Source organism: Geotrypetes seraphini, chromosome 16 (genome assembly GCF_902459505.1).
Source record: "Geotrypetes seraphini chromosome 16, aGeoSer1.1, whole genome shotgun sequence".
NCBI lineage: Eukaryota > Metazoa > Chordata > Amphibia > Gymnophiona > Dermophiidae > Geotrypetes > Geotrypetes seraphini.
The window spans coordinates 15,790,466-15,862,554 of NC_047099.1; the positions used below are offsets into that span (position 1 = coordinate 15,790,466).

General features: G+C 40.1%; 2 protein-coding genes across 2 annotated transcripts; one reads left to right on the forward strand and one right to left on the reverse strand.

Moving 5' to 3' along the window:
• Positions 1-22,547: 22,547 nt before the first annotated feature.
• Positions 22,548-54,586, forward strand: LOC117349731 (olfactory receptor 1J2-like). The gene is made up of 4 exons (XM_033923323.1): positions 22,548-22,628; positions 23,426-23,482; positions 48,694-49,494; positions 54,491-54,586. Exons 1-4 carry the CDS (start codon positions 22,548-22,550, stop codon positions 54,584-54,586), a joined length of 1,035 nt encoding a protein of 344 aa, XP_033779214.1.
• Positions 54,587-54,650: 64 nt separating this feature from the next.
• On the reverse strand, positions 54,651-55,574 carry LOC117349732 (olfactory receptor 5V1-like). The gene has a single exon (XM_033923324.1). The coding sequence runs from the start codon at positions 55,572-55,574 to the stop codon at positions 54,651-54,653; it is 924 nt and encodes a 307-aa protein (XP_033779215.1).
• Between the last annotated feature and the right edge of the window lie 16,515 nt (positions 55,575-72,089).

Below are 72,089 nucleotides of genomic sequence, written 5' to 3' on the forward strand. Positions count from 1 at the left end.
ATCCTTTCTTAAACCCCTGTACTGTACTCTGCCCTATTACTCCCTCTGGAAGCGCATTCCAGGTGTCCACCACTCGTTGGGTAAAGAAGAACTTCCTAGCATTCGTTTTAAATCTGTCCCCTTTCAACTTTTCCAAGTGTCCTCTTGTTCTTTTATTTTTCGAAAGTTTGAAGAATCTGTCCTTCTCTACTCTCTCTATGCCCTTCATGATTTTATAAGTCTCTATCATATCCCCTCTAAGTCTCCTCTTCTCCAGGGAAAAGAGACCCAGTTTCTCCAATCTCTCAGCGTATGAGAGGTTTTCCATCCCTTTTATCAAGCATGTCGCTCTCCTCTGAACCCTCTCGAGTAACGCCATATCCTTCCTAAGGTACGGAGACCAATATTGGACGCAGTATTCCAGATGCGGGCGCACCATCGCCCGATACAATGGCAGGATAACTTCTTTTGTCCTTGTTGTAATACCCTTCTTGATTATGCCTAGCATTCTATTTGCTTTCTTAGCGGCTGTTGCGCACTGTGCCGTCGGCTTCATTGTCATGTCCACCATTACCCCCAAGTCCCTTTCTTGGTTGCTCTCATTCAATAATATCCCTCCCATCGTATAGTTGTACCTCGGGTTTCTGTTTCCAACATGCAATACTTTACATTTCTCAACGTTGAACTTCATCTGCCATCTCGCCGCCCATTCCCCCAATTTGTTCAAGTCCCTTTGCAATTCTTCGCATTCCTCTTTAGTCCCAGCTCCACTAAATAGTTTTGTATCGTCCGCAAATTTTATTATCTCACACTTCGTGCCTGTTTCTAGATCATTTATGAATATATTAAATAGCAGCGGCCCTAGCACTGAGCCCTGCGGAACACCACTCGTGACCCCCATCCAGTCCGAGTAGTGGCCCTTCACCCCTACCCTCTGTTTCCTACCCGCCAACCAGTTTCTGATCCATCTATGTACGTCTCCGTCCACTCCATGGTTCTTCAGTTTCCGGAGTAGACGTTCGTGAGGCACCTTGTCAAAGGCTTTTTGGAAATCAAGGTATATGATGTCTATGGGGTCTCCTCTGTCCATCCGTTTGTTAATTCCTTCGAAGAAGTGCAATAAGTTCGTTAGGCACGATCTCCCCCTGCAGAAACCATGTTGGGTTGTTTTCAAAAGTTCGTTTCTTTCCAGATGTTCATCGATGTGTTCTTTAATCAGTGCTTCCGTCAGTTTCCCCGGAACCGAGGTCAAACTCACTGGTCTGTAGTTTCCCGGGTCACCTCTTGATCCCTTTTTAAAGATGGGCGTGACATTGGCTATCTTCCAATCCTCCGGGATCATGCCTGTTTTCAAGGATAGGTTGCAAATTTGCTGCAGTAGTTCCGCTATCTCCTCCTTTAATTCCTTCAGAACCCTGGGATGGATTCCGTCCGGACCCGGGGATTTGTCAGTTTTAAGTTTTTCTATCTGCCTGTGTACATCATCAAGGCTCACTTCCATGGATGTTAATTTTTCTGCTTGATTTCCATTGAAGATTTGTTCAGGTTCCGGTATGTTGGTTGTGTCTTCGTTTGTAAATACAGACGAGAAGAACATGTTGAGTCTTTCTGCGACTTCTTTCTCCTCCTTCACCGCTCCCTTCCTGTCTCCTTCGTCCAGCGGTCCTACCTCCTCCCTAGCTGGCTGTTTCCCTTTAACATATCTGAAGAACGGTTTGAAATTTCGTGCCTCCCTGGCTAGCCTCTCTTCATACTCTCTTTTGGCTTTTCGAACCACACGGTGACATTCTTTTTGATACTTCCTGTGCTTCTTCTGGTTCCCTTCAGTTTTGTCCTTTTTCCATTCCCTGAATGAATTTTTCTTATTGCCTATCGCTTCCTTCACTATTTTAGTCATCCATACTGGGTCTTTTGTTCGACCCTTTTTGCACCCCTTTCTGAATCTGGGGATGTGCAGATTTTGTGCCTCGCTCACTGTGTCTTTGAAAAAAGACCAGGCATGTTCTACTGTTTGCCATTTTTTGGAAGTGTTCCTAAGTTTCTTCCTTACCATTTCCCTCATTGCTTCATAGTTTCCTTTCCTGAAGTTGAAAGATGTCGCTATGGTTCTCTTTCCGTTCGGTATGCCTACTTCAACCTTGAACTTGATCATATTATGATCACTGTTTCCCAACGGTCCCACTACTTCCACTTCCTTTGCAGGTCCCCTTAGTCCATTTAGGATTAAATCCAGAGTGGCATTTCCTCTCGTCGGTTCTCTAACAAGCTGCTCCATGAAGCAATCTTGTATAGCCTCCAGGAATTCTGTCTCCCTAGCGCATCTTGAGCTTCCAAGACTCCAGTCTATCCCAGGATAGTTGAAGTCTCCCATAACAACTGTGTAACCACTTTTGCATTCTCGCTTCATCTCGGCATCCATTTCTTTATCGCTATCTCCGGTTTGCCCGGGTGGACGATAGTATAGGCCCATCTTTATTTCATGCCCTTTCCTACCCGGTATTTTAACCCATAGCGATTCCAGTTTGTTGATCATCTCTGCTGTGTCCATTCTTGTCGATTGTATGCTTTCTTTTACGTATAGGGCTATTCCTCCTCCTTTCTGACCTGACCTATCCCGGCGATAGAGCTTGTACCCCGGCAGTGCTGTATCCCATTTGTTTTCCTCATTCCACCACGTTTCAGAGATTCCAATGATGTCTATGTCCTCTGCATTGCAAGAAAATTCAGGCCTACCTCCTGCAACCTCGCATCAAGGTTTGCTCTTGACCTAATGACGAATAGTGCACAAATAATCTACATCCAGGGATTATTTATACTTCAAGATTATGTCATACCAAAGAATAACAGAGCAAGTACCCTCACAACATTAGTAATTAGTGCCTGAGGAATTATCACACAGTTTCCAATTATTCACTTTGCTGAGCAAGAGCTTCTTCATGAATATCCTGGTAACCTAAGAGTCATTACATTCCTAGGACAAATCTACTGGGATCTGGTCCCTGGGCAGGTAGACCATTAAGGTGTTTGTTTTTTTTTTTTACAAAATCTTAAAAAAATATTATTTTTTATTCCATTAAATATATAGCTAATAACAACACCCCTCCCCCCCTTTACAAAACCATAATAGCAGTTTTTAGTGCAGGCTGGTGCGCTGAATGCTCTGTGCTGCTCCCGACACTCAGAGTTCCTATGAGCATCGGGAGCAGCGCAGAGCATTCAGCACACTGGCCTGCGCTAAAAAATAGCTTTGCAGATTTGTAAAAGGGGGAAAATAAAGATAAACAATTATAGTTCCCACTGACTGTTACCGTTCTTTTTTCTTATTGACTAATGAGCCAGTATCAGTCCTTGCTTTTCAATTAGGCCAGAAATATTAGCTTACAAATAGTAGACAAAATTACTGAACATTAGATTCCTTGCAACAGTAGTTTCATCAGCTTTTTTAGCTGAAATCTCATTTTAAGATTACTACTAAAATTAGTCAGTTATCTTGGCTGCTCTTGTGTCTATTTGGGAATTGATCTTTGTACTTCTTCCTCTCAAGAGGTCATTTCCCAAATAGACACAAGAGCAGCCAAGATAACTGACTAATTTTAGTAGTAATCTTTAAATGAGATTTCAGCTAAAGAAAGCTGGTGAAATTACTGTTGGAAGGAAGCTAATGTTCAGTAATTTTATCTGTCATTTGTAAGCTATTTCTAAGCCAAATCGATATGCCAAGTTATTTACATCTGTGTCTAGCTGCTATTTTCTTCTCCTAGCTCAATCCCCACTCTTGTCAACTAATGTTTCAGCCAATCTTTTATGCAGTGTAGGGAATCTATTACATCAGAGATTTTCTGTACTCTTCCCTTACCTATCTTTATCTTGTCAGTGGTGTAGTGACGGTGTCAGGTCAAAAGCACGCCGTGACAAAGGTGCGCCCAATTGAGCGCAGCGCAGAGGCGCGCGCCGCTCTAAATTACTATTTTTAGGGCTCCAACAGGGGGGCATGGGGGGAACCCCGCACTTTACTTAATACACATCGCGCCGCGTTGTGGGGGCATTGTAGGGGGTGTGGGGGGTTGTAACCCCCCACATTTTACTGAAAACTTCACTTTTTCCCTGTTTTTAGGGAAAAAGTTCAGTTTACAGTAAAATGTGGAGGGTTACAACCCCCCAAACCCCCCATAAAGCCGGCGCAATGTCTATTAAGTAAACTGGGGGGGTTCCCCAACAAAAACCCCCGTCGGAGCCCCTAAAAACAGTAATTTTGTGCAGCGCGCACCTCCGCGCTGTGCTCATTTGTCGGCACGCGCTTTTGTCTTTCGCGCCATTGTCTATGAACCCCCTGGGACAGTGGCGCCCCTTCCCCACCCTCATTTCTATCCTCTCCCCTACTTCTTCCCCGATCCCCCTGCTATGCGTGCCTCCGTCTCTTCCCCCATATCTCTAGTTAAAGTTGTTGCTCGCAGCAGTCAACCACATCCTCCTCGCATATCCGGAAGCGACATCATCAGGAGAGCTGACGGGGTCATGAAGAGCATGTTGATGCCTGCCATGAGCATCAACTTGAACTAACATAGTAGATAACAGCAGATAAAGACCCAAATGGTCCATCCAGTCTGCCCAACCTGATTCAATTTTAATTTAATTTTTTTTCTTAGCTATTTCTGGGCAAGAATCCAAAGCTCTACCCGGTACTGTACTTGGGTTCCAACTGCCAAAATCTCCGTTATTCCAGCCCATCTACACCCTCCCAGCCATTGAAGCCCTCCACAGCCCATCCCCCACCAAATGGCCATACACAGACACAGAGCGTGCAAGTCTGCCCAGTACTGGCCTTAGTTCAATATTTAACTAGAGTTAGGGGGAAGTAGTGCATGACTGGTGAGGGGAGGATTTGGGAATAAGTGGGGGTGGAGAGGAGGAGGGGTGTTGGTGCCTCCACCAGCATGGTGCCCAGGACAGACTTCCCCCCTCAACCCCCCCCCCCTTACTACACCACTGCATCTTGGACAAATTATGGGCATATTTGTGAAATCTAGGCAGGAAATCCCTTGCCTCTTGCCTCCAGCATTGTGAGGTCTACATACACTGCAGGGTCAAGGGGTGTGGTAAACTCTCTCATTCCTTCAGCCAGCTCTGGAGTCTGCTCTGGTTTGCAGGCCAGCTGTCCAGTATGGAAGAGAATTTCCTCATATGCCATAAACTACATAATTCCTCTGTTTCTGCCATGGAAAAGTTGTGCAATCTCTTTGATTATGGTACCTGTGGTATGGCTCTCTAAGCCACAGAGGACACTAACAGGAAAGCAAGCTGGTTCTACTACACATTGCCATTTTAAATAGCTCATTTAACTACTTTAAACAGATAACTGGTCATTATACCCCTTGACATGACAAGCTGGCATGCACCATGTACCTAAATACGATGATGACAATACCCAGAGACATAGGCAATCAAACCTGGTAACCACACCAGCAGCACTAACATACAGGGGCATATAATTATTTCCCACATGTATAAAATGATACATATGAACAAATTGCATGCCAAGAAGAACAACCTGCCATTTTTAGGAAAGTATCTTCACATGAACAATACCTTACAATTAAAAGATAACAAATATTAATAAATGTTCATGTTGGAACTCAAATATGACATAATGTCTTCAGATCTTTAGTATAGTACAAATTAAGGCCTCCTTTTATCAAGCTGTATTAGGGTTTTTTAATACCGGCAACTGCGGTAAAAGCTCTGATATTCATAGAATTTCTATGAGTGTCGGAGCTTTTACTGCAGCGGCTGGCGATAAAAAAACCCTAACACAGCTTGATAAGAGGGGGGCCTATAGAAAGTAAACTCTGCCCACGAGATGACTCATATGAAGTGATCTATGTATACTAGATGATGATGGCCTTTATCGGGATTCAAAGTAAATCTTCCAGAATATGTGCTATTTTTTTCTATCTGCTTTATAAGTCAAATTTATTGATTAACTAGTGTTTAAGCCCGTTAGATTAACGAGTGCTAGAATAGATGTGTAGACTTAATAGATCAAAAAATTTAATGAAATCTTACCGTGTGAGCTGTCTGCCTTTTTTTCTTTCTCTCTCTCTCCTTGGCCACTGTCTGTCTGTCTCTCTGGCTCTCTGGTATGTCATGCTTTCTGTTTGTCTCTCTCCCTGGGCCCCTATCTGTTTGTCTTTCTTGCTTTCTGTCTCTCTCCCTGCCTGCTGTCTTTCTGTGTGCGTCTGTCTTTCGTTCTCGTGCACTGCCTGCCTGTCTTTCTCTCTCTCTTCGTGGCCCCATGCCTGCCTGCCTTTCATTCTGTCTCTCTCCATGGCCCCCTTCTGTCTCCCCCCCAGAGCAAACCAATATTGCTGCCTGCCCCCCAGCACACCCCTCCCCCAAAGCATAGCAAATTTGCTCCCTGGCCCCATTTCCCTCTCCCCTCCCCCCTTGCCTGTGCAGCAGCACCCCTTGTCTGCTCCCTCTGCAGTAGCCCTTCTCTCTTCCTTAGAGCTCCCCCCTGTCCAGCAGCACCCTTCCCTACTCCCCCTATCCTGTAGTAGGCCAGCCATCAGTAGCGTTTCTCATCCCCCTCTTCCCTCTCCTCCCGGGTCTCACACAGCAGCACAGCATTCACAACTCGCTGCTCCTGCTTGCTTCTGTCCTTTGTGACTGCCGGTTCCCACCTACTTTCTTTATGTGCGAAGGCAGGAACAGGAAGGCAGGAAGGCCTGAAGCAAGCAGGAGCAGCGAGATGAAGCTCCCTCCCTGCCCTAGGCTGGAAGTGATGTCGGCAATGGCTCCTCTAACACGCCGCAAATCAAACCATCACAGGCTCCACCACTGCACACGTGCCACCACCGCGCATGCGCCAATGGAACATGTCACGGAAGCACAAATTACGGTGGTAGGAATCACGCCATTTCAACTGCGTGGGAAAGGGTTTATTATATTAGATGAGACAGTATCAGCAGTTGAGATGTCTCTAAAGGAGGAAGCTGAGTGGTCAATTCTCAGTCACATGAGTAGTCAAGATAACTGACTAATTTTAGTTCAATAAAATTTATTAGGATATATGGAAGAAAATACAAACTGAAAAATATTTTCAACAGCAGAAAACAATATACAAGTTAACCATCATCTGTACAGAAGCATTAATAGAGTGAGACAGATCAAACATCCAATATTGCAGTTCGTAAATGTGCAATAGTGTGATAGAACTAAAACTAAAACTAAAAGACATACAAGTAAATGGAGCTATCAGTGAGTAGAATAATTATGCTGTACATTACTAACAGTCTATGCGAGCCTGGCGATACCACTTACATTTAAAGCAATATTGTAAAACAGGATCCCAAATAACATGAAAATGGTGCAATGAGCCCACTTTCCGTGCATACAGTAATTCATATTTGATAACAAGGTTATGATTGGACCACCAAGTAGCATGCGAGACAGCAGTCAAGTTTTTCCAATTAGAGAAAATGGTCCGAAGAGCCAACAATAAAAGGGCTTGTAACAATATGCCCTCTGAGACTGTAATGGTAGACTTAAAAGCAGAAATGCCAAATATAAGTATAGCATATGAAAAATCTTCTGTGACATGGAGCATCCCACATATATCCAACAAGTCGATTTCCAAAAATTTTCGAGCATCAGACAATCATAGATCATGTGTCTTAAAGATCCTTCATGCAGCGTGCAAGACCAGCATAACTTTGATTTAGAGGGATCAATTTTTGCTAATCTGCATGGCGTCCACTATGCTCTATGCAGCAGAAAGTAGGCTGACTGAAGCATAGGTGAGGAGTGTAGCGCTTTACTAGCTGAGAGCCACAAATGGACCCATTCAATCTCCTTCAGGTCAATAGAAAGCTCTTTATGCCACCCTTCTCTCATAGCCTTGCCAGGGGTATACTTATAATTTTGGATTAATTTATACCATTTAGAAGCTTCCTTACCAGAAGCAGAAATAGATACACAAGCTACAAAATAGGAAGGCAGATCCATAGTATAATTACTAGTTGCCAATGCCTTTTTGATACAATGGGTCAATTGGAGCCACCTGAAAAATTGTGAAGGTGGTAATTTGTGTTTTCTACATATAGCTTCAAATGAAAACCAGACTGTGCCATCGAACAATTGGGAGATGTTCCATAGTCCATGTTCCTGACAAAGTTTCCAGGACACCATTTTATGCTGGATCTTAAATATAGGATTATTCCATATCGGAGCAGACAGAGATGTAGCCCATGGGGTCTCAACCAGTTTATCAATTGTTCTAACAGCAGTGATGGTAGAATATATCACTGGATGGCTTTCCAAATCCGTGAGCCCTTGCATAGCAGTGGCATGTTTCAAGTATAGAGGGTCACCATTCAATTCTAAAGCTGCCCAGAGAGGAATATAATCAAATTGGGAAGAAACAGACCATAGCATACTTTGTCGTAATAGAAAAGCCAAATGGTAATCAAACATGCTAGGAAAGTTCACCCCACCGTTCTGTTTGGTACATTTAAGTTTTTGGATACTAATTCTAGGAGTTTTATCATTCCACAGAAATGAGACTAGAGTACTCTCAATTTTCTTATAGTCCAGATTCGGTAGTAAACAGGGTAGCATGGATAGAGTGTAGTTCATGACCAGGACAAGCATTATTTTTATAGTATCGAGCCGACCCCACCAAGTAAGCTTGAGAGGTGACCATTGAGATGTAAGTCGTTTAATTTTGGTTAACAGAAATTCTAAGTTATATGTAATTGTATCCTCTAATGTCGTACCGAAGTATATTCCTAGATACCTAAGTTTAAAGGGGGACCACGTAAACCCATACTGAGCCAGAACTTCTTTAGTTTCAGGGCAATTAAGCGGCATAACTTCTGTTTTGGATAAATTAAGTTTATAATCTGATATAGCGAAGTAAGTGAAAATCAAATCAAGAATATAAGGGATAGAAGGAGGGGTCGCATACAAAATGACATCGGCGTAAGCCGATAATTTAACATGCACAGATGAAATTTGAAGTCCCGTGATATTAGAATTTGTTTGAATCGCCGTTAGTAAAGGTTCAAGGACGATATTGAACAATAGAGGCGACAGTAGGCAACCCTGTCGCCTCTGCTGGGATGAAAGGGGGCAGAGAAAAGATCAGTAATACACAATCTAGTTGTGGGTGCTGTGTAGAGTAGCCTGATCATAGAGAGAAAGTACTTCGAGAAACCATACCATTGTAAAACTTGAAAAATGTAACTCCATTCAATACGGTCAAAAGCTTTCTCAGCATCCAACCCCATAATCAATAAGGGATCTGAAAGATCCCTAGCTTGATGTATAACATTGGTCAATAATCTAGTGTTATCGCTAGAGAAACGTCCCGGCATGAACCCCGTTTGATCTGGGGCGATAATTTGTTGCATACTGGGAAGTATCCTGTTAGCTATAACTTTCGCAAAAATCTTAGAGTCAATGTTGATTAAGGAGAGAGGTTGGAAAACAATTATGGTCGCTTCAGTAAATGATCCTGAAATTTTGCCAGTCTGGATAATATTTGTAAAGAAGGCATGAACATGAAATAACAACAGGGGTTGGAACAAACGGTAAAATTCCACCGTTAGGCCGTCCGGACTAGGGGCTTTGTTGTTGGCCAATTGTTGAATAGCTAACTCGATTTCATCCCGTTGTAAAGGTTGAGAGAGGTCCTGTTGTTGTGAGGTAGAAATCGGTGTATGAGGGAGAGAGTGCAAAAACTGGGCTGTAGCAGAACAGTCACATACCTCCGAGGAATAGAGAAATGAATAAAAATCATGAAAACATGAAACTATATCTGCGGAATTAGTTACTACAGTGTTTGTATCACTTTTCAGAGCGGCAACATAAGTTTTAGATGATCTCCCCTTCAGATACTGAGCTAGCTGGTGTCCACAACGATTGTTATCCCCATAATAAGAGGCATTTTTGAGTAATATCGTGTGAGATGCCAATTTGCTTAAAAGTGCATTATATTCCATTCTGAGTGCCCGAAGGCGCATCAAAGCGGAAAATTCGCAGATTAGCTATATGATGGTCCTCAGCTAATTTGATCTTGAGTTCCAATTCTTCAGTTATTCGCAATCTCTCCTGCTTCATATATGCTGCTTTTGATATTATTTCGCCCCTAATAAATGCCTTAAACGAGTCCCATAAATTTACCCAATCAGTGGAGGAAGGACTGTTAAATATGAAGAAGTCAGTAATTTTTGTGGAGATATAGTCTAAGAACTCAGTTTCTTGGAGAAGTGAATTATTAAATCTCCATTGTTTGTATGGGATAGGTTTGATGACATTATGAAGGCACAGCAGTATTGCAGCATGATCTGAAATGGCAATTTCCCTAATAGTGGCAGAGGAAAAATATGTAGACAAAGCAGCACTCATCAAAAAGTAATCTATACGAGAATATGTTGAATGCGGTGGCGAGTAGTACGTAAAGGTACATTCCCCAGGATGGGCAATTCTCCACGGGTCAATTAGATCAAATTGATTAATCAAATCATGTAATTTATGCCAAGATCGGGATGTTTTATATTGGGCATGAGATTTACGGTCACAGGCTGGGTCAAGTATGAGATTGAAGTCTCCCCCTATTATATAAAGGCTATCAGGCGAAGCAGAGAGTTATATAGCCAAATCATCAAAGAAAGTAGGTAAATCAGCGATAGGTGCATAGACATTGAGGCAGGTAAGAGATATACCATTAATCTCTAGTTGAACTTTAATCCATCTACCAATTAGATCTGTGGAGTGAGATATTTATTTATTTATTTAGATTTTTATCCCGTCCTCCCAGTAGCTCAGAACGGTTTACAAGTAAACATTCACAATGGAGTGAATTGGACATACAAGATTATACAGTATATTTAAATACTTGGACATACGAGACTGAGCAGCAGTTTAAATATAGGGACTATACAGCAAATTAAGAACAGTAGTTTAAATATAAGTAGTTTAGTTTAGATACGAGTTATTTGAGTATAAGCTGAGAGTGAGCTATACAGAAATTTTAGAAATTTCAGAAATTTCAGTTTAATATCCTGTCTATGCTTTACAATTACTATAACCCCATTCTTTTTTCAGCAGCTGGAGTAAATAAAATTGGTATAGCCCAGGAAAAATGCAGTTTAACAGATTCTCTAGCAGACAAATGAGTTTCCTGCAATAGGACAATGTCTGGATGAAGACGGAAGTCATAGTCTCATATTTTTTGTCGTTTAACAGGGTTATTGAGTCCCTTCACATTCAGGGAGCAAAAAGTTAGCGACATATCAAATCAGGGATAGCAATAGTTGAAACTACCATTCATATAACATAAGATATACAGGACACAAAATATAAAGAAAAGTATCATGGGGCCACAGTAAGAAATGGTACATCAAACAGGTATGCATATGGGAGGACATCAGTAATTCAAGCTAAGACATGTTAATGGAAATCCATACTGCAGAATACAACCCTAAATAGCTCAATGCACAGGTGTCCAGGGGTAAAAGCTGCAAGTACAGCAAAGTAAATAGCTGACAGGCTAAATGAGTTCTTCACTTCAGTCTTCACGAGGGAGGACACAACCAACATTCCAGAACCTGAGGAGATCGTAAAAGGAGATCAGGATGAAAATCTGGTCCAACTAGAGGTAAGCAAAGTGGATGTCCTCAGGCAGATAGACAGGCTAAAGAGCAACAAATCGCCAGGTCCGGACGGCATTCACCCAAGGGTACTCAAGGAACTAAGGAACGAAATAGCTGAGCCACTTAGACAAATATGCAACCTATCCTTAAAAACTGGAGAGATTCCGGAAGACTGGAAAATAGCAAATGTCACACCCATCTTCAAGAAAGGCTCAAGGGGAGACCCAGGAAACTACAGGCTTGACCTCGGTCCCGGGAAAGATGATGGAAGCGCTGATTAAAGACTGCATCTGGGAACACATCGAAAACATGCAAGGGCAGGAAATGCAAGGTCATGCATGTAGGGAAAAAGAACCCGATGTTCACTTACAAAATGGGGGGATCACCGCTAGGGGTGAATAACCTTGAAAGAGACCTGGGAGTGATTGTAGACACATCATTGAAGGCGTCGGCGCAGTGGGCCACAGCCTCAAGGAAGGCAAACAGAATGTTGGGCATCATTAAGAAGGGTATCACGACCAGGACGAAGGAAGTCATCCTGCCACTGTATCGTGCAATGGTGCGCCCGCACCTGGAGTACTGTGCCCAGTACTGGTTGAAATGAAAGGATAGATTTTCTGTCTCTGTCTATGAAAGGACACATTTTAAGTTTTCTGTCTCTGTCCATGCTGGAAGTAATCAAATGTAGAATGTTGGGTGTTTACTCTCTTAATGGTTTGGGAAGAGGTCATTTAATTTATGTTAACTAGGTTAGTTGTCTGAGACATGAAGGCTCAACCCCCCACAGCTCTTAACACCTTTAAGATTTAAACAATGAAGTACATATCCTGCTCACGCACCCCCTCCCCTCTCTTGTCCATCCCCCTTTTCCTGTGATGGTTACCACTGACCCATGTAACAGATATATAAAGAATGCACACTCATAATAAATCAGGCAAAAAATCTCTTTAGAATACTGGCTACCTATCTTTCTTTCTAAGGGGAATTGCCTCCAGATGACAGAATGTTTTGCAGAACGATTTCGGGACCTAGAAACGGATCATGTTCGTTTCAATTTGGGGGCTACGTCCGTGATGGACTTGACATTACCAATATTTTGTGAGTATTTCTGAATTTTGAATTCTGTTCTTTAATACTCACAGGTATTGGCATCATGTTCCAACCCTTTATTTAAATTGTAGGGTTTTCGGTAAACCCACCGCAGTTATTGTCCTTTTGGCAAGGACAAATATTAATGTGGAGTTTTCGGTAAATTCCCGCCGCGAAAATAAGCAGCTGCCATTCTTTCGGGAAGAATGAAATTAAGTGAAGACTTTTGGAAAGTCTCTATTGTGGATTTATAGAAACGTCTGCGCATTCTGTCATCTGTGCTATTCTTTGCATGCGCTTTCTCATCTATCGCTTAGATAAGATTTTATAGAGTATAAGATTATATTGTATATTATTAATGTACCTCACTTATAAGGTAAGGTAAGCGAAAATTTCTGCATTGTTACATTGTTTTTTTTATTGAAAAAATTCCTGCATTGTGATATTGTTTTTCTAATGGGTCATAAAGGCACTTAGGATTCTCCACCTCCGACCTAGACAGATGAGACTTTGTTCGCTTCAGTAATAATAATAATAATGGTAATAACTTTATTCTTCTATACCGCCACAATCTTGCGACTCTGGGCGGTTTGCATTTAAGAGAGCTGGACATTCAGTGATTTACAATATGTGGAGGAAGTACAGAGTACAGAGACTATTAGGAATCAAAATTACAAAATATAATGTTTGCTAAGAATTTCGGAGCTGACCTGTAAAGAAAAATCACAGCTTTCCTGGAAAAAAAAGAGGGAAAAAATTACAATGTACAGTTTGTTTAGAGATTCAGAAAAAGCACGAATTAGGATTTCAGAGAGCATTGTGAAAAGAAAGAGTGCTTGGTGAGGTTCTGTTTAGGTGATGTATCTGTCAAATAGGGTAGTTTTTATGAGTTTTCTAAAAGGCATTGTAGGTCAGTTCGGCTTTATTAATGTGACTGTCTAGCCAATGTTGCTGTTTATTTGCTTGGAACATGAAGGTTCTGTCCAGAAAGTTTTTGTATTTACAATTGGTTATGCTTGGGTATGCAAAAAAGATAGCTGTTTCTGGTTTGTCTTGTTGGGTTGTGGAGTGCGAAATGGGTTTGTAGATATGTAGGTGCTGGTCCCCAAACTAGCTTGAAACATATGCAGGAGAACTTGAATAATATTCTTGCCTCGACTGACAGCCAGTGCAGTGGTTTGTGGTGGGGGTGACATGGTCATTCTTTTTTAATCCATGTGTCAAGCGGACAGCTGAGTTCTGAATGATACCCAAATAAACGATATTACAATAGTCCAGGGTAGAAAGCACTAGTGATTGCACTAGTAATCTAAACGAAAGTGGGTCAAGGTATTTTTTGATGGTCTTTAATCTCCATAGCATCGTGAAACATTTTGTTGCCACTATATTCGTGTGTTCAATCATAGTGAGGTTTGTGTCCAATGTGACTCCCAATATTTTTGTAATTGGGTAATCATGGTCTTTTATATGTAGCGTTGAATTAGGTAATTTTATCCGTTGGGCTTGCAAGGAAGATTTTTGTTTTTTCTGTGTTAAGTTTCAGTTTGAAGTTGCTTGTCCAATGTTCTATTTCGGTCATTATATGAGTAATGTATTTTGAGGTTTCATTTGTTATGCTGTTCACTGGGATTAGGATGGAGATGTCGTCTGCATATATGTAATACATCAGGTTTGGTTTTTGCAGTGGGTGTCCTAGAGAGGATATGTAAATGTTGAATAGGGTAGGTGAAAGTGGTGAACCCTGTAGGGCTTAATATGAATTGAATGTGAGTGAACCAAGGCCGGCTGAGAACTTTTCAGCACTTGTCTTTCCCGTATGTGTTTGCACTGCTTATAGGTTTAAATTTCTGCCTTTTCTTGTGCTGTGTCGCCGGAAAGAAAAGAAAAAAAATAAAAAATAAATTCCGTTTTAGGTTTCAGGTTTGTTTGGGGAACTTACCGAAACAAAATGAAAAAGGGTAGAAAATACATTTGTGTAATTATTAAAAGTGCGTTCCATGTGTCCACCACTCTCTGGGTAAAAAAGAACTTCCTAGCATTTGTTCTAAACCTGTCCCCTTTCAATTTCTTCGAGTGACCCCTAGTGTTTGTGGCTCCCCATAGTTTGAAGAATCTGCCCTTATTTACTTTCTCTATGCCCTTTAGGATTTTGAAGGTTTCTATCTTGTCCCCTCTAAGTCTCCTCTTCTCTAGGGAGAACAGACCCAGCATTTTTAACCTGTCAGCGTATGAAAAATTTTCCATACCTTTTATCAGTTTAGTCGCCCTCCTCTGCACTCCCTCGAGTACCGCCATGTCCTTCTTGTGGTACGGCACCCAGTACTCCAGGTGCGGGCGCACCATTGCGCGATATAGCGGCATAATGACTTCTTCTGGTTGTGATACCCTTTTTGATGATGCCCAGCATTCTGTTTGCTTTCTTTGAGGCTGTCGCACACTGCGCCGATGGTTTCAGTGATGTGTCTACCATCACCCCCAGGTCCCTTTCAAGGTTACTCACCCCTAGCAGTGTTCCCCCCATTTTGTAGCTGAACATCGGGTTCTTTTTCCCTACATGCATGACCTTGCATTTCTGTACGTTAAAACTCATTTGCCACTTGTTTGCCCAGTCTTCCAGTCTCGTTAGGTCCCTTTGCAGGTCTTCACAGTCTTCCGTGTTTCTAACCCTGCTGCAGAGTTTGGTGTCATCGGCAAATTTGATAACCTCACATTTTGTCCCCGTCTCCAGATCGTTTATAAATATATTGAACAGTAGAGGTCCCAGCACCGACCCCTGCGGAACTCCGCTCGTGACCCATTTCCAGTCTGAGTATTGGCCTTTTATTCCAACTCTCTGTTTCCTTAAAAGGACTATTATACTCCAAATGCGTCTTTAAAAAAGAAAGGCCTTCAAGCTAGTTTTAAATTTATCAAGTGATGAACTTTATTAGTATGCACGGTGCCAAGGTGTCTTAAAGAGGGAATGGATAACAGGTTTTGATAAGAAGAATGTAATGTGTGATGCAGGTTGTGGGAGATTAATAACCTGTTGATGAAATCAGGTAGACCGGAAGCTATGGTTTTATGTATCAGTAACATTATTTTATAAGTAAATCAATGATCTATGGGAAGCCAATGGGAGTTAATCAAAAGTGGTGTGACATGATCAAATTTTTGAGCTTTTAAGGTGAAATGATTTTAATGGCAGTATTTTGAATAATTTGGAGGCAATTGTCTTAAAGAGGGTCAGGATAAATTAACTTTAATTAATACAGGGGCCAGAATTAGTTTTACAGATAGAGCAAGAAAAATATGGAAATTTGTGAGATTCAAGTTTCAAGTTTATTTTTAACTTATTGAATAGCTTAATTTAATTTGTTAAGCGATTTACAAATCAAGTTTCAAGTTTCAGGTTTATTATTTTTCTTGATTAATCGCTTAATCAAATTCTAAGCGATGAACATATTAAAATATAGTCAAATAAGGACAATACAATACAAAACAAACTTTAAATAATAACATTGGGTAAAAAACTAATACATAATATTTTATACTCATGACATAGGGTAAGATAAGGGTTAGAAATACAATTGATAAAGAAAAGTAAAACAAAGGAAAAATACATTAGGGGAATCAATTAACACATAGCATAACACAGTAAAATAACATCACCAAATTAAGAACTATTTAATTAAATATTAAAAGCATCTTTAAAAAGAAATGTTTTCAAATTGCTTTTAAATTTTCCTAAATCCTGCTCATTCTGCAGATAAATGGGAAGATCATTCCAAGTTTGAGGAGCAGTTATAAAAAAAAAAAAATAATAATAATAAATAAATAAATTGACGTCTAGTGTTAATAATTTTAAGTGATAGAATGGTTAATAAGTTTTGCTCATTAGACCTCAGGGTTCTGTTTGAATGATAAGGAATTAAATGTTTAAATATGAATGCTGGGGTCTTATGAAGAAGAGATTTAAAAACAAGCAGACAGAGTTTGTACGTTATCCGAAATTAACTGGAAGCCAATGTGCATCTATCAAAAGGGGTGTAACATGGTCATATTTTCTAGACTTAGTGATGAGTTTAATGGATATGTTCTGAATAATTTGAAGTCGCTTAATTTCGTTTAGCGATATCCCCTTAAATAGGGCATTACAATAGTCCAATTTAGAAATCACTAAAGAATGGATAAGAATGTTTATTGATTTAGGACATAGGAATTTTGCAATAGATCGTATCCTACGTAATCTGTAAAATGTAGATTTAATTATAGTGCTAATATGATCATAAAAAACAAAAGGTGTACACATATGCTTATTTATAGTAAATTACATGACATACAAACTAACAGATGCATAAGGAAGAAAGGGCAGAACTACAATTGTATTAATAGAGCACAAGGGAAGACGTGAATGGTGAGGGCAATAGGAATAGGGAATAAATAAATTAAAGGCGTCTTTAAAAAGGAAGCTCTTCAGATTGCTTTTAAAATGGTTTAGGTCATTTTCTTCTCTTACATGCTGAGGTAAGGTGTTCCATGGATCTTAAAGAAAGTGATATACTATGGGGAGTAAATAGTTATTAATGAATTGGGGTTCGTTCAAAGACAGTGTTTTAAAAACTAAAAGTAGGATTTTAAAGGTAATGCGATGAGTAACAGGAATCCAATATGATTCGACTTAGTGCCCATGCAAATATGGATTCCCTACTTCAGACTTTCCTTTCTAACCTCCGTTCTCCTTTGCAGATTCTGGTCAAACAAATGATTTCAGAATGGCCCACTAGTTCTCGTGCATAATTTCAGATTGAAAAAAGGAGCAGTGCGGGGTTTGAACCCCCAAGCCTCAGGTTCCTTAGGCTGTAGCGCTAACCACTATGCAACACTCTCATACGCTTTGAGATCTCTAAGCCTCGGGAAATCCTGCATTATTAGGGCCAGCTACCTACCTGGGGACCGCGCCTGTCCGCTCCTCACGGAAGAGGGGGTCACGGGTTTCGTAGGGGGCGGGCCCCTGCCTCCGATTGAGGTGGCAATAATCCATCCAGAAGTACTGGATGTTTTAATTGCGGAGACCCTGGTCACTGGCTTAATCAATGCCCATCTGGCCGGTGCCCAAAGCCGCCCTTCGGACGGATTTTGGTGCAAAGAGGGGAAATCCTGTATACCAGCTGCCCTTGTTGACATGTTGACATGTTGACATGTTGAACAGTTGACATGTTCTCCTGATAACCTGAAGTTTTTTCCCACTACAAATGAAACTGCTCAGACTATGGTGAACACTTTACTTTGCGAAATCATCCCTATGTGTGGGATGTCCCACACACATCAACAGATAATGGTCCTGCTTTCACTGCCAGAGTATGCAAAGATTTAGCTATCGCATTCCGCATTGAGTGGAAATTTCATCTCCCATATCACCCACAGAGTTCCGGTATTGTCGAACGCATGAACAGGACTATTAAAGATAAAATCTGGAAAGCCACAGCTGGCACATTTGTGAATGGAAAAAAATTCCTTCCTATTGTTTTAGCTGAAATTAGGATGTTGCAAAATTAAAATGTGTTTTTCTTTTCTTTTTCTTAGCAGCGGTTCGGATATATGCATGCCCATCCCAGTTTTGGCACTAGGATATTTTTGGTGTTTTCCAGGGATCCTCTTTGTCACTGCAGAGATAAAGACGATCCAAAGAGACATTAGCTTTTCTAAATATGAGATGGTTATGATATGCATTATTTGTACTACTCAGGGGTTCATCTTTGCTGTGTTTTTCTATAACAATGTGTTTATTTGCAGAGTTAAATTCAGCCCTGAACACTTGACAGATGAAAGAATAATGCCGACGCCTTAAAATTTGTGTTTTATGTTGTCTGTGCTATGTGGTCTGTCTTTTGTCTATTTGTTTTAGTTTAGGGGGTACCCCAGGATACATAACATTGGCCATTTCTAGAGCTCTTTTCCCCAATTTTTTTTAACTAGCCCAATTGCGCAATGTTCTTTTTTCCCTATAATTTGCATATGCTAAATGTAGCTTAGTTAGGGGTTATATTTTAAGAAAAGGTTTTATTCTATATCTATACAGTGTTTATTCTATGGTGCTCACTTGATATGAACCATTCAGTACACATTTCTGACTGACATAATTTTTATATATACATTCAGTACAGAATTATGGTTTCTCTGAATTGCCATAATAGTTATATGCAGCACACAAAAACATATCTTTTTGGAATGTCTGATTAAGAACCTTAAGTACTTGAATATTGTCTCTCTTTTGCCATAACTATAACAAATAAATGTATTAATATTGTCACATGTTGCCACATTCAGTACAGGCAACCTGGTCTCTCTCTCTCTCTCTCTCCATTCAGTACAGGCAACATGGTTTCTCTCCCGTTTTCTATCTCTTATTTGGATCACACTGAAGCACAGCTGCTGAATGATATCGGGACTCTTTTCAAATCCCTCCCTGTATGCACAGACATCATTTCATCTCAAGGGTGAACACAGATCCTGTGCACATTTCATCCCAAGCGTGCATCTCACCAGTTTAAAGAGACTGTAATTCATCTTCCTGTACCCTGGCTGCAAAGACTTTTACACATTGTTTCCTGTTCATCGGATATAGCCACCTTCCTAAGAACGCTTTGCTGTACAATTCCACCTATTTAACCTATTCTACGGACATTCCAGGCTTTATTTCATATGCTGTGCATCTACTACCTCTTGGTATGGGCAATGAGACATTTCATAAGCTGCTGAACTTTATTGAACAACTTAAGTAAACCTCCAAAGAAGTGAACTTTTGAAAATGGACAGATTGCACAAAATTTGCTCCGAGATGCTCATTTCTCAAGTTTGGGAACTTTTCTTTGAGTATTCGCCCACTGCAAACCATGTATTTAATGTTTTAATTCATCCTGTCTTAACTATTCTACAAATTTTGCTATGTATTGTTATGATTCTCCTTTGCTGTAGAGTGAAACACGTGTACATTTCTTTTCTCACAAAGTTCCTTCTAGCTTTTAAGGCAGTTATACATGAATTTCCAGTATCTTCTCTGACAACTTGCTAATTTGGTTCTAATTTGGTTTTAATTTGGCATGGCCTATTGCATTACCATTACCAGGGTCAGAGATAATATTATCCCATATCCCATACTTACATACTCTCTTATGACATCCTTGTACCTTTTTGCCTGGGCCTCCTGAGAAAGTTTCCTACAACCCTTATGCACGTTCATTCGCTCAACGACGGGTAAGATATGGGCATACTGGGATCCCCGCCCAGATTATGGCCTATACGACCTAAGACAGAGGTTTGAACTCATAATGGGAACTGTTCATCTTCATAGCTTGGAGGATATACTGTTAGAGATTGGCAAGGCATAAGCGAGGCAAGCTGGCTAAGGGTACCACAAGTTTGCTTTCATTTCAAAGAATATGGAAGATGTCAGCCTAGCCGTTGCAGGCGTTCAGCATTTTCGGTTGGCATAGCTGGTGTCACCAAAGGCCTATGGGAAATTGTATCAATCTGACTCTGGCAAGGGGATGCAGATAGACCCTGAGGGCAGGAAGACGGTTTCAAGTAGTCCTGATTCTAAAATGTGTTAATGTATTAATCAGAAACTATTGTCCGAGGCATACTGGAAATTTAACTACAGCCTAGTATTCTTTTTTGGAAATTATAGGTATGCTTCACTGTTGCAGCATCAGATTTTGCTTTAGACTGGCTCTGTGGAGACCTCCGGCTCCGTGTTAAACTACTCAGCCAGTAGATAGGCCAGTGCGCTTTAGCTATACATAGATGAGATAGGGGTCCCAAGAGGGGTCACAGATGAATTCAAGGCCCGAGACCAGGTTAACGCTAGGTTTGAGTCCCTTATTACTATCAATAAGAATGTTGAACTTAGACCTTCTTATTGTTATAATCTTTATTATTATCTGCACTCTTGTTGCTTATGTAATTTTAGACTGTTCCTGCGCTGTTTGACTCATATTACAGCCCCTAAAACTCCTCCTCAAGAGACATATCTAGAATATCTCTCCCTCCACGCTCATGCTGTGCATTTATGACGTCATTTTCATGACGTAAGAGGGGATTGAAATGAAAAGATAGATTTTCTGTCTCTGTCTATGAAAGGACACATTTTAAGTTTTCTGTCTCTGTCCATGCTGGAAGTAATCAAATGTAGAATGTTGGGTGTTTACTCTCTTAATGGTTTGGGAAGAGGTCATTTAATTTATGTTAACTAGGTTAGTTGTCTGAGACATGAAGGCTCAACCCCCCACAGCTCTTAACACCTTTAAGATTTAAACAATGAAGTACATATCCTGCTCACGCACCCCCTCCCCTCTCTTGTCCATCCCCCTTTTCCTGTGATGGTTACCACTGACCCATGTAACAGATATATAAAGAATGCACACTCATAATAAATCAGGCAAAAAATCTCTTTAGAATACTGGCTACCTATCTTTCTTTCTAAGGGGAATTGCCTCCAGATGACAGAATGTTTTGCAGAACGATTTCGGGACCTAGAAACTGATCATGTTCGTTTCACTGGTCGCCGTACCTCAAGAAGGATATGGCGGTACTTGAGAGAGTCCAGAAAAGAGCAACTAAGCTAATAAAGGGTATGGAAGACCTCTCATATACTGACAGACTGAAGAAGCTGGGCTTTTCTCTCTGGAAAAGCGGAGACTTAGAGGAGACATGATAGAAACCTTCAAGATCATGAAGGGCATAGAAAGAGTAGACAGGGACAGATTTTTCAAATTACGGGGAAGCACAAGTACAAGGGGGCACTCAGAGAAATTGAAAGGGGAAAGGTTTAGAACAAACGCCAGGAAGTTCTTTTTCACTCAGAGGGTGGTGGACACATGGAACGCGCTACCGGAGGATGTGATAAGCAGGTGCATGCTACAGGGCTTCAAAGAGGGTCTGGACAGGTACCTGGAGGACAAAGGGATTGAGGGGTACAGATAGGAGTAGAGGTAGGTAATAGGGATAGGATTAGAGGATTAGAGGCAGTTACAAAATTAGTCAGGGACACTGTTCAGGCAATTAGGCCTGATGGGCCGCTGCTAGAGCGGACCGCTGGGCAGGATGGACCTCTGGCCTGACTCAGCGGAGGCAACTTCTTATGTTCTTATGTTCTTTTTATGTTGGCATATCAGGAATATCTACCAGTGAATTGAAGGCACTGATTCAGAATGTGATGGGATTTGGAGAGGTTTATTTCTAATCCCAGAAGCTGAAGGAAAGAAATGGTCTGAGTTGTTGCATGGATCACTTCCTGAGATGATGGAGCCTTGATCAACCAGTCGTCCAGGTAGAGAAAGACCTGAAGGCTGTATGAACGGAGAGATGTGGCCACCACACCAGGTACTTCATGAATACTCTGGGAGAGGATGCCAGGCCGAAAGGGATAACCTTGTACTGGTAATGACAATGATTGATCTGAAACCGGAGGTATTTCCGGGAAGCCGGATGAATAGGTACATGTATGTAGGCTTCTTTGAGATCTAGGGAGCATAGCCAATCGTTCTGATCTAGGAGAGGATAGAGAAGCGCAAGGGATAACATCCTGAACTTCTCCTTCACCAAAAATTTGTTGAGATTTCTGAGGTCTAAGATGGGTCTGAGATCTCCGATCTTCTTGGGGACTAGAAAGTAATGGGAGTAGAACCCCCGGCCCCATTGATCAAGAGGAACTTCTTTGATGGCATTGAGTAGAAGAAGGGATTGCATCTCTTGGAAAAGATGAGAGGAGTGAGCAGGGTGCAAAGTAGACTCTTTTGGAGGACTTTCTGGTGGAAGAGTCTGAAGATTTAGAGAGTAATCCTGATGAATGATGTTGAGGACCCAAAGGTCCGAGGTGATGAGTTCCCAGCGATCGATGAACAACTGAAGCCGACCTCCAATGGGGTGAGGAGAAGGTGGAAAAATGGGAAGACTGGCTATGTCCCTGAGAAAAATGAAGAAAAAAAAATGCTGCGCAAGCGGGAAGGCAGCAAAAAATTTTTCAACAGCAGTTGAAACGCGACTTAGATCTGTGGAAACTAAGAAACTGAGGGACCGTGCACCTACTTTGGGTGAGAAGGCACTCGCGCATGTGCGGTGTGGGCCAACGAGAACTTTCCAAGTTCTTAAAGCATCCATACCGGGGCTCTGTCGGTGACATCACCCATCAGTGAGAATATATGTATGCTTGTCCTGGGATAAACATAGTTAAAAAGAAAATTGAAAAAAAGTTTTTTGCATTATAAATTATAGATTTTTAGATTAGCCCAAAGGGTGTTTAAAGTGATGTGAGTGGGTAACATCTGCTGGGCACGCTTGTGCATTTAGCGGTATTTAACCCTGGTGAACTCATAAATATTTCTCACGAGTTCCTACCTACTGATTCAACACCCTGTATGTAATATCCTAACAATATCTCTTACAAGGAGTTCAGTTAGCCTCAAACCCTATATGTGTTCGGAGAATAGGGAGCAGATCTCAATTTGTTGTTCTAAGTCTTTTTGACCCCTCTCATCTGGAGTAAGGCTCTTACAATTAGCCAATTAAATGGAATCCATTGCCAATACATTTTTTAAAATTTATTTCCATGACCTGAAAACTGCATATCTGAGGTTTGGTGATAGTTTGTGTATTCCTTAGACTGAGGGTTACAGTTTGTTTGATTTAGTTTCTTTCTTTTTTCTTTTCCTTTCTTCTCTCAGTACAGCTTGGAGTATGAATATATAACAATGAGAAATCATAATGACGTGACAGAATTTGTGAGTTTTGGATTCCCAGAGTTCCCAGAGTTTCAGTTCCCTCTCTTCTTCTCAGGCTATGCTGGGGAACCTCCTCATTATCTACATCAGTGGTTCCCAACCCTGTCCAGGCCAATCGGCAGAGATTTGCATTTAATGGAAGTGACAGGCATGCAAATCTGCTCCATGCATATTCATTAGGGCTAGCCTGAAAACCCGATTGGCCTGGTGGTCCTCCAGGACAGGGTTGGGAGCCACTGATCTACATAATTTGCGCTGATCGACACCTCCCACACTCCTATGTATTTCTTCTTAGCCAACTTATCCATGATAGATATCTCTTCCCTTACAGTCACAGTTCCTAAATTATTGACAATCCTCCTGAATCACTATATATTTCAGTGGATGTATTATACAAATGTATTGGTTTCTGACTGGTTCTGGGGTAGAATTTCTGCATCTCGCTGTAATGGTATATGATCATTATGTCACAATTTGCAATCCACTACATTACACTATTATCATGAACGAGAGGATCTGTGCTTTCCTTGCAGCTTTCTCATGGTTTTGTGGAGGCAATTCCCCATGCTATTGTTAAATCTCAGTTTTCTTTCTGTGACTCCAATGTGATCAATCATGTTCTTTGTGACTTCACAATAGAGGATGACACGGTGGCTGTCACTCATGGGTAGCCGCAGATAACCCGCCAAAATGGTGACAAAAAAAGAGGTCACCACGAGTACGGGGACAAAGCGAGTCACGCCCCGTGGAGTGGTGAATGGCCTAGTCTCTGCAGTTAAGAGAATGAGCACGTGCAGTCCAACAGCCCCTCTCTCTCACCATCCATCCAGGCATCTCCCTCCCTTCTCCTTCCCTTCGCTTCGTGGTGAATACGATGTCTACAAGGCTATGCATTCTATTGCAGCCGGAGCCTTGAAGTTGCATCGCATGTGGCTGCTGGAAAGGTCTCCTCTGACGCAACTTCCTGTTTCCGGTTGCATCAAAGGAATCTATTCCAGCAGCCACAAACGACACGACTTCAAGGATCCGGCTGCAATAGAACGCATAGCCTTGCAGAAATCACCACAAAGGGAAGGTAAGAGGAAGGGAGGGAGGGAGATGCATGGCCAGCCAGCAGGAGGGAGCTGCTGGACCGCGCAAAAGGTGCTGGGGGGTAGGGGGTGGAGAGGAGAAGATGCTGAAGCAGCCTGAAGGGAAATGGAGAAGAGAGAGTGGAGAGAAGATGCTGGGAAAGAGGCTAGATTAAGAATATTTGTCTCACAATCCCCTTTTGACTCTTCCCTATCAATCTCCCCTACCATTTCTCCACTTCTCCCCACCTCCTCATAACCCTTCCCCAATTCCATCCACTTTGGTTAACTCCTACTTAAAAAGCAATCTTCTTCTCTCTAGGTTTGCAGAGACGGGGCGGTGACGGGGACCAAGCTCGCGGGGATGGGATGGTGATGGGGACCACAGGACGGTGATGGGGCGATCTCACAGAGACGGGGTGGAGACAGGGCCAAATATTTCCCTGTGTCATTCTCTACTTCACAACTCTCATGAAACTATCCTGCACAGACACCGCTGTCATTGAAACCATTGATGTTTACAACTTTCACCTCATTTCCCTAACCCTGACATCCTATGTGTTTATCATCTTCAACATCCTAAAATCCTACTCTACATGGTCTTCTGCACCTGCTCTTCTCATCTTACTGTCATCTTTCTGTCATACCAGACAATGTTAGGAGTATATTTGCAACCAGTGTCTAGTTTCAATGGTATATATTATTTTGCTCCCACTTTTGAATCCACTAATGTAATAATCTGAGAAAGTGAAATTGTGTGGTGGCCGTATTAGTCTACTTTCCATGGTAATATAATGAAATAAAACAAAAAACAAAGGAAATAAGGTAATACCCTTTTTATTGAATTAACTCAATACATTTTTATGATGAGCTTGCAAAGGTAACCCTTCTTCTTCAGATCAGAAATTAGCAAATATTGGCAAATTTCAGTATATGTAAGGAAAACATGGAAACATTTTAGGGCTAGGAAGAGGTAAGGATGGGTGGGCAGGAGACAGAGAGGTGGCAGAGCAGTTGTAAATGTCTTTGCAATGGGAAAGGATGCCAAGATCTCTGTTAAGTCCTGTCTGGTAGGTGTCAACATATTTTATCATTTTGATTTCAAAGGTTTTACGTTCTTGGATTGTCTTAAAGTTCTCTTATGGTATTCTTATCATAAAATCATTGGTGCAGTGATCAGTTTTTTGAAAGTGTCTGACAGAAGTGACATCCTTCTTGGTATTGCAATTCTTAATAAGATATCTATGCAAGTTGATTCTGGTCTTTAGCTTTTGGCTTCTTTTGCACTTTTTGTACTGAATGATGAACATGTGAAGGATCCCTTTATGCTGAATGTTTTTCCCATATGAATGACCGTGGGATCTTTTGAGATGTGCTTGTACAGTTTTCAGTTTGCCACACCACAAAGATGTGTGCCATTCTGTTCATGGGTTTGTGTGCTTAGCTTGCTTTTTAGCAATTTTTGTTTCAGATTAGGTGGCTGATGGAAGGCAGCACAGGTGGTGCTGGGAATATTTATTTTAGTAATTCATCTTCCTGAAGTAGTGGTTATAGATCTAACTTATTTTGTTGTTGTTCCAGCTCTGGTTTGTATGTCACTACCTGCCTATGGTTTTTTTTTTGTCTTTGTAGTGTAGTAGGTTTTCTCTGGGTGTTTTAAGGGATGAGGAAATATTCTTGGAGACTATTTTAGGGTTGTATCCTTTGTGTTCGAAGGATTCAGTCAGGGTCTTTAGGTGTTTATCACTGTCTGTTGGATCAGAGCATATGCGGTGGTATCATGTGGCTTGGCTGTGTATAGTGAATTTTTTTTATAAGTGAAGGGTGAAAGCTGGAATTGTGGAGGTTTCTTGTATATAGATGTTTGTATGTAACCATTGTTAATAGAGACTGTGGGTCTAGAAAATTTACTTTTTCTGGGGAATAGTCAATTTTTAATTTGATTGTAGGCTAGTATGTATTGAAAGAATTGTAGAATTGTTTGAGATACTCTTCTCCCTCAGTCCAAATCATAAAAATGTCTTCAATATACCAGTGGTATATTAGGGGGTTTGTCTGAAATGTATTTAAAAATGTCTTTTCTAGTTCTGCCATGAAGAGGTTTGCATATTGTGGTGCCATCCTGGTGCCCATAGCTGTTGCTATGATTTGCAGATAGATGTCATTATTACAGTAGAAATAGTTTTACATTTGAATGAATTTGATTAATGCTGTAAATGTTTCTGGTAAGTGTTGGTGGTTCAGGGTTGGTGATTTTAGGAATTTTCAATTTTAATTTAATTTAATGTCATGCACAGTTTATATACCGCTAAATCATCACACTGGTTTTGAAGTGGCCAATCAGGAATTTCTTTAGACTCCTCCCTAAGGAAGTCCCTGATTGGCTCAGGCTTATCGGGGGCAGCGTCTGGTGACAGGAGGGAGTGGGCATCCCGCCTGCCATTTTTGAGGTTCGTGGAGGGAGGGAGGGGATACTTTGTTAGAGGGGGGGCTTTTTTCACTTTTTTAATTGGACAGATATTTTGCTGTTTCTCCTGTTACTACTGTCAGGGCTCTGCACTGACTCAATCGCTCACTGTGCAAACTTGATAGTGAATCAATCGCTGTTTGAAAATCAGCCAGAGAATCGGCCAACAGTGATTGTCGCTATCTTTAGTGAATCTGGGCCTAAGTTCTATTCTTAAGGGTGCTGGAAGGTCATTCCAGGTTCTGGTAGCTGCAAAAGTGAAGAGGGTGTTGAATATGTGTTTGTATTTCACTCCCTTAGATGAGGGATCAATCAGTTGTAGGGTGTTGTAGCGTGGACAGCCCTCAAGACTAGCGGAACCGGCACACGCTTACAAAATTCCTTCAGCGTGCTTCCCCAAGAGGGAGGAAGACCCTGTTGTGGATATACTAATCCTGTGTTCCAAAAACAATATGGCTTCACACAGGTAGGTAATAAAGCAAAGCAATCAAATTTATTCATTCCTCAGTGAGGGCAAAAACAAAAAAATGCATAATAATAAAAGTCCCAGTAATAATAATCATAGAAACAAAATAATGCTGCTCATACCAGCCTGGTCTGGTTATATTCTTTGAAACTCATATCTTATGTCCCAGGAAAGTCTTAGTTCATAATGAGGGTAATGGCATTGCATTCAATACAGTCTCCCAAAAGTCTTCATTGCAAATTAACAAAACAAAATATGACACACTGCAATGTGCAGCACTTCCCTTTCAAGGTTGGCGGATTTGCCAAAACGGCTTCTTATTGAAAAGAGCAAAATAACCCGCAATCCCTCCACTAAGATGTTGGGCAAATCCTGCCCCAGCCTTCAGGATATTCCCACTCTAAGAGAGATATTGCTGAAGTTGTTTCATGGCAGCCTAGTCACGGCTTGCTGCAGCCATCTTGAAAAAAAAACTTCCAAGCAAACAAAACACTTTGTTAGCACACCTTCCTTGGCTAGCATGCTCAGGACAAGTCTTTATTGTCCCAGAGAAAATGGAAATATTCAAAAATAAACCCAGAAAGAAAAAAATCACTTCCAAGCCAGCTATGCCAAACACACATTCAAAATTAACTAACATCCATTTCCTCAGTCAGTCCCACCTCTGGTAAAGCACTCCAATCCATTGCTTCATGTTCTGGGTTTACCAGGGTTGTTCCTTCTGGCTCTGTGTCTAGCATTTCCACATCCTTTGGTTCTGGAAGAATTGGAGGCTCCTTCCACCTGAGAGCTTCTCCTGTTTCTCCCCTTCTCTTGGACAGCCAGCTCTCCAAATGCTCCAAGGCTGCTGTGCCCCGCCCAGTCCTACTCAGGGGCCGGACTTCTTTCAGCTGAGGCTGCCTTCTGCCCTGTTTAGCCAGCCTCTTACAAAATGGAGGATTTAAAGGGGCCCTGCCAGTTTTCATCAGGCTATGTTCTAAGTCAGGTCTGAACACAGCCTGTGCTTCCTGGTCCTGTTCCTGTCTAACAGGGACAAAGTGATTAGCCCGGACCAGTTTCAGGGGTAGTTTTTTACGATTCTTCCCTGGCACAAGGCCGGCATTGGGCTCGGGTTTGTGACAGCGTTAATCCTCAATGAGGTGAAGTGGGAAGTAGAGAACATATAAAAAATATAAAAAAAACCCAAGAAGAGGAGAGCAGAAAGGACTACAGGGTAAAACTGAAAGAAGCCAAGAGAGAGATACGTTTGGCGAAGGCACAGGCGGAAGAACAAATGGCTAAAAATGTAAAAAAGGGAGATAAAAATTTTTTCTGATATATTAGTGAAAGGAGGAAGATAAAAAATGGAATTGCTAGGCTAAAAGATGCTGGGAACAAATATGTGGAGAGTGATGAGGAGAAAGCAAATGTGCTAAACAAATACTTCTGTTCTGTGTTCACAGAAGAAAATCCTGGAGAAGGACCGAGATTGTCTGGCAAAGTTACACGAGAAAATGGAGTAGATTCTGCGCCGTTCACGGAGGAGGGTGTTTATGAGCAACTTGAAAAACTGAAGGTGGACAAAGCAATGGGACCAGACGGGATCCATCCCAGGATACTAAGGGAGCTCAGAGAGGTTCTGGCGAGTCCTATTAAAGACTTGTTCAACAAATCTCTGGAGAAGGGAGTGATTCCTGGGGATTGGAGGAGAGCGGATGTGGTCCCTATTCATAAAAGTGGTCACAGGGATGAAGCAGGAAACTATAGGCCGGTGAGCCTCACTTCAGTTGTTGGAAAAATAATGGAAGTGTTGCTGAAAGAAAGGATAGTGTATTTCCTTGAATCTAATGGGTTACAGGATCCGAGGCAACATGGCTTTACAAAAGGTAAATCGTGCCAAACGAACCTGATTGAATTTTTTGATTGGGTGACCAGAGAGCTGGATCAAGGACATATGCTAGATGTAATTTACTTGGATTTCAGCAAAGCCTTTGATACAGTTCCTCATAGGAGGCTGTTGAACAAACTTGAAGGGCTGAAGTTAGGACCCAAAGTGGTGAACTGGGTCAGAAACTGGCTGTCGGACAGACGCCAGAGGGTGGTGGTTAATGGAAGTCGCTCGAAGGAAGGAAAGGTGACTAGTGGAGTCCCTCAGGGTTCGGTGCTGGGGCAATCCTGTTCAATATGTATGTAAGTGACATTGCTGAAGGGTTAGAAGGAAAAGTGTGCCTTTTTGCAGATGATACCAAGATTTATAACAGAGTAGACACCGAAGAGGGAGTGGAAAATATGAAAAAGGATCTGCAAAAGTTAGAGGAATGGTCTAATGCCTGGCAACTAAAATTCAATGCAAAGAAATGCAGAGTAATGCATTTGGGGATTAATAATAGGAAGGAACCGTATATGCTGGGAGGAGAGAGGCTGATATGCACGGACGGGGAGAGGGACCTTGGGGTGATAGTGTCCAAAGATCTAAAGGCGAAAAAACAGTGTGACAAGGCAGTGGCTGCTGCCAGAAGGATTCTGGGCTGTATAAAGAGAGGCATAGTCAGTAGAAGGAAGAAGGTGTTGATGCCCCTGTACAGGTCATTGGTGAGGCCCCACTTGGAGTATTGTGTTCAGTTTTGGAGACCGTATCTGGCGAAAGACGTAAGAAGACTTGAGGCGGTCCAGAGGAGGGCGACAAAAATGATAGGAGGCTTGCGCCAGAAGACGTATGAGGAGAGACTGGAAGCCCTGAATATGTATACCCTAGAGGAAAGGAGAGACAGGGGAGATATGATTCAGACGTTCAAATACTTAAAGGGTATTAACGTAGAACAAAATCTTTTCCAGAGAAAGGAAAATTGTAAAATCAGAGGACATAATTTGAGGTTGAGGGGTGGTAGATTCAGGGGCAATGTTAGGAAATTCTACTTTACGGAGAGGGTAGTGGATGCCTGGAATGCGCTCCCGAGAGAGGTGGTGGAGAGTAAAACTGTGACTGAGTTCAAAGAAACGTGGGATGAACACAGAAGATTTAGAATCAGAAAATAATATTAAATATTGAACTAGGCCAGTTACTGGGCAGACTTGCACGGTCTGTGTCTGTGTATGGCCGTTTGGTGGAGGATGGGCAGGGGAGGGCTTCAATGGCTGGGAGGGTGTAGATGGGCTGGAGTAAGTCTTAACAGAGATTTTGGCAGTTGGAACCCAAGCATAGTACCGGGTAAAGCTTTGGATTCTTGCCCAGAAATAGCTAAGAAGAAAAAAAAAAAAAAAATTTAAATTGAATCAAGTTGGGCAGACTGGATGGACCATTCGGGTCTTTATCTGCCGTCATCTACTATATTACTATGTTACTATGTTATTCTGCAAGTTGGCATTTAGAGCATGGTGCACAGTGCAGGAAAGCTTAAACAGGATTCAAGCATCTACAGGTAGCCAATGAAGCCTATAACAGTACTCAGAGATGTGGTAATATTTCCTCAAACTGAAGATCAACCTGATTGCAGTTTTCTGAATCATATGAAACTTATTCAATTGAGTAGAAGTTATGCCTGGACAGAGGGAGTTACAGTAATCTATTTATTTATTTATTTATCTTAGGTATTTATATATCGTCTATCAAAGTTAGCTAAGTGGTTTACAATCCCCTATCTGTCCCAGTGGGCTCACAACCCAATATACTTGGGACAATGGGGGGATTAATTGACTTGCCCAGGGTCATAAGGAGCAGCATGGAATTTGTACTCACACCTTCAGGGTGCTGAGACTGTTGCTCTGACCATTATGCCACTCCTTCCTAGTTGATTTAGGACCAGAATTGCAAAATTATTATTGTAGAAGTAAGGTTTGATAAGTCTCAATTGTTTTAAACAGTAGAAAAAATTTTTTTCCAGAGGTTGGAGATTTGGGGTCCATAGGATAGTCTAGAGTCTAACAGGATTCTAAGTACTCTTGGAAGCCTTCTCAACTTTTAGTGAAGCAATAGAAGGCAAAGTCAGGCTTGTAAGGACAGATTGTGTTTCACAATGGAACTAGAGTAATTTGATTTTTGTGGTGTTTAACTTTAGTTTATTGATGACAGCCCAAGATTAATTTTTTTCGATGTTTTTGTAAAGTATTTTAGGGAGATCCTTAAGATCCATGTAGAGTAGGATCAGGAGCTAGATGTCATCTGCATAGGATAGCAGACATTCACCGTCTGAGCAGTTGAGGTTTTCCAGGTGAAAGTGGTGACCCTTGAGGTATTCCACACACTGCTCTCCAACTTTGGGAGAAGGTGCCTTCTTTCTAGACACAGTATTCTGTTAATGAGGAACTCTTTGAACCAATTAAGAACAGTTCCAGTAATACCTAGTTCACTAAGTTTATTCAGAAGGAGCTCATGATCAACTAAATCAAATGCAGCTGGAGCCCTTTACTAAGCATGTGTTTGATGTTGGTGGTTTTAATGTAAGAAGTAGTAATTCAGTGCTGTGCTGGGGCCTGAAACCCTACTGAGAGGGGTATAAACAAGAGTATTTTTTCCAGTAGGCTATGAGTTTTTTTTACATACTAATGTTTAAAGAGGTTTTATAAGTAAAGGTATTCAAGCAATGGGTCTAAAATTGGAGAATAAGGATGTGTCAGCCCCTTGAATTTTAGAGATAGGCGTGAGGGCAATATTCACATGCAGCAAAGCCATCTGCATGGGGATGTTGCTGTATAGCAATTCTACATCCATTGTGACTAGAAGTGCGCCGGGTGGTAACTGCTTGATATTATTTAATTTGTTCATTAATTCTGTGGTGTCTTGTATGAAACTCTTTAATAATAACTGCACTAGGGGTTTAAGAATCCCTTCTAGTGTGCCAATAATGGATATGATTGGTTTGCTAGAGTTTCCAGGTTTATGGATTTTTGGCAGCATCTAATCTAATCTAATCCTTAGGTTTGTATCGCATCATCTCCACGTTCGTAGAGCTCGATGCGGTTTACAGTAGGAGAAATAGGAAGGAACTACAACAGAGGGTTAGAGGTAGAAGTGTGAAGAAAATTTAGAGGACTTGGGATGCCAAGATATAAGAGTTTCCTTGGTTCCTAAGTTGGAGGGAGACTTACATTTTTTGAGAAAAGCCAGTTTTTCAGATGTTTGCGGAAAACTTGGAGAGAGCTCAAGTTCCGAAAAGGGGAGGTAAGGTTGTTCCAGAGCTCAGTGATTTTGAAGTGGAGGGAGGTCCCTCGCTTTCCTGTGTGGGAAATGCCTTTTAGCGAGGGGAAGGATAGTTTTAATTTTGGGGAGGATCTGGTGGTATTAGGGTTTGAGGAATTCCAAGAAAGAGGGATAAAGGGAGGGAGGATACCATATAGGATTTTGAAAGTTAAACAGGCGCATTTATAGTGGGCCCTGGCGATTATCGGAAGCCAGTGGAGCTTGGCCAGGAGCGGGGAGACATGGCCAAATTTACTTTTAGCGAAGATGAGCTTGGCCGCGGCATTCTGAATCCATTGGAGTCTGTGGAGGTTATTCTTAGTTAGGCTTAAGTAGATAGAGTTGCAATAGTCTAATCTGGAGAGGATGATGGATTGGACAAGGAGGGTAAAATGTTTTTGATGGAAGCAGGATCTAACTTTCCTCAGCATGTGAAGGCTGAAAAAGCATTTTTTTACCAAGGATTGGAGGTGGTCATTGAAGAACAATGTGGAATCAATGATGATGCCCAAGACCTTGCTCGAGAACTCAAGCTGCAGAGAGGAGCCAGAGGGTAGTGGGATGGAGGTGCCCACAGAAGGATGGTTAGGTATAAGTTTCATTAAATGTTGTTGTACCTGCTTTGGAAGTGTTTTGATTAGGCTTTTTAGCTGTTTAGTATAATCTTTTGTGGGATCTCCAGTCAGTTTCTTTTAGTATGGGTCATTTGAGGGTTGTCTGTGTCCATCTCCAATATTTTGTAAGCTTTTTATGGCAGATCGATCTGGTGGAAAAGGTTGTATAGAATTTTCTTTTGTTTGCTGGAAAGTTGTGATTTTACTCTATGTCTGAGAAACAAAGAATTAAAAGTGGCTCTTAGGAAAGCTATCCAGAGAAAATCATAACATTGACACTCACCCTGCTTTCTTTGTATACTCAATCAATTAATTACCACTCCCAACAAATAAACACTCAACAACAATTTCAAATGTGGTTAAAAATATTTTGGCTGCAACTTTATTAAACCACAATCATACAACCTTATAACCATTTGCAATAACAAAGTTACTTTGCACTTTCTTCCAGAGAAGTCTCTTGGCCCATACTCCTGACAGCTAGTCAGTAATAAACTAGCCTTCTGACCCAAAATTCATACTGTGCTTTACATTCAAATTAATCCAGTCATTGCCCCTTCCCCCATGAGACCTGCAGTGTCACCCGGCCTCACCAATACTTGTGGCGGTATCACACATTAATATCTCCCATCCATAAATTAATATAGTATTATCAGAAACATATTATTGACTGTCTGGAAGAATCCCCCATCTCTGCACCAAGCTGTGACCTTCTATCCAAAAAAACTCTGGTAAAACCAATAAGGAACATCTAAACCTACCGGACACCATCAAATCCACCACCCCAAAACAACTAGTGGGACCGGGTGGGCAAATTTCCTATCCTTACCTATCTTTTCTTTCAACCCCACACACAACTCCCACTACCTAACCACCCTCTCCTTCTCCACCACCCACAATGGACACTCTCTTCACAGCCCCCTTGAATTCTGCTCAGATCTCTTCCATCTCTAAACAGACCTTTCAATAACCAATCACATTCAAACTTTCCTCAGCAACATCCACACGTACTATTCCAAACATCCTGTCAACAAACTACTGTACCTGATGCCATCCATAGCAATGTCCCTTATCCCTTAACCCCCAAGCCCCCTCCCAAGCAAACACAATATAACTTGGCTATGGCTCAGACCAAATGTTACTGGCCCACCACTTAGTTAGCAGGCCTCTTAATGACCACAATAATTTATTTATTTTTAATTTATTTATTGTGATTTATTAACTACCTTTATGAAGAGATTGACCCAAGGGGGTATACAGCAGGTATAATTCAACATAAAAATATAAACATAAAAACATAAAAACAATAAAGTTAAAATCAGTAAATTGAACCTTAAGAATAGGACTACTATGAAACAGTTCATATACTTATTAACAGCACTGAAATTCAAATAAGAGAGATATACATTTTAAAAGAGAGACATAATACTTATAAAGCATCTAATAAGCACAAATCAGAACATTCAAATAACATAGATATGACATTAATATTTTTCTATAATACAGCTTATCCTTTAGCCGAGGGGTCAAATGCTGATATTACAGTAGATGGGGATAAGATAGAGAATGCGTTGGGATAAGCAGATGGGAGACTAAACTCAAGGCAAATTGTTTATACAGTTAAACAAGATTTAAGGAACTGACATGACAAGAGTGGCAAGCCAATCTTGGTACAGCATATAGTGCAGGAGTAGTCTAGCGAATTGAGCTGCTACCTTAGCATCCTGAGGCTGTTGGTTTGATCACTTAACCCTTCCTTGCCCCAGATACCATAGTTAGATACCACCAGGACATATATGGAAAATACTTACCCCCTTTTCTATTAAACTGCGTGGGGAGCTGCGCTAAATGGCCCGCATTGCTCCCGATGCTCATAGGAACTCAATGAGTGTCGGAAGCAGCGTGGGCCATTCAGCGCAGCTCTCTGTGTTTTCTCTGCACTACAAACCGCTAGAGCAGTTTCATAGAAGAGGGGGTTAGAGTACTTGATAGAAAAAAATTGTATCCAACTTCTCCAAGATAGGGTAGTATAAACAACAATCTGGTAATGACCATATAGCCAAAATATTTTAACTGCATGTTTTAACATTATGGAGGCATTTCTCAAACTATCCAAATCAGGAGAAAGATCATTTGGAAATTTTACTCACAAGCTTTTTGTCAGTTGTCAAAGTAAATGACACAGATGCAAAAAGATGGATTCTATAAATGGTTCTCAGAAAAGATCAGTGCCTAGTGTGCTTTATACTAGTGATTTATACTGTATGCTTTATACCAGTGTTTCTCAACTTCTTCAAGCCAAGTACCTTCTAAGCTTAACAAATGACAACCAAGTACCCCTGCCCAAACTCTGCCCCAGACCCACCCAAGCTCAACCCCAGACCCACCCAAGCTCCACCCCAGACCCCCAAGATTTGCCCCATAATAATAGTACTAATGCAATTTCTTCCATCCATTTGTCATATACAGACAATATAATCTTATTAATACATAATGGTGACCACAAAATAAAAAAACACCACAAAGCACACAGAAAATATTAATGATCATTTATATTCATTTTTTTTCAAAGAGGTCAAGGCAGTGCGCCTTAGTTTAAGAACCCCTAAATTTGTCACAAGTTTTAGGGTTTCCCAGTTAAAATTTCACCAGCCAGTATGTTGCACAAGAAAAATATATTTATTTTTACTAGTTGTTTGGATTTCAAAATAACACACACAGAAAAAAAAATAATTGTCATAAAAAATAATTTCTATTAAAATAAGCTTGCATTTCTCAAACAGAAACTCATTTTACATATTAGCTGAGAATACTAACATATTTCAAAGAAGCAAGACAGAAATTATTCTATCTTTAAGTTTCTTCAAACCCAGATTATTAAAAATAATCTGTGACATGGGGAAGTGTTCACACTTAAAAATATATATATTGATCTCAGTCACTTAGCTTTCTCCTCTTCCCAGAGCTTTCTTGAAAGTTGGGCACCTTTGTCTTTCCTTTCTGGTCACTATGGTCAGGAACTTCCAGCATTGATCTCAGTAGCACACCTACTAGCTTATCTATACCAAATTAATAATAATAAAAAAAATCTACTTCCCTAAAAATATGTAATTCGGAGTATCCTGGCATTTTCTAGAATGTTTGTATTAGAGTTGCCGCAACATAATTAAATAACTAGCTAATCCCAAGAAATAAAATTTAACAAAAATAGTCCCTAACTTTCCCACCCAGAACCCCAAATCACTCTCTCATACAATCAGGGAATATAAACATCAATATTTTGCAGTCAGCCTAAAACAATTCACATGCACTGAATGCTTTGCTCTACAGAGTTGCCTGTGAGAACTGAGAGCTAGTGATTCTTGTACCCTTTCCTGGTAAGCCTTAACTAGCAGCTTTGCATTGCTTAAATGGCTTTACTAGGCTGCCAGCCATCAAAGCTTCTCTGCACAAATGTACACTTCTCTAGAATTTTATTCTATTTTAGAAATCCCTATTTCTTCACCCAAGAGCAGGCCTAACATCTTGTGTTTGTTCTTTCAGCCACTCCTCTCTGTCTTTCACCATTCAGTTTTCTTACCGGGTTGATTCCTTTCCTTTAAACCTCACACATACTCACACATTATCCCTTAAACTTCTAGAGAAAAGGTTTCAAGGTGAACATTCAAGGAATCAACAAAATTTCAGCTATGAGAGCAGGACAACTTAATACAGACTTCACACACTATCATACTCCCTCCCAACTGACTCTCACCAGCAACTGCAGCATCTGGAATATTTACACTATGGTTACCAGGGCGACCAGCAAGTACAATGCAAATGCATGGCTGCACAGAATAATGTTATCAACCCTTTACATATGCAATCGGTAACAACTATAGAAAAATAAGCACATAAGCACATAAGCATTGCCTCTGCTGAGTCAGACCATAGGTCCATTACGCCCAGCAGTCCGCTCCCACGGTGGGCCCCCAGGTCAATGACCTGTAGTGATCTATTTCTCTAATACTCTATTAATTTACAGCCTTCTGTACTGTATAGTAACCCTCTAATTGTACCCATGGATCCCCTTTTCCTTCATGAACTCGTCCAATCCCCTTTTGAACCCCAAAGTCGTACTCTGCTCTACCACCTCCTCTGGAAGTGTATTCCAGGCGTTCACCACCCTCTGCGTGAAGAAGAACTTCCTAGCATTTGTTCTGAACCTATCTCCCTTCAATTTTTTTGAGTGCCCTCTAGTTTTTGTTGCCCCTGCTAGTCTGAAGAATCTGTCCCTCTCTACCTTCATGATCTTATGAGTTTCTATCATATCCCCTCTAAGTCTCCGCTTTTCCAGGGAGAAGAGCCCCAGCTTCTCCAGCCTCTCAGCATATGAGAGGTTTTCCATGCCCTTTATCATTTTTGTCGCTCTCCTCTGGACCCTCTCGAGAATCGCCATATCCTTCTTAAGGTACGGCGACCAGTACTGAACGCACTACTCCAGATGCGGTCGCACCATCGCCCTATACAGCGGGAGGATAACTATAGATAAATATAGAGCAAAACATAGGCAGAAGATATAAATTAACAAAATTGACACATTTTGATCACTAAATTGATAGTAAAATTATTTTTCTACCTTTGTTGTCTAGTGATTTCATGAGTCTCTGCTTGCATTTCCAATATTTCTTTCTTTCTGCCTCATGCATGCTTTCTCTTCTCCGGACCGCAATTCCTTCCCCAACCAACATCTCTCGCTCTCTCTCTGTCCCTTCTTGAATCCAACTTTTCTTCTTATCTCCTCTACCCCTATTGGTACGGTTACCATATGGCTCCAAAAAAAGGAGGATGGATTGAGACATCCGGGCTTTACTTCCATTGAAAGCAAAGGAAGTAAAACCTGGATGTCTCAATCCATCCTCCTTTTCCTACCTATTGGCAATATGTCTCCCTCTATCTCTTTCACTATCCATCTGTATTAAGAGATCCAGATGGATCCATCTGTATTGAGATCGATCCCACCCCCTCTACTGCCACATCCAACATTTCTCCCTCTCACCCCCCAGATCATGTGCAGCATTTTTCACCACTTCTAGTCAGCCTCATGCCCATTTCTCCTTCTATCACCCCTCTCCAGCACAATGCCACATTTCTCCCTCCAACACTATGTCCTTGCATCCTCTTCAATCTGCCCTCCACCACCATATCCAACATTTCTCCCTCTCATCCTTCTATTTCCCATCTTTCTAATTCTAAAATGGTGTCAGCATGGTAGAGATCTGGAAATGTGTTCTCAGGAGCAAAACGCTCAATGACTGTATGGTTGAGAACATTCATAAAACATGATACAAATTCTATTGCATGGTTCTTCTATAACCTTTAACTTGTTTCTTATTGAGCGAGAGGAGCAAGCATAAAAATTATACTTACAGACTAAATCATAATGTGTTTGCTTCTGCTCCTTGTCATCCTCTGTGTTGGAAGAATTTTCCACCAATATAATAAATCACTCTTAAAGAAAAAAATATATTTTATATTAAATGAATGTTAATTTGGGCACATGGCATCTTGATTGTAGAAGAGAGAGAGCTCAGCCAGCGATGACCCCAAGAGAAAGAGCAGAGGTGAATTTTCTTCTTTTACGGATTCTGAGGGATTGAAGTCCCGTCCAATCACCAAGGTAGGAACCCAGGAGCAATGACCAATCTTTGAGTCTGGCATAATGTCCTATCACAGCTCAGAAATTCAATTCAAATCTTTTCTGTTTCTAGATGTATGAGGTCATCTGGTTTATCTTTGCCTGATTGAATTTTAATATTGTATTTTGTCTGGCAAATTCCAGTGGCTTTTGTCTTATTACAGTTTTGAATGGCTTAGGCTTCTGTGTCTTTTGTTCTTGAGTTTCAGGTCCTCATACCTTGATTAATAAGCATTGTCCTTGTCTTGAAGAGAAAAGTTCTATTTAACAGTGATACCATTACCAAACTAGCTGTCTTTTGTCTCCACTGAGTGGGTTTTTAACTTCTTTGTCTCAGGTTTACAGCTTATGGCTAGCTAGAGTCTCTTAGAAACACTTTGGTTCAGGCAATAAATTTTTAATTCTATAATTGCTAAATCCAGTCAGAATCAATCATTTCATGCCACAATTGCATCCATTGAATTCCATTCAGAATTGAAAATGGTACAGATTAAAAATATTTGAAATAAACAAATAATTAAATAAAAGACTGGTGCCAGATCTGATCTTTATTAAGAACTCATATTCATTTTTGGACTAATGGCAAAACAAGATCAATGAGGGAATTTTCAGACTGTATATCTTTTACAATACCAAATAGATAGATTCATTTGAACCAAATTCTTATTCATTCCACTCATTTGTAGTAGCAAAATGTGGCTGTTGGATTAGAGGAAAACAGACAGAATCCAGTCATTGTTCAGCCCATGACAATCAGCATTTTTAATACTGACTGTCATAGGCAAATTTAGCCCTAGATATTCAACACCAGGCTCTCTCTTCTATATATTTGAACCATCTGATCCAGACCACCCAACAGATGACCCTTTCAATCTCCCAATCCTCTTTCACATCCCCTAAATATAAACAACAGCAGTACAGGGCTCCTTTAGGTTTACATGTCTGATCCTTGTTGGTTAGCAGGGGAAAAAGTGGGATAGATACCTACTTGTTCCTGTCTGTCGGAGCTGCCTCTACAAAATGGCTGTTATATACTCTAGTATAAGTCTCATAGCATTTAGTAATATTGCAAGGCTGTCTCAATAGTAATATTGTAAGGCTGTCTCAAAGTATGAACAGAGTGGGAATGCTCCTATTATGGCTCTCTATACTATCATGGAAGCTTCTGAATGAGCCATTAGGGATCAGTGGGTTGCTGGAGGGTGAGGTACCAAAAGAGATAGTTGGGGGTCAACTGTTGGTGGGGATGGTTGTAGGAAGGCATGCTTACTTGTTGGGGGAATGTATTAAGTGGTCTGGATCAGGGACATCTGTTTCTTCAGTGGAAGTTTGCATCGGGCATAATTGAGGGGTTACATGATGGGGATACAGGAGGTGTGAATCATTGTGGGTCATGGTTGCACTACCACACTGTTATAGAACGGCTGTACCTTGAGACAAACCTAGCACCTAGTTTTGCACCTAACAGGATCCTGTGCAGAAGAGCTGACCAGGTTAATTCTGGTGACCAACTTGAGGCTGACTTCTCTTGCCCATACGACCAGAGCAGTGGTGATCTGGATCAGGGGCAGGCAGATCATAAGTCAGCAAGGGCAGCCAAAGATAAACTAGCTAAGCCTAGGAAGGAAGCAGTGGCTGACATCCCAGATTGGCCCATGCAGGAGATAAAGAAAGCCTTCCCACTTCTACCAGTTATTTGCCAGAGTTGTTGGAAGGAATGGAAGTGTAGGAAGCTGACTCCATTACTTAGAGTAAGGCACAGCCCATGGACATTAATTGAAGAGTGAGTAGCTGGAGAAACAGCCAGTGGGGGTTGTTGGGGGGTTTTTTGGTTTTGGTTTCTCATTCTCTGAGCAGGGAGTGCTTGGTGTGTTCTGTTCTTTTGACAAGGATGCAAAACTGTAGATTTTCTGAGGAGAATACTTAACTGAAAGACTTACTATTGTGACCATAGAACATTTGAGCTAAAGTATATGGAACTGTTTGAATACTCTACTATGCTAATCCTCCCTGTGTGTGCCGTGGCTGGGCAGAACAATTACAGAATTTCTCTCAGCTGTGCTGCCTAACTGAGACCATAGCTCAGGCACTCAGCAGCCTTAGCAAAAATGGTCTTGTGACAAGCTCAGGAGAATATGAACTGTCTGCTGTTCTAAGATATGATAGGAAGTCATGTGCTTGCTGTAAAAATATCCTGCGTATCTTGAACCCTGTTACAAGAGAACAGGTTGTTTTTTGTTTTTTTTTTTCTTTCTGAAATGCCAAGCTGGTCTCTTTGTTGAGCCAGAGTATATAGTCTCAGGTGAGACAGATCAATTTATTTGTTCTTTTGAGAAACTTTGAATCTTTACTTTTCCTACACTTTTGAAAACTGGATTCTGTGAAGTGCTGCATGCGAGACCTGTATGCTTTATTCTTTATGACCATCAAGAGTGGAATAAACTATTATCATGTTTTTGAAAGAACTCTGACCAGACTTTGTCTTGTGTTGAATGGTGAAAGCTCATACTGACCCTTTGCTCCCAGGCCTAGGCAGATGCCTAGGGCGCAGTTAAAGACCTGAGGATATCCCTGGTGGTAGGGAACACGCCAGAGCATAGTTTTTGTTACAAGTCCACTCTGCTCTGACGGGTGCTTGTGACAACCTATCACTACCACCAGAGATGGGGTTAAGTGCAGTCACACTATTGGCAGTTGTGAAGCAGATTGCAGCAATCCAGCTAGCTGTAACCTCAGGCCATGTTTTGCTGCTGTAATGCCCTGCCCAAATCCCAACTAACCAACTTGCATGGGATTTTTTTTACTATGCTGGCTGGTTTTAGTGTGTGATAGCTATTGGCAAAGATCAAGGTTAAAATGTCTCCTTTGCAAAACCCACAGTAGCTGCTGAACACAGCATAGTAAACATCCTCCTATATTCAGTTATTTGTCTTCATGGCCAATAGTTAATGCTTAAAAAATGCAGACCATTGCTGACTGAATATAGCCTGAGGATAAGAAGAATCTAGAGGCATGTTCTATAGACCTAACATTTAGGGATAGAAAAAAGCACCAGAGTTTCATCAAACTGAGGAAAATCCACCTGGGTTATATATGCAATTAAACTCAAAACATAGTAGGCAATTAATAAGGTCACTGCTTACTGAGATCATCTCCCAGATGAATTTACTAACTGACTTAAACACTCTGAATTCATGTGAAGGTGGGCATATGACTGGATTATTCTACTTTGGTGTGCAGCACTGGTGATAAGATGATGAGTCTGAAGTAAAAAAAGGAAAGAACGCATCTCGTATCTTTCATTCCAAGAATGCAGAAATTTCTTATCAAAAGGGTGGTTTGAAAAACCTTGTCTTTACTCTGCAAACTGCTTTAGCTTGCAAATATGTTTATTTGATGCAGATTCTAATAGGTGAATTGAGGAATAAAGTGAAATCCTAACATTCTGGTAAGCTTTTTTTTTCATTAGACCTGCTCCAAATAGACTTAGATATGTAAGTGATTTTTTTTAATGTCTAAGGACATTATTCACTAAGTAATTTTCCCATCAACAAAGCACAGGAACGACACTTTAATATCTTGGCACTTGGCTTCGCCATTTTATGATAGAACTTAGAAGCCAACATCTACTGGCTAATTACATGTATAAATGTTTCTATATGTCTATTTGCATAAATTCCATTTAAGTATTTTATATAGAACTGAATTCTATATATTGTGCCTAAAACAATCAGTACCAGAAAAGCACTATTCTATCAGCCACGCTTAAAGTTAAGCATAGTTTATACCTGAGAACGATGACTAAATTTAGCGATGGCCATTTGCCCAATGAAAATGTAACACAAATTTAGACGCAGATGCCCTTATTCTATATTACTGTGCATAACTTAAAGGTATGCCCCTAATCCACCTACGCCCTGCCCTTGACACACCCATTCATGTGCCCCCTTTTTTTCTTATGCGTGAAATTTAGCAGTAGAAGCTATGCCTAAATTTATGCACATAACTTGTAACTGCTTCTAATTAGCACCAACAATTGCTTGTTACAATGCCAATTATCGGTGCTGGGGAGAGTACATGAGAGAGCACAAGAGTATGGCTGGGGAGGGGATAATATACTTCTGTAATTACCCAGTATTTGTTGATAAGGAACAAAATAGAACAATGTGTTTTTCATTCTCCAAATGTTACAAAATACAAAATATGGCCCACGATAGAAAAAGGTTAGGCCGCCCTGTTCTAAATCATCCACCATGTGAAGAGTGTGTTCTGTTTTGGACAATTATGTGGTTATATAAGGACCCACTTCACATCCTTTATAATAACTGTTTCTACATTCTTGGGTTTTGGTTTTTTGTTTGTTTTTTTTGACTTATGGTACAATGCAGAATGTGGAGTACTTTTCGAATTGTAGTTTTTCCTCCTTACAATCAATCAGAAATTAATACAAAAATAATTATCCCCTCCTTCCCACCCTAATTTGAGAACAAAAGAAATGCTTTAGATTAGGGATGTCCAATCTGTGGCGCAAGGGCCGCATGCGACCCCGTGAAGTATTTTGTGCAGCCCTGGTCGAGGGCGATACAGTGTTTTCCTCTGCTGCCCCTGGGTGTTTACTGTCATGCCAGATCCCTCCTCTGTCTTGCTACAGCATTTGCATGTTTGAGCGGCCCCAGAAACATTTTTTTTGGCCAGTGCAGCCTAGTGAAGCCAAAAGGTCGGACACCCTGCTTAAATTATACATGAAATTAAAATCCAAGACAACGTTTGTTAAATAAACCCTTCCTGAATGGCCTGCTTCAACTGCAACCACTTAAATGCTTGAGACTTTGAGATTCTGAATGATTGTTGCAGTTGTGAAAAATCAAGCATTTTCCCATTTGATAACACATCATCTAAAGTACGTATACCTGCCTGCAGCTACTGCTTCCAGAGGATCTTAGACTCGCCAATTTGAATCTTGGAGTTTAACCATAAAGATTGACATGTAGATTGTTGTACTGGTATCAATAAATTTTAAGGTTTTCCAGGTAGTAAAAAGAATACTATTGTCTTTGTAAATACGGAGTGATTTGATACTCAAAATATGGCTTAACCTAATGGGGACATAAGTTGCCATTCTAAAATCAGCCAGTCCGGAAGATGTTCCTAGACTTCAGGAAGGATCCAATACATACCCTGCAGCATAATGAAAGCTTGATGGTATCTATAGACATTTGGGAAATTTACCCCCAGTTTTTCCTTTTTTTATATTTCTAGAATTACTAATTTGTTATTCTTGTTGAATATACTAACTGTAACACAAAACCTATGGCCCTCCTTTACAAAGCCATGCTAGTATCTTTAGCGCCAGCTGCAGTGGTAAGAACTCCACGCTCATAGAAATTCTATGAGCGTCGGAGCTCTTACCACCATGGCCAGCACTAAAAATGCTAGTGCAGCTTTGTAAAGGAGGGGAAATATTACTATATGTAAACCTACTGTAGATCCCAGGACCAATGCATAAATAAAATTTTTTTTTAGTGTGCTTCTAACAGTGACAAACACAGGTGAATGAGTGTGTGAATATACTGTGTATAGGGAAGATAAAAGGTTTCAGCAGGTGGGACAGACTGCAAACATTAATGTCTTTCTGCAGTACTGCTAACCAATGTACTCATTCCAATCACTGGTCAAAAAAACCCTCCAAATTACTTTCAACTCCAACTTTATCCTTTTGCTATTTTAACAACTGTATTATTGCAAAAACTTTTGTATGTGATTTTATCATGGCAAAAAAATTTAAACAAATTTAAGTTCCAGAAATGTTGTTTTGTCTCACAATTTGTAAGGAAAACTCTGCACAAGCAAGTAATGACACTTATCGTGAGTAATATCTCAACAGCAGCTGCATATTCTCAGCATGTTCCTGCACGTTTGTAGATACATACAGCATTCTTATCTCCCCTGAAGAAGTCTGTGGTGAAACGGAGGTGCTTCATTGGGATATTACTAAAGATAATGTTTTTTACACATTGGTCCTGGGATCTACATATGGTTTGCATATAGGAATATTGATATACTGCCATCCTATGATAAAGAAAAGGTTGAATTGCTTAACAAATATTTCTGTTTTGTGTTAACGACTGAAACGCTGGGAGTGGGACCACAGAAGACAAATGCGAATACGGAGTAATGGTAGACCCTAATCAATTTTCAGAGGATTGTGTTCATGAGGAGCTAGCTAAATTAAAGGTAGACAAAGCAATGTGGCCGGATGGTGTACATTCGATGGTGCTGAAAGAATTTAGGGGAGTTTTGATGGCTCTGCTGACTGACCTTTTCAATGCTTCTTTAGAGTCAGGAGGACTGAAGAAGGGCCGATGTGGTCTTTCTACACAAAAGTGAAAGTAAGGAAGACTTAAGGAATTAAGGCCAGTAATCTGCCTTCAATGGTAAGCAATTTAATGGAAACACTTTTAAAACAGAGAATGGTGAAGTTTCTGGAATCCTGTGGATAACAGGACTGGAGGCAACATGGACTAGAGGTAGGACTTGTCAGACAAATCTGACCAATTTATTTGACTGGGTGACCAGAGAATTAAATAGAGGGAGTGTACTAGATGTGGTGTATTTAAATTTTAGCAAAGCCTTTGTCAGTGTTCCACACAGATGTCTAATAAAGAAACTGAGTGCCCTCAGGATGGGTCCCAAAGAGATGGGCTTGGTCAGGAATTGGTTGAGTGGAAGAAGACAGAGGGTAGTGTTCAATGGAAATCATTCTGAGGAAAGGGATGTTACCAGTGGTGTGCATCAAGGTTCTGTTCTTGGGCCTGTTCTTTTTAACATTTTTATAAGTGATATTGCTGAAGGGCTGTCGGATACGATTTGCCTCTTTGTGGATGATACCAAAATATGCAATAGAGTAGACACACGGATGATGTGAATAACATGAAGAAAGACCTAGCGAAGCTTGAAGAATGGTCTGAAATTTGGCAGCTAATATTTAATGCTAAGAAATGCAAGATTATGCATTTCTAATCTAATCTAATCTTCTATTTTATATGCATTGCAGTTTGTATACTTTGAAAATGTTTCAATCAAAAAATGAGCTAAAAATAAAACCTGATTGTGTTAGAGCAGGAGTATCAAAGTCCCTCCTCGATGGCTGCAATCCAGTCGGGTTTTCAGGATTTCCCTAATGAATATGCATGAGATCTGTTTGCATGCACTGCTTTCATTGTATGCTAATAGATCTCATGAATATTCATTGGGGAAATCCTGAAACCCGACTGGATTGCAGCCCATGAGGACCGACTTTGACATCTGTGTGTTAGAGGTAACAAAGTGGGCTTCTTTCAATTCCATGGAAGCTCTAGATCAGGGGTGTCCAACCTTTTGGCTTCCCTGGGCCGCATTGGCTGAAAAAAAAGTTTTCTGGGGCCACACAAACACTGCAGCAAGACAGAGGAGGGAGCCAGCAAGATGGTAAACACCCAGGAGCAGCAGAGGAAAACACTACATCACCCTTGACCGGGGTGGCACAAAATACTTCATGGGGCCGCAAGCGGCCCTCGAGCCACAGGTTGGACACCCCTGCTGTAGATGAAGGTAAAAGGGGATAGACTCAGGAGTAATCTAAGAAATTATTTCTTTGCAGATGCATGGGGCAGTTTCCAAGGAGAGGTGACAGAGATAAGCATTGTATCTGAATTCAAGAACATAATAGCCATGCTGGGTCAGATCAATGGTCCATATAGTCTAGTATTCTGTTTCCAACAGTGGCCAATGTATGTCACAAGTACCTGGAGGTGTGCTGAAAAGTTCTCAGCCCAACCAAGAAGAGAATGATGTGGAGCCATAAAACGTATAACTTCCACATATTCACCCTTAAGTTCAACACACTTGGCACATTCTTTCTGAAGTTTCTGTAACTCTTTAAAAAAAAACCCAAACCCTCTGATTTCTAGTCACTGAAATACTATTCCACTCTTGCAATCACTTCTGAATTACTCAAAAATTCTCACTCTTTCAAACTCTTTTTAAGATTTGGAAATAGAAAATAGTCAGATGGAGCAAGATCTGGTGAGTAGGGTGGATGATCTATTTACTGAAACCCCATCTACATCAAAATATTCATCATTCTGCCAACCTTGTGAGCAGGTACGTTGTCTTGCAAAAAGAGAATTCCTTTTCAAAGCTTCCCTCTCCATTTTTCTTTCAATGCCTCCTTTAAATCAGCACAGAAAGTTACAGTAATTCTGCATTAACTGTTTGGCCCCTCGGAAGATAGTCAATACAAAACATTCTGATCCCAAAACACTGTGGCCATGACCTATACTGCTGACCTTTTGGTTTTGGAGAACCTGATTGCCGCCATGACATGGACGGTTGTTTTACTGCAACCATGTTTCATCAATAATAACTAGTCATTTCAAAAGGTTGGCACCAGCTCACTGAAAATGCTGCAAAATCAACTTGGACGTGTCATTTTGATGTTGTTTCATATCAGCATTCAAAAATGTGGGCACCCACTTTGCTGACAGCTTCTGCATACCCAGCTGCTCATGGATTAGATACCCAGCACATTCCATGAATATCAGTAGTGTCTCAGCAATTGTTTTAGCCAATATTCACTGATCTGCCCAATTCAGACCATGGACATGGTCAATAATTTCACGAATTGACACCGTTTAAGGCCTCCCAGACTTACTGCTTCTTCGATCTCAACATCTCCAAGCAGAAAGCTTGCACACCACTTCTTCACTGTAGAGTATGATGGGCGTTTGTCACTCAATATTTGTATCATACATTCATGGATTTCCTTTGGAGTTTTCTTCTGCAGGAACAGGAACTGGATGACGTCTCGGAGTTCCACACTTGAAAATTCCACACTTTTTCTTCAATCAGTAATTTGAAACAATGTTAAAAAACCAAGCATTACGATACTTCAAACTGGCACTTTGCAAAATAAATTAACACTCTTTTTAGCTATCGTGGCAAAATAATGTTCAGAATTTAGGAAGTTGCTAAGGCTGAGATCTTTTCAGCACCACCCCCACCCCTCGTAGTAGCAACATTCCAGAGCTGAGATTGGGATGTCATAATGCCTCATTCCTCCAATGCCTAAGAGCCAACCTCATCAGTGATGTCACAATGGCTTGATTGTCCTAGACTTGGTCACATAAGAACCATACTGGCTCAGAACGTTAGTTAATCTAGCTCAGCATCCTGTTTCCACAGTGGTCAGAAGGACCTGGAAGAAATCCCCCCCAAAACATTTTACTGGCAGCAGTGGGATTCAAACCCATGCCCTCTCTCTAATCCCAGAATACCCCTTCCACAGAAAAATAATAATAATTACCTGTTTGCACATGCAGATTACCAATTTACTGCAGGGATTACCAATTTACTTCATGGTATACAGTCTGTCCTAGTACTTACTGCAACTTAATAAATGGACCCCATAGTGAGGATAATCATGTCATAGCCAGTACTGGCCCAGTTAACGGCAGGATGATCCCAAAATAAGTGAAGGAAACTCTGGTTATAGTCTTGATTTGTTTTTGGTCTTCAGGATTTGCCCTAAACAGCTGCCCCAACAAACAGGTATCCCAATTAACTGGAATCCACTGTGCATACATGATTTTTTTTTTTTTTTAATTTCCATGACCTGAAAACTCTATATCTGAGGTTTGGTGATAGTTTGTGTATTGCTTAGACTCAGGGTTACAGTTTGTTTGATTTAGTTTCTTTTTTTTTTCTTTTCCTTTCTTCTCTCAGCACATCTTGGAGTATAAATATATAACAATGAGAAATCATAATGACGTGACAGAATTTGTAATTCTTGGATTCCCAGAGTTCCCAGAATTTCAGCTTCCTCTCTTCTCACTCCTCTACATGATGGCTGTGCTGGGGAACCTCCTTGTTATCTACATAATTTGTGCTGATCGACACCTCCACACTCCTATGTATTTCTTCCTAGCCAACTTATCCATGATAGATATCTCTTCCCTTACAGTCACAGTTCCCAAATTATTGACAATCCTCCTGACTCATAGTAATACCATATCTTTCAGTGGATGTATTGTACAAATGTATTGGTTTCTGACTGGTCCTGGGGTAGAATTTCTGCTTCTCACTGCCATGGCTTATGATCGTTATGTCGCAATATGCAACCCACTGCGTTATACTATTATCATGAATGAGAGGGCCTGTGCTTTCCTTGCAGCTTTCTCATGGGTGACTGGTTTCCTGGAGGCAATTCCCCATGCTATTGTTACCTCTCAGTTTTCTTTCTGTGACTCCAATGTGATCAATCATGTTTTTTGTGACCTCACAGCTCTCATGAAACTGTCCTGCACAGACACCGCTGTCATTGAAAACATGACTTTTGTGGCATCGGTGTTTGTAACTTTTACCCCATTTTCCCTAACCTTGACATCCTATGTGTTTATAATCTCCACCATCCTGAAAACCCGATCTACAGAGGGGAAAAGCAAAGCCTTCTCCACCTGTTCCTCCCATCTTACTGTCATCTTTCTGTCATATGGGACATTGTTAGGAGTATATTTGCAAACCATGGTATTGGGTTCTATTAATGGAAACAAATTAGCTATAGTGGTATATATTATTTTGCTCCCACTTTTGAATCCCCTAATTTATAGTCTGAGAAACAAAGAATTAAAAGTGGCCCTTAGGAAAGCTATCCAGAAAAAATCATAATAACCAAACTAATTAATTAATTAATTTTTATTTATTTGTTTCGATGTATTAAGCACCTTTATAAAGAGATACACCCAAGGGGGTGTAAAGCGGGTTTAATTCAACATAAAACTTTCAAGTTTGTTAACAGCATGATAGTAGTAAAAAGACCAAATACAATGAATGAGGTAAAGTCAAAATTAATAAATTGGTTTGAAGAATAGGACTACTATGAAACAGTTCAAAAATATACTTATTAGCAGTTCTGAAAGTCAAGAGAGAGATAATAGATATTAAAAGGAAAACAATTCTATGAAGCATCTAATAAGCACCAATCAGAACATTCAAATAACATAGATCTCTTGTAATGCATTTACATTGGATTCTCGGTGGCTGCTACCATGATCTTTAAAAGTCCCTGATAACCTCTTTGTGTATTGTAAGGGCTACAAAGACCCTATGCCCTAAGAACATAAGAACATAAGAAGTTGCCTCCGCTGGGTCAGACCAGAGGTCCATCGCGCCCAGCGGTCCGCTCTCACGGCGGCCCCTCAGGTCTATGACCTGTGAATTGGTTCCTGACCATGTCTATAATCTACCCCTCAATCCCCTTATCTTTTAGGAACCTATCTAAACTTTCCTTGAACCCCTGTACTGTGCTCTGGCCTATCACAACCTCTGGAAGCGCGTTCCATGTGTCCACCACCCTCTGGGAATAACTTCCTAGCATTTCCTAGAACAATCATTACACTCTCACAGTGCCCAAGATATCATTCACACATACCAGACATGCCTAATACACATCTCACATACATCTCCACTCAGGAATTACCCAATACCTCCTCTCTCCAAAAATGTTTTATTTCCAGAGGCACCTGTCTAACATACATTCAAAGGAAAGAAAATATTATAGACTAGTCTTTAAGCCCGTTACATTAACAGGTGCTAGAGTAGATGTCTGTCTGTCTGGGTATTTTTTTTCTTTGTCTCTCTCTCCTTACATGCTGCCTGTCTGTCATTTTTTCTGTCTGTGAATCTCCCTGTGCCTCCTTCCTATGTCCTTAGTGCCCCTTCCTATGTCCATAGTGCCCCTTTCTATGTCCTTAGTGTCCCCAGTGCCTCCTTCCTCCCCCACCCTCCGATGCTAGCCTGCCTTCCATTGAAAACCCTCCACCCCCTCCATTGCCTCCCATCCCCCTTCCATTGAAACCCCCCATGCCAGCCTACCTGCCTCCCATCCCCCTGAGCAGCATATTTTCATGGAAACCCCCCCCCATGCCATCCTGCGTGCCTGCCTTCCATTGAACCCCCCACCTCCTCTCCAATGCCAGCCTGCCTGCCTCCCATCCCCCTTCCACCGGACACCCCCCCATGCAAGTCTGCCTGCCTCCCATCCCCCTGAGCAGCATGTTTCCATGGAACTCCCCCCCTGGCTGTCTGCCTTCCATTGAACCCCCCCACCCCCCTTCTGATGCCAGTCTGCCTGCCTCCCATTCCCCTTCCACTGAAACTCCCCCCCCGATGCCTGCCTGCCTGCTTGACTCCCCCCCCCCACCGACCCGACCCGACTCGGCACAACCGAAACCCCCATTGACCCTCCCACCGCTACAGGGCTGACAAACCCGGCAGGAGCAGCAGTGTCGCAGGCACACTAAATGCTGCTTTGGGTCTTCTACTGGCCTAATTTCCTCTGCCGCGTCCCTGATGATGTCATCAGGGACGCGGCAGAGGAAATTAGGCTAGTAGAAGACCCGAAGCAGCGTTTAGTGTGCCTGCGACGCTGCTGCTCCTGCCGGGTTTGTCATCCTTGTAGCGATGGGAGGGTCAACGGGGGGTCCAGCTCCGGCGCGTCGCTAGCAGCGGCTTGAATTGAAAAAAAAGGAGACTGAGGGTCAACTGGGGGTCCAGCTCCGGCGCGTCGCTAGCAGCGGCTTGAAAAAAAGGAGACTGTGACGTTAAGCGCACATGCGCAACGGATCAACTTTTGAGTGCGCATGCGCAGCCTAGCATTTTATTATATTAGATATGAAAAATAGACAAGCAAGCCAAACATCTTGATGTCACAAACTAGAACCACATATTACAGAAAAAAAAGATAAAATAAAAGGAAGACTTTTCTCTAACAATCCAAAAGCTTTCTAATGGCTGTCCATAATTCACAGTATGCTGCACAAGAGGAAGAGTAATCTGAATAATCTGAATCTCTAAGGGCCTGATTCTTTGTAGGATACCCGGTCTCAGCAGCCACCAAAGCGGCTTTTGAGAATCACACACGGTCATCCTATTCAAAATCGCTAACCTCACCTAATCATGCCACAGGTGCCGGTTAGAGAATCACATTGCTGAATCTCCCTACTGTGATCAGCTGAGCAGCAGCTGCAGGGAACCCCCCTGAATCCTGAAATCACTGGGAGCATCCTAAGACTCTGATTGGTCAGATACTTATAGCTTTTTCCATGGGAATTTATATAGTTTTGGTCCCATTACCCTCAATGGAAATGCCAATTAGTTCCCCCTGACCTTCAGGGTCAGAGAAATACAAGTTTCCCAATCTTTGAAGTGTCAGTATTTCCATATGAATCATAAATATACTTTTGCAAAAATTGTAAACTAAAGATAACAATCTCATGCAATAATGAGTTCAAAAATAAGTTTCAATGGCACCACTAATCAGATTTGGCTATACACGAAGCAAATCCTGGTGTCCAATATAGGGGCAGAAAGGCTCCAACAAATCTTTATTGTTAGCAAACTATGCCACATGTCCAAAATAAATCCTTTTCAGTACAGTTATATCTTATCTGAGGGGATAAAGCAATCTAATTAAAGAACCTTGGGCTATCCAGGACTCAATTAAAGAGTATGGCCTATACTAAAAGAACATGATGATTGAAAAGAGACAGAACAGAAGTCAGATTGAAACAGTCACAAGACAAATATTGAAAAGTTCAAGGAGAATGAGGCCTGCAAGCCTTGTCTAGCTGACAAATATCCTTGTGCACAATTTATATGAATATGTCCATTCATCTCCCTTGGGATTAACCCTTTCTCTGCTTGCTCACCAGTGTTTCAGTTTGTCAAGCCTAGTACATATATCAAAAAATGTCAACAAATGAAAACAGTTAAAGCTGTCTATACTGTTTGTTATTCTCCATGGCCTCCATACACTTACAGCATCAGAGGCTGAGCTAACTTGCAAGTAAGACTGGCTGCAAGCAGTCTTACTTACACCAAGCTTTTGAGCATTGGGGCCTCAATGTGGATACAAAGCCTTTCTGTAAAGAACAATGAGTAAGTCAAGAGAAACTCCGCTGATGATTCAAAAGTCTATATTTATTTACAGAACAAGCTACTTCACAAAATCAAATGATTGAAACAGCAAGTGAACACAGAGCTGACTTTTCTAACATAAATCTGTAAACACAGAGCACAAAGTTCAGGGCTTCCTCAATGATTCTATCTTTCCTGCATATATAATGTATTTGCATATATAATGTATTTCTTTTTTAAAAAAATAATTTTATTTTTATTCAAGTTTTACATTTTTCAACTTGAATATGGATTAGAATTAAAATACAAGAAGCCATGGATGGTACATATATAATTTCTTCACAATTCAGCAACACTGGAGGGACAAAATAAACTCAGCTTTTACCATATAAAGGGGTCATTTTATAAAACAATTTTTTTACATATAAAGGCTATTTACAATTGGATAATTACTGATATGAAAATCCGTTTGAGCCATAATTATCCAGACACCATATTTATTTTTTTGGAGAATGCATTAGCTTTCCAAGGGGACAAAGTTTTGACAAAGCAGATCATTTTCACATTCTTTCTTTCTTTCTTTATAGATTTTTCAAATTACTAAGTATTCACTTGTACAGAAAGTAAAGTTAGTAAGAATATAGCTTATAAAAAGTATAAATCTCAATTATACCTTTACATAATTTTGTAATAAAAGAAAATCTTTGCAACTAACTCAACTCAAGTCCACAACCTGTGATTCCAAGACTACATACTGGCAAATAAAAATAAGTTTGAAACTACATATACTCCTCTGCCAATTCTGCTATCTGAAATGAGCTGTTAGGTTAATGATTTGTAGTAAAAAGTATTTAAAGTCTTTAGTAAGTTTTTAAATAATGAAGTAGAGAAATTTTTGGATGAATTTCACTGTAGCAATATGAGATTAAATAAAGTAAAGTTAAATAAAAATTTAGTGAAAGGTAGGTAGGATGGGTTCAAGCCAGTGATGTGAACAGGAGCAGATGAAGAGGAATTTCTTCATAAGAAAACCCAAAGTGGATATATAGCTCCACAACCTGAGGCTTGTAACCCATTAAAAATAAAATATCTTCAGTGTCATTTCTGATTTTATCGGTGGTTCTGAATTTTTGATTTGAAAATCTGGTAACTACTAGTTTTTCTAGTATCTTGTATTTTTATGTCATAAGAATATAACAGTTGCCATACTGGGACAGACCAAAAGTCCATCAAGCCCAGTATCCTGTTCCAATAGTGACCAAGCCAGGTCACAAGTTCCTGGAAAAATACTAAGGAGTGAAACATATTTTATGTTATTTATCCTGGGAATAAACAGTGGATATTCCCAAGTCCATGTTAATAATGGCTTTAGGATTTTTGTTTTATGAAATTATCCAAACCTTTTTAAAACCTTGCTAACTTTTTTCACCACTTTCTCCGGCAATTATGTCCAGTGTTTACGTGTGGAGTGAAGAGATACTTTCTCTGACTTATTTTAAATCTATTATTCAGAAGCTTCATCACATGCCCCCTAGTTCTTGTCTTTTTGGAAAGAGTAAACAAGCAATTCATATCTACTCTTTCTACTCCATTCAGTGTTTTATAGACCTCTATCACATCTCCTCTGAGCTGCCTCTTAGAGCTGAAGAGCCATGTCCCTACTAGAGATAACACTCTCAATTTGGTTGATGAACTACAGTGAGCAGAACAGGGATTAGGAATAATGGTCATTGTATTCTAGAGTACTTGCTATCATGGTCAGGGTTTCAATGTGTTTTCATGATGGCTTTTCTCAGAGCCAGTTTTAACTCTTTGCTTCTCAAGCTATAAATCACAGGGTTTAAGAGTGGGAGAGTGACTATATACATTGCAATCGGTAACTTGTTTTGATCTACGGAATCCATTGAGCCAGGAGTCATATATACTCCTATCATAGTCCCATATGCCAGAAGAATGACTGTAAAGTGAGAGGAGCAGGTGGAGAAGGCCTTGCTTTTGCCCTTTGAAGAGCGGATTTTCAAGATAGTAGAAATGATAAACATATAGGATGTAAGGGTAAGGAGAAATGGAACGAAGACTGTAAAGAACCCTGCTATATAATTCATAGTTTGAAGTACTGAAGTATCTGAGCTGGAAAGTTTCACCACTGCTGTAATTTCACAGAAGAAGTGGTTTATTACATTGGAGTCACAGAAAGGAAACTGGGATACAATTATACTATGTGGCAATGTTTCTACAAAACCTGCTATCCATGAGGCAGCTGCCAGAGAAGCACACACTCTCTTATTCATGATGTTGAGGTAACGCAAGGGATTGCATATTGCAATATAACGGTCATATGCCATGGCAGAGAGAAGAGTAAATTCTGTAGCTACACACACACTATAGTAGTACATCTGTAGAATACATCCCACAAAAGAAATATTATAGTTCTTTACCAGCAAAATTACCAACACTTTTGGAACAATGGAAGTCATAAAGCAGATATCTAAGGCAGATAAGTTGGCCAGGAAGAAATACATGGGAATGTGAAGGTGTCGATCAACACACACTATGCAGATAACAAGGAGGTTCCCCAGCACAGCCATCAGGTAGAGGAGTGAGAAAAGAGTGAAGAGAGGGAGCTGCAGCTCTGGAAACTCTGGGAATCCAAGAATCAGGAATTCTGTCACACTGGTATGATTCACCATTTCACTGGTTTTAAGCTTCAAGGAGGAAGAAGAGGCAGAATGAATCAAAATGGATCAAAATTAGGAACAAATCTGGCCAAATACAAATATTATAGCATACTCTAAAAACACTGATGCAATAATCCAGATCAACTAGGATCAAATGCAAGTAAAATGTGTCTTTTATTATTTTATAGGCCAGCTTTAACAGTATCACTGAGCTGGCTGAGTTGTGATTGACAATGAATATAAGCTTCAATTTCATTATTTTTACAATACCATCTAGGCAGAAGGAGGAGAAGTTCATTGAAACCAGCAATATAAAAAGAGTTCAAAGAAAGGATTTCATATTGGTGTCTTATCAATATCTGGTATCTGATATCTGGTCTGACCATTTTACTTATTATTTCCAGCTATTCTAGTCTTATCATAAATCTAAAACATGCCCAATTATAAAAAGAGAACATCACACAAGAGGCTATATTAATCCAAAAGAATTCTGGTCACAATACGAATTTCAAACAGAGATAGATGAAGGAATCGATTTTGGGGATCACTGGACGACAACCAGCACATCCATTTTAGATAAAATCGCCCCTATACATAATAGCAAAAGCAATTCAAATAAATATAACAAATGGTTTGACATCGAACTTCTAAAAATGAAACAACTAGCTAGACGACCGGAAAGAACTTGGAAAAAAACAGGAGAACTAGCCGACCGTAACAACTGGAGAGCTAACATAAAAATCTACAAACAAATGTTAAAAGACAAACGTAAAGCATTCTACTCCACTAAAATCAACTCATCTTGTAATGGTTCACAAGGAATCAATACAAAAGAGCTATTCAACCTGATCACAAATTTATTTGACACCACTCGCTACACCTCACCCACACACAACATTAAACTACCCTCTGCAAATGACTTAGCTCTGTACTTCGATTCTAAAATTAAGAACCTTAGAATCCATTGTTCAACAAACGACTCTTGTGATCATCAAATAGTGAACACCCAAGGAAATGATATACCGGCAGACATGATCTGGAGCTCCTTTCAGGATTTAGAGTGGAATGATTATATCAGATTATATAACAAATACTCTAGATCCTATTGCGTTCTGGACTCATGCCCCCCAGAAATTATAAAAGCAGCACTTTTAAAATTTAAATTATCACTGATGCAATACTTGGCTTACAACCTAAACAATGGGAAGTTCCTCTCTAATAATGGTCACATTATTATAACCCCAATTCTAAAAAATCGTAAAGTATCCTCAGCCCTAATATCCAACTATAGCTTCCATTCCATTTATTATAAAAATTATGGAGGGATTGGTTCACACCCAACTGATGGGTTATCTTGATCAATTCTCTCTCCTCAATCTGGTTTTAGGCCATTATTCAGTACGGAGACAGTAATTGCGGCTATCTTAGACAATTTGCACCTACTGTTTAGTAAAGGCCTTAATGCCCTAATAATGCAATTCGATATGAGTTCTGCCTTTGATCTAGTGGACCACATGAAACGGCTGCAATGCCTAGATGCCATTGGTATCCGGGATAAGGTGCTGAACTGGTTCCGTGGCTTCCTTATATCCCGCACCTATCAGGTTCGTTTTAATTATGAGCTTTCCGACACCTGGAGCAATCCATCCGGTGTGCCCCAAGGCTCTCCACTATCCCCATTGCTCTTCAATGTCTACATGTCCTCACTGGGCACGAAGCTAACCCAGCTGGGGATAAAACTATTTAGTTATACAGATGATTTTATGATTATCATCCCATTCACTAATTCTGTCTCCGAAACTATTCCCAAAGCTTCAGAAGCTATAAACATGATGGAACAATGGATGACAAACTTTAAGCTCAAACTTAATTCAGATAAAATGACTTTTTCATTGCTTCACCACATCCACTTGACATTAAATCACCCCTCTGTTACCCTATCCAGCCCTCCATAAAGATACTAGGTGTAACTCTGGATCAATGCCTAACCATGAAAGACCAAGTAGATTCCTTAATCAGAAAGGGATTTTTCATTCTCTGGAAACTCAGATCCCTTAAAGCTTATTTTGTTACATCGGTTTTTAGAATCCTAGTCCAATCCCTCGTACTAAGCCTGCTTGACAACTGTAACATCGCCTATTTGGCAATTTCCCCAAAAAATATGCGACGCCTACAACTGTTGCAGAATGCAGCAGTCAGACTAATCTTTGGACTAAAAAAATTTGACCATGTGACGCCCTACTACCGGCAGCTACATTGGCTGCCGATGAAGGCACGCGTAAAGTTCAAATTTGCCTGTTTCTGCTTTAAAGCATTACACGGACTTGCCCCCAAATACATTACTGACCTTTTCGCCTTCTCAACCAACAGACACAAGAGAAGTTCACATTCCAACTTCGTTTCCCCCCCCCAGTGAGAGGTTGCAAATTGAAAAAACACCATGAATTCCTTCTCTCACACCAAGCAGCATCATGGGGTAAAGACCTAGAACAATTACTTTCGCCCTCTACTTATGAGGAATTTAGGAAACGTCTAAAAACACACCTGTTCCTAAAACATCTTGACAACTGATCCACTTATCTCTTTCCTCTCAATAGCGACCTACTGTCCTTTTGATCACTTTTGTCCTCAACAATGAATTTCCTGTCTAATTACTTCTCTTTCTTCTTCCCCTCTTGAAGTCAGTCAATTTGTACCTTTGCTTAATCTTATGTAAACCGCATAGAACTTCACGGTATTGCGGTATATAAGCTGTTATTATTATTATTATCAATAGGGTCATTGATTGTTATAAATATAAGAATTCATATTTTGTAAGTTCTATCTCTGAAACTACCGTGTTTCCCTCAAAATAAGACAGTGTCATATTAATTTTGGGCCCACAAAACGCACTGGGGCTTATTTTCGGGGTAGGTCTTATTTTTTCATGTACAATGGTCATCTCTCCCTTCCTCTCCTTCACCCCAATTCTTTCTCTTTCCTTTCCCTCCCCCACATGTGCAGCATCTTTCCTCCTCTCTTACCCATCCTCTTGTGCCTTCCCTCTGCAGCATCTTTCTATCCCTCTTTCTCTCCCATCCTCCTGTACGGCAGAACCCTTGTACTATGCATCACATATTTCTATCCCTCCCTCCCTCCCATCCCTCGTGCAGCAGAACCCTTGCATTACATTACATTACATTACATTACATTACGGATTTCTATTCCGCCTATACCTTGCAGTTCAAGGCGGATTACAAACGATTTGACTGGACATTTCCAGAGATGATCACATTACAGAGGATTTTACTGGACATTTTCCAGTGAGGATACAAATTTTTTTTTTTTTTTTTTTTTTTTTTTTTTCTTGGGGATCTTATGGGTTGGATAGAAAACTGAACAGTGCCTAGCAGTGTGATATTAGCAAATGGAAATGGAACACAGTTAGAGTAGGCAAGATTACAATCTTTTTATGGTCTGTTTATATGAAGGGTGATTAGGTGTGATATTTGGGGGAGGATTGTCTGGTGGTAGATGAGTTCAGTCGAGGTAGGTGAATTTTCTGGAGGTAGGTGAACTTGGCTGGAGGTAGGTGAAGTGGTTTAAGGTTTTTGGATGAATTTTTTAAAAAGCAGGGTTTTGATTTCTTTACGGAATGTTTTGAAGTCGTCCGATGTTGTCAGCAGGTTGGAGATGAAATGGTTGAGTTTTGCTGCTTGTGTTGCCAGAAGGTTGTCAAACATTTTCTTGCGTTGTGTGCCTTTGAGTGGAGGGAAGGCAAAAGGATTTGGGGTTCTTCTTTGTCTTGTGGTGGAGATCTGGTTTAAGCGATTGTTTAGGTAGGATGGGGAAGAGCCTTGTATTGCTTTGAATAATAGGCAAAGGAATTTGAATTGAATTCGTGCTTGTATGGGTAGCCAGTGGGAGTCTAAGAAGGCGGTTGTTATGTGATCATATTTTCTAAGTGAGTAGATCAGTCTGAGGGCGGTGTTTTGTATGGTCTGGAGTTGCTTTATCATAATGGCTGGACAAGGAAGATATAGGGAGTTGCAATAGTCCAGCAGACCTAAGACTAGGGATTGTACGACTAGTCTGAATTGTGTTTGGTTGAAGAATTTTCTGATTTTGCGTAGGTTTCTCATGGTTAGGAAAGCTTTCTGGGTCGTCTTGTTGATTTGGGACTGCATTGTGCAACATCTGTCTATGGTGACTCCTAGTAGTTTTAGTTCGGGTTGTATTGGGTATTTGGTATTTTTGATTGTCAGTTCTGTGATGGTAGGAGATTTGGCTTTTTCGAGCAGGAGGAATTTTGTTTTTTCTGAGTTTAGTTTTAGTTTATGATCCATCATCCATTTTTCTACTGTATCTAGGGTTGTTTCCAGTTTTGCGGTGGTGGTGGGCTCTGAAGGGTCGAAGGGGAGGAGTATGGTGATGTCGTCTGCGTAGCTAAAGGATGTGACATTTAGGTTATCTAAGGTGGCTCCTAGGGAGGAGATAAAGAGGTTGAAGAGTGTAGGTGAGAGAGGTGATCCTTGTGGAACTCCGCAGGGATTTGCCCATGGCTCTGATTTGATATCATTGTATTTTACCCTATAGGTTCTTGATTTGAGGAACCCTTGAAACCAGTTGTAAACTTTGCCAGAGATCCCTATGGCGTCGAGTATCTGTAGTAATATGGTGTGGTCAACTAGGTCAAATGCAGCAGAGAGGTCAAGTTGTATTAGTATCATCTTTTTTCCTTTACTGATGTGTTGCCGGGCTGTATCTAGAAGAGAGACAAGTAGTGTTTCTGTACTATGGTTGGTTCGAAATCCTGATTGTGAGGGGTGGAGTAGGTTATGTTTTTCCAGGTAGATTGTGAGGTATTGTGTGACTAGGCCTTCTATTATTTTGACGTATATTGGAATTGAAGCGATAGGTCTGTAGTTGGAGGGGCTATCTATTGGGCCTTTGTGATCTTTCATGATTGGGGTGATTAAGATCTCTCCTAAGTCCTGTGGGAATTGGCCTTCTGTTAGTGTGGTTTGAATCCATAACATAAAGTTGGTTTTGAATGTGGTGGAGGCGTTTGATAACAGGTAGGTGGGGCAATTATTTAGTTCGCTGGGGGCATGGCTGTATTTGTTGTAGAGTCGGTTCATATCCGACCAAAGTAGGATTGGGAAGTTGGACCAGCTTCTGTCTGCTACGATGGCTTCGCCTGTTATTGGGTTTGTTGTTATCTTTTCGAGATGGGTGGGTGTATCGATGAATGCGGTTCTGATATTGGTGATTTTGTTTTTGAAGTAGTCTGCTAGGTGGATGGCTGTCGGTGGGTGGGTACCTTGAGTGGCAAGATAAGGTTTAGTATCAGTGAGGTTCTTTACTAGGTTGAATAGCTTTTTTGTGTCTGGGATTTTTGTGCCTATCATTTTGGAGTAGTAGGCTTTCCGTTTTTCCTTGAGTTTGGTTTTATATTGGTTAATTTGATTTCTCCATGCAGTTTTAGTGTGTTTTAAGCTCTTATTTTTTTTCCAGTCTCTCTCTAGTTGTCTGCAGAGCTTTTTTGATTGGAGGAGTTCGGAGTCGAACCATTTATCAGAAGGTCTGCATATTTTAAATTTTAATTTTTCTGGGGCTAGTTCATTCAGGATGGTTTCGCTTATGGTTCGCACAGCTTCTATTCCTCTGTTCCATTCAGTAGAACCCTTGAGCTTTCCCCTCCCACCCCTGCCACATAGCTGACTCTCTCATCCTTCCATCTCTCCCTCCCATCTGAACCCTGCTGACCGCAAGACCTACATACCTCCCTCCAAAGAGTAGTGTCAGCAGCACTCTAAACAGACTGCTTTGTGGCCTTCTCCCACCAGGGCCTTCTGTGAGCCATGTTGCTGATGATATCATCAATGATATGGCAGAGGGAATGACCCTGTGGGAGAAGGCCATGAAGCAGCCTGATTAGAGTGCTGACGCTGCTCTGTGGAGGGAGGTATGTAGGTATCATGGTCAGAGGATCGGCGGGGTTCGGACGGGAGGGAGAGATGAAAAGATGGAAGGGTCAGCGGGTGTTCGGCTGTGCAGCGGGGGTGGAGGCAGGGGTTGGGGTGAGGGGAAGCGCTGCTGCCTGTGAATCCAGGGATTAAGGCTTATTTTAGGGGTAGAGCTTATATTAAGACCTACCCTGAAAATCATGCTAGGGTTTATTGTCGGGGAAACACAGTATGCATTCTTTGTGAATTGTTTTTCTTTGAATTTGAAATGGATAAGTATTTTCAGTTTATTTAGTGTAATGTAAGTGCCAGAATCTAGACAAAATGAACACATATTTAAATCTTGCCAGCTAATATTTGGTCTCTAGATTTAAGTAAAATTTGAGCCAAATATTATGCTAAAATGTTTGCCTCTCTTTCTTTCCAAACAGGAACACACACATATGGCAGCCAAAAATCCTGCACTTGATCCCAACATCCTTCTCTTTTGCCTAGTGCTAAACAGTTGCCCCTTAAACAGCTTCCTAATCCATTTTATAAAATCAGTATTTCCCTAAGTTCCCTCCCCATTTTTCTTCCCTTTCCCATCTGATTCCTTCTCATCAGAACTTTTCAGATCACAATGACTGAGTTTCAGTAGGAAATAACTGGATAGGAGAGGCTTGTTATCTCCTGATTATCTCCCACTGAGTAGGTGATCCTTCAACTTTCAGTGGCACATTACAAGATCATGCAGCTGAAAATCCGAGAATACCAGCATAGCATTACTTTGTGCTAGCGCAATTTTGGGACAGTGTTAGCATAAAAAGTCATTCCTAAGTTAGCTAGATAGCACTCCAGGTACTGTTATTGAATATAATCATACCTGGTAATGGCCATTGGCCACTAAGGGCCAGATTCTATATACAGTATAGCATTCATAAAATCAGCACCAACTAGAACTACGCATAGCGTGAATCTACAATGTATGCATACTTAGGGCACTAGGGCCTTAACGCATGGAATAGTGCGTGCTAAATTGCCACGCGTGCTAGCTGCTACCGCCTCCTTTTGAGTAGATGGTAGATTTTTGGCTAGCACGCACTATAGCATACGCTAATCCGGTGCATGCACTAAAATGCTTAGCGCACCTTCGTAAAAGGAGCCTTAATGTCTATGTGCATCATATAACTAGGAACACCCATTTAGGCCAGCTAAAATGAGGCCTAAATGCCTGAAACTAAATTAAGTGTGGATTGAATATATTCTATAACAAGGTGTATAAATTTTAGGAATACCTGCGATCCTCCCACGATCTGCCCATGCCTCATTTTTAAATTTACACACTGGGGGGTGTGGCTTAGAGTGTGCACAAGATGGAGGTGTAGTTACGTTGCTCCGCTCCCCCAGGCAAAAGATTTCTTATATCGGACGAAGTTGATATAAGATCCGAAGATGGCTGCTGCGAGGCAGACGAAACTTGAGATGGCTTTTGTGGGCACGGCGAAGCGCGTCAAACATGATCATGTGACACCGGCAAAGACTGCACTCCCGGATGAAGAAGAAATTGATAAGAAGGAAGTGATGACAGCATTGGATAAAATACAAAAAATGCTACAAAAGAACACAGAGTATATTCAGGAAGTAAAGGAAGCGGTTGTCAGTATAAATAAGCAGTTGGAACTTGCAAACCAGAGAGTAACTACACTGGAACATAAAATGGAACAGCTGGAATTAACGGCGGTTCAGTTTAAATCTGAAAGTAAAATCATATCAGAGATACAAAAACAGCTGGAAAACTATGAGAACCGTGGACGTCGGAAGAACATAAAAATCATTGGGCTGGTGGAAAATTTGGAGGGAGATAAACCCATAAAGTTTTTGGAGTCTTTATTACCAAAGATATTTCAACTGAGCTCAAAACAACCTATTGAAATTTAACGGGCTCACAGAATTCCGTTCCAACGGTTAGAAAATCAGTCAAAGCCCAGACCGCTTATCTTTAAACTATTAAGGTTTCAGCAAGCCTTTGAGATACTGAAATTGGCAAAAGCGGACAAAAACTTGAATTATAAGGGCTCAAAATTACTCTTTCTGCCTGATTTCGCAAAGAATACTGCAACTTTGAGACAACAATTTCTTCAGTTAAGACCACAGCTAAAAGAGAAAGGTTACAAGTATGAATTATACTTCCCTGCAAAAATGAGGATATCGTATGGGAGTAAATCACTGTATTTTGAAAATCCATTGAAGTTGAAAGACTTTTTGAATAATTCTGAACCAATGACTATGTAATGAGAGAAAAGGTTTAGAAAGGAAAACATAGTTAATAAGAGTGGTTTATAATAGAAAGGCTGAAATTGACTGGATGGAATGCTAATGATTTGTGAGAATGGATTAATTCTTTTATTTTAGGTGATGTGTAATCTGTATTTGAAAGTCTAAATATAAGTATAATTGTAAGTGCAGACTTATAAATAAATTAAAGGGAATATAGTTAATATGATGTGAAAATGGAAGAAGGGAGGAATCTATATATATAAAATCGGAGGTATGTATGTGTGTATGTATGTATGTGTGTGTGTATGTGCCGCGATCACGCAAAAACGGCTTGACCGATTTGAACGAAACTTGGTATGCAGATCCCTCACTACCTGGGGTGATATGTTCTGGGGGGTCTCGCGGCCCACCTGCACACGTGGGCGGAGCTACAAACAGAAATTCACATTTCACCCATTCATGTAATGGAAAAAATGTAAAAAGCTGCCATTCTCACAGTAATTCAAAAACAGCTTGACCGATTTGAACGAAACTTGGTATGCAGATCCCTCACTACCTGGGGTGATATGTTCTGGGGGGTCTCGCGGCCCACCTGCACACGTGGGCGGAGCTTCAAACAGAAATTCACATTTCACCCATTCATGTCAATGGAAAAAATGTAAACAGCTGCCATTCTCACAGTAATTCCAACTATAAAACACTTTCTATGACACTATAACCACTAGGAACATCATTTCTATTCTATCACGGACACCATACATATAGAGTTTGTATGTTCTAACTGTGTTTGTAACTGTTTCCTTCATGCACCCCAGTTCATAATGTTATTACATTACATGAGTACTCACATATCCTGAACTAGGAACACAGGTTCCATTCTGAACCGGGAACAAACTGCATGGAGTGTCTTTTCAACCTGAGTTTCCACATATTGAGTTGTTTAAATCAATATTGAAACTTTTGGATGCCACTTATTCCAACAGATCTTCCTTTTCAGTTTAAGAGATTGCAAATTCCAGTGAGACTTGCATTCTCTATCACAATCAACAAATCACAGGGACAGACTATTACATACTGTGGAGTGGATTTAAGATCCCCCTGTTTTTCCCATGGACAACTCTATGTTGCTTGATCAAGGATGGGTTCACCCAAGAATTTATATGTTCTTGCTCCTGGAGGTGAAACTAAAATTGTTGTTTATAATCAAGGTTTGTGTTAGTTGTATTGTATTCATTTTGTCAAATATTTCACATTATAATTTGATTATTGTACTTTTTATAAAGCTGTAAAAAAATAATTTCATTCACCACTATAAAGTATCTTTATTTCAATCCATTTACTGTGTTATTGCTATAATTAAATACCCGTGCAATGCCGGGGCATCAGCTAGTATATACTAAACTTAAGGAAGCTCTTATATAAGATACTAGCTGATGCCCCGGCGTTGCACGGGTATTTAATGATAGCAATAACACAGTAAATGGATTGAAATAAAGATACTGTATAGTGGTGAATGAAATTATTTTTTTACAGCTTTATAAAAAGTACAATATTCAAATTATAATGTGAAATATTTGACAAAATGAATACAATACAACTAACACAAACCTTGATTATAAACAACAATTTTAGTTTCACCTCCAGGAGCAAGAACATATAAATTCTTGGGTGAACCCACCCTTGATCAAGCAACATAGAGTTGTCCATAGGAAAAACAGGGGGATCTTAAATCCACTCCACAGTATGTAATAGTCTGTCCCTGTGATTTGTTGATTGTGATAGAGAATGCAAGTCTCACTGGAATTTGCAATCTCTTAAACTGAAAAGGAAGATCTGTTGGAATAAGTGGCATCCAAAAGTTTCAGTATTGATTTAAATATCTCAATATGTGGAAACTCAGGTTGAAAAGAAACTCCAAGCAGTTTTTCCCCAGTTCAGAATGGAACCTGTGTTCCTAGTTCAGCATATGTGAGTACTCATGTAATGTAATAACATTATGAACTGGGGTGCATGAAGGAAACAGTTACAAACATAGTTAGAACATACAAACTCTATATGTATGGTGTCCGTGGTAGAATAGAAACGATGTCCCTAGTGGTTATAGTGTCATAGAAAGTGTTTTATAGTTGGAATTACTGTGAGAATGGCAGCTTTTTACATTTTTTCAATTGACATGAATGGGTGAAATCAGATTTTCTGTTTGTAGCTCCGCCCACATGTGCAGGTGGGCCGCGAGACCCCCAGAACATATCACCCCAGGTAGTGAGGGATCTGCATACCAAGTTTCGTTCAAATCGGTCAAGCCGTTTTTGAATTACTGTGAGAATGGCAGGTTTTTACATTTTTTCCATTGACATGAATGGGTGAAATCCGATTTTCTGTTTGTAGCTCCGCCCACGTGTGCAGGTGGGCCGCGAGACCCCACAGAACATATCATCCCAGGTAGTGAGGGATCTGCATACCAAGTTTCGTTCAAATCGGTCAAGCTGTTTTTGCGTGATCGCGGCACATACACACACACATACATACACACATACATACCTCCGATTTTATATATATATAGATGTGGAGTTTTAAAATGTTCATCTATGAGGATGATTACAACAAATGAATGAACTTTAAATGAAATGGAAGAAAATTTATATAAATGGAGGGTTAACAGATGAAAATTCTAGATATTTAATAATAATAAATAAATGATTAATATATATCATATTAGTATTTAATATATGGGAATTCTAGGAAGTTTTAATGAGAATTTACTTAAGGGTAAAGGTGGAGGGATATCTTATGGATGATAATGAGATTAAATATTTATAGATATGTTTATGTGGCCATATTGGAAAATGGGATATAAAAAATTATTTAATTAAATTGAAATATAAGGTCATTTTGGAGTTTAATTTTATGACATGGTGTTAAGATATAAGAATAAGTAAAATACATTTATAAATGGGAATTATTATATAAATGCCTGGGGGGGGTGTTGTGGTTGCATATCCTATGCGTGTTTCAAGTTTATCCATATTGAAGGGAGGGGAGGGTGGGGTGTGGGGAGGGGGGTTATTTAAGAGTAAGGGAAAAGAGAATTTGTTTGATAGGGGGAATTATATCATATTTTTTATTTTATGAATGTTATAGAAATGATGGTGTCTAATCAATTTCATTTATATAAGTCAGAGTGTCAATGCTGGAATTTTAATGAACTGAAAGATGGAGACTAAGTTCTATTCTCTAAATGTCAATGGCCTGAATCACCAAATTAAAAAGAAAAAAATGTTAAATTTCCTTAAAAAGCAACAGGCGGATGTATATTTCATCCAAGAGACCCATCTGTCAACAATAGAATCTAAAAAGCTGGAAGGTGGTTGGATTTCAAAAGTATTTTTTGCTCCAGCAAATGGGAAGAAGACTGGAGTGGCCATTTTAATTAATAAAAAATGTATAGCTGATTTTAAAATGATAGCAATGGATCCTTTAGGAAGGTGGGTACATATTGAAATGAGCATGGGAAATAATACCCTGGATTTGTTTAACATCTATGCTCCTAATACGAATCAGATGGAATTTTTTAAGAACCTACAACAAATTTTACTACCACTGGATACTTCTAATTTAGTGGTGGCTGGAGATTTCAATGCTGTAATGGATTCAATTATGGATAAAAATCCAAGTAGAGTTATGAAATCATTAGGGTTAGATAATTTGGTAAAATCTTGTGACTTAATAGATATATGGCGTATTCTTCATTTTAATGATCGGGAATTCTCTTTTTGTTCACAGGTCCATAATTTTTTTTCAAGAATTGATTATATTTTTGTTTCAAATAATTTAGCGAAGAATGTAATAAGAGCTATTATAGATCCTATTCTCTTATCTGATCATGGTGCTGTATGGATTGAGTTAAAAGGTGGGGAAAAGGATTATTCTAAGCCGGTTTGGAGGTTTGATAATTCTTTGGTAGCAGATTCAAATTTTATTGATGATTTTAAATAAAAAATGATTGACTTCTTCCAAATTAATGAAACTGATGATATTAATATAGAAGTGCTATGGGATGCATTCAAAGCAACCCTGAGAGGTAATATTATATCATACTCAGCATATATTAGGAAAAAATTTAAGAAACAATTTACTGAATTGGAAAAGGAAATTAAAGTATTGGAAAGTAATTTAATTAGCAGATGGGAATGGAATACTTTGCAATTATTATTAAAAGCAAAAGTTAAATATAATGAGTTATCTTCTAAATTTGTAAGGAATGATTTATTTTCTCAACAAACTCAATATTATGGAAATTCAAATAAGGCAGGAAGGATGCTAGCAAATTATCTTAAAGCAAGGAAAAGAAGAACAAAAATTGTTGTAATAAAAGATAAGAATGGACAATCACATAATAAAATTGATCAGATTCTAAAACAATTTTTTAGTTTTTATAAAGATCTGTACTCTTCTGAGTGTTACAGTGATAGAGAAAAGGATGGTTTGGAGTTTTTGAGTTTACTTAAAGGGCCACAAATTCCTGAACATATAAAAGGAAGTTTAGAAGAACCTATATCTTTAAAAGAGTTAGAAACAGCATTGAAGTCTCTTAGAGTTGGATCCACTCCAGGTGGTGATGGATATACGGTAGAGTTCTATAAATCATTTCAAATTACTTTGTTACCCTATTTGTTAAAATTATATCAATATCAACTGAATAAATGTTGTATATCAGGTACTATGGCAGATTCATTAATTATTATCTTACCAAAACCAAACAAAGATCCTACTTTGGTATCAAACAACAGGCCTATTTCGTTAATTAATGTAGATGGTAAAATTTTAGCTAAAGTTTTGGCATTAAGATTGACTAAAGCTCTCCCTTTTATTATTGATACTCACCAAACATGATTTGTTGCAAGAAGACACTCTTCTAATAATACCAGATTGGCTTTTCATACTTTAAATTTAACAAAAAACATTCAAGATCCGGCATACTTAATTTCTTTGGATGCAGAAAAAGCCTTTGATAGAGTTGAATGGTCTTTTATGTATCAGGCATTAGAATGGTTTGGTATAGGGGCTGGTTTTATTCAAATGATGCAAGACTATATATTAATAATAATCTATCGGATAGATTTAGTTTGCAAAGGGGGGTTAGACAAGGTTGTCCTTTATCTCCTTTGCTTTTTGATGTTATTTTGGAACCCTTGTTGATAGCTATTAATCAGGCAAAGGGGATACAAGGAATTCCGTTTTCAAATTGGGAATATAAACTTTCCGCTTATGCTGATGATATTCTGCTTTATTTGAGAAAACCAGAGACTACTATTCCATGTTTGCTTGAATTGATTGAAAAATTTGGAAAATTTTCTGGGTACAAGATTAATTGGGGTAAATCTGAAGTTCTTCCACTCAATGTACATTGTACCAAAGGATTATTTGATTCATTTACATTTGTTTGGAAAGAAGATGGATTAAAATATTTAGGAATTACTATTACAAGTACTCTTGAGGATACAGTAAAAGAAAATGAAAAACTTTTATTAAAGAAAGTAACAGAAATGTGTGAGCAATGGAATCCTTTGCATTTATCTTGGTGGGGGAGAGTTCAAACAATTAAAATGATGATTTTGCCTCTGGTCTGTTATCAAATGAGTATGATACCAGTTTTTTTTCAGGGGTCATTTTACAAAAAGTTGAATGGCATTCTTACAAAGTTTGTTTGGTTGGGGAAAAGACCTAGAATTGCTTTAGTATCTTTACAAAAAACAATTGTGGAAGGGGGGGTACATTTTCCAAATTTTTATAGGTACCATCAAGCCTATATTTTAAGACAGGGTATGTATTGGGTCCTTCCAGAGCTCATAGAGAATGTCCCAGACTGGTTGTATTTAGAATGGCGACTCATGTTTCCTATACATTTGGTTCATCTTTTGAGTATAATAATGCCTAATAGATATAAAGAGAATAGAATCTTGATTGATACTTGGAAGACTTTGAGATATGTTGCTAATTTATCACCTATTCCAATTTCTAAATCATTAAATCAATCCATTTGGCTAAACTCCAAGATTAAAATAGGTGGTCATAAAATTCTCTGGAAACAATGCAGGAATAAGAACTTTAAATGATGTTATTTCAAATGGTATGCTGCTTAGTTTTTCACAGCTGCAACATAAATATGGTTTTAATAAGTCACAAAGTTTTAAATTGTTGCAGCTGAAGCAGGCTATTCAGGAGGGGTTCCCTGAATGGAAAGATCTTGATAATCAATATAGTTTGGAAATCCTATGTTTTCAGGCGGATTTCTTGGGTCACCAAGCTGCTAAGTGGTATAAATTGATATATGGTTATGTAAATAAAAACAAAAAATGGGTCTAAGAGACATTTGGAGCATTGAGATTAAGCATCAAATTTCTGCATCTCAATGGCCACAAATTTGGTCTTAGAGAATTAGATGTACAGTGTTGGCATCTATGAGACAGACTTGGTTCTTTTTGTTGCATAGAGCTTTTTTGACCCCAGTACGTTTTCAAAAGTTTGATAGTTCTAGATCTAATAAATGTTGGCACTGTAATCTAGAAGCAGGGACTTTGGATCATCTAATTTTTTATTGTCCTTGTATTAATGCCTTTTGGAAGTCAATTTGGTCTCAAATTAATTCTTTTTTAGAAAATCCAGTTGCCCTGTCCTATGATACAATTTTGTTTGGAACAATGATGAGAGCAAAGAGCCAAATTTCAGCAAATAATAATAAATTGCTAATGATTATGACAAGGGTTGCCATTCAGAATATAACTAGAAATTGGAAAGATTATACAAGACTTAACTATACCTTTTGGTGGAATTCTATATGTTATATGTATAAAATGGAACGAGTTCTTGCTATACAAAAAGGAAATTATAATAAAGTTTAAAAAAATTTGGGGGCCATTGATTGAATATTCGAATGATTAGACACCTTTTTATAGAAAGAATAATATGATATGGGATTGGGAGGGTATAATGTGTAAGATTCAAATAAAATGTTAATATGTGTGGAAGGGAAGGGGGGAGGGGGGATAATATAGGATTAAGTATTGTATGAATTATACAAGTGAATTGTATGAATATTGAATGTTTATTGTATACTTGTTATGAGATATAAAAATGAATAAAGAATTGGAAAAAAAATAAATTTGCACACTGCAACTAGTGCATACTTTTTATAGATTCACGCTTTCCGAGTTGTGTGTGTAACTTTTAATTAGTATCAATTAGCATCAATAATAAAGTGTTAATTCTCAATTGTCAGTGCTGTGCTGACTAGGCCAAGTAATCAATTAACCCGTTATTGCAAATTGATTGTGTACACTGATTTGTGTGCCTGTCTTAAGGTGTCAATGGAATTGGGAGGTTAGTGCCTGGATATTTAGGACCAAATTCTGTAACCAGTGCCTAAAGTTAGGTACTTATTTCGGAGGCACCCACCTAGATAGGCGCCCACACCTGGAATACTGCATCCAGTTTTGGTCGCCATACCTTAAGAAGGATATGGCGTTACTCGAGAGAGTTCAGAGAAGAGCGACACGACTGATAAAAGGGATGGAAAATCTTTCATACGCTGAGAGATTGGAGAAACTGGGTCTCTTTTCCCTGGAGAAGAGGAGACTTAGAGGGGATATGATAGAGACTTATAAGATCATGAGGGGCATAGAGAGAGTAGAGAGGGACAGATTCTTCAAACTTTCAAAAAATAAAAGAACAAGAGGGCATCGGAAAAGTTGAAAGGGGACAGATTCAATACAAATGGCAGGAAGTTCTTCTTTACTCAACGTGTGGTGGACACCTGGAATGCGCTTCCAGAGGACGTTATAAGGCAGAGTACAGTACTGGGAATTAAGAAAGGATTGGACAATTTCCTGCTGGAAAAGGGAATAGAAGGGTATAAATAGAGGATTAGTGCTCAGGTCCTGGACCTGTTGGGCCGCCGCGTGAGCGGACTGCTGGGCAAGATGGACCTCAGGTCTGACCCAGCAGAGGCATTGCTTATGTTCTTATGAATAACAAGCTCAATTAAGCTTTTTAATTAGCACTGATTGAAATATAGGCGCCTATCAAGAAAGCGTGATTCTGTAACAAGGCGCCTCTAAAAATTTAGGTGGCCTTCAAAAAAATAGGCATTATGCATGTTAGGTGTGGGCTTGGCTATGTATTAGGCGCCTTCTTACAGAATCACTGCTCTTAAACGTGCTTATGAGCTCAGCTAGGCGGCTAACTTTTAGGGCTCCTTATATCAAGCTGCGGTAGGCAGTTAACGTGTAGAATACCGCGTGTTCAGCCACCTGCTGCGCAA

Bases quoted from the DNA above. Each gene is read 5' to 3' on its own strand.
- LOC117349731 (XM_033923323.1), top strand. From the start codon at position 22,548: ATGAATGATGTTGAGGACCCAAAGGTCCGAGGTGATGAGTTCCCAGCG. The intron at 23,483-48,693 runs GTGAGTTTTGGA...TTCTTCTCTCAG, and splicing joins ATAATGACGTGACAGAATTT to CACATCTTGGAGTATAAATA. The intron at 49,495-54,490 runs GTATTGGGTTCT...AGTGTTTTATAG, and splicing joins GAGTATATTTGCAAACCATG to ACCTCTATCACATCTCCTCT.
- LOC117349732 (XM_033923324.1), bottom strand. From the start codon at position 55,574: ATGGTGAATCATACCAGTGTGACAGAATTCCTGATTCTTGGATTCCCA.